This window comes from Schistocerca cancellata, chromosome 3 (genome assembly GCF_023864275.1).
Source record: "Schistocerca cancellata isolate TAMUIC-IGC-003103 chromosome 3, iqSchCanc2.1, whole genome shotgun sequence".
NCBI classification, from domain to species: Eukaryota; Metazoa; Arthropoda; class Insecta; order Orthoptera; family Acrididae; genus Schistocerca; species Schistocerca cancellata.
Genome location: NC_064628.1, coordinates 853,566,077 through 853,624,981, shown reverse-complemented (window position 1 = coordinate 853,624,981; position 58,905 = coordinate 853,566,077). Strand labels below are relative to the sequence as shown.

General features: G+C 41.7%; 3 non-coding genes across 3 annotated transcripts; 2 read left to right on the top strand and 1 right to left on the bottom strand.

Moving 5' to 3' along the window:
- The first annotated feature begins 11,229 nt into the window (after positions 1-11,229).
- On the top strand, positions 11,230-11,301 carry Trnae-cuc (transfer RNA glutamic acid (anticodon CUC)). Its single transcript has one exon. It is a non-coding gene; the product is annotated as a tRNA-Glu (tRNA).
- Positions 11,302-23,249: 11,948 nt separating this feature from the next.
- On the bottom strand, positions 23,250-23,321 carry Trnae-cuc (transfer RNA glutamic acid (anticodon CUC)). The gene has a single exon. It is a non-coding gene; the product is annotated as a tRNA-Glu (tRNA).
- Positions 23,322-50,982: 27,661 nt separating this feature from the next.
- Trnae-cuc (transfer RNA glutamic acid (anticodon CUC)) lies at positions 50,983-51,054 on the top strand. The gene has a single exon. It is a non-coding gene; the product is annotated as a tRNA-Glu (tRNA).
- Positions 51,055-58,905: the final 7,851 nt, after the last annotated feature.

Below are 58,905 nucleotides of genomic sequence, written 5' to 3'. Positions count from 1 at the left end.
GGGAAAGCAAACGAAAGACTGCGATTTATTGGAAGAACACTTAGAAAATGCAACAGATTTACTAAAGACAGCTTACACTACGCTTGTTTCCGCTCTTCTGCAGTATTGCTGTAATCCGCAACAGATATAGCTGACGGAGGACGTCGAAAAAGTTCAAACAAGACAGCTCGTTTTGTATTATGGCGAAATAAGGGAGAGTGTACAACGATATGATATTCGAATTGGAGTGGCAGTCATTACATCAAGGGCGTCATTCGGTGAGGCAGGAACTTCTCATGAAATTTCCATCATCAGTTTTCTCCACAGAGTGTGAAAATATTTTTCTGGCGCCCACCTACATAGGGAGAAATGATCATCATAATAAAATACGGGAAATCAGAGCTCGCCGGGCAAGGTCTAAGTATTCCGTCAAAAGAGTAGTAGTTTAAATGTGATTCGATGAACCCTCTGACAGGCACTTAATTGTCAATTGCAGAGAGTAATCACGTAGATGTGGATATTGGAATCAATAACTAAAACTGACCTCGCATACAGTGGAAGTCTAGTCATGTTTTCGCGCTAGTTCAAGAGAGCAGTTTCAAGTACAACAATCGTATTACATTGTCGTTGTTCACACAAGACGGAAAAACGATCTAAATAGTGAACCATGGAACTGTTGGATCAGTAACGAAAACTGACCTATAGAGAAGATCAATTCTAATTACCAATTCAAACCATACAATGGTTCATAATTTTTGCCATGTTTGTCGTACATAAGTGTGTGAACTCGCTTTTGTAGGCTTTCTAGAGTTCTTATTGATCTCTGAACTATTGCAAAAAGTAACAAATATTATACGAACCGATTCCAAGTTTTTAACATTTTTCCGTGTAATGAAGAGTAATAACGAAAGTAGAAATCCTGTAGCTCTGTAGTAAACTTACTAGTTGCAAAAATGTCCTAAATAACGAACAGTGGAATGGCTGGAATTGATAGCTGGAATTGATGTAAACAATTCAAGTTACCGATTCCAGTATTTGTTACTTTTTGTGAATTTTCGTTACTTGTGTGGGTTTTTGTAATTTCTCCGTCGTTTACTCCATAATTCGTGCTATTGTTTTATTTGTGTTTCGTTTATGTTATTTATTTTATTTTTCCCGTCGTATTACAATTCAGTTCCTCCTCGCCCAAAACCCTTACTTTCCTGCGGTAGCAACGTTAGAACCAATAATTATGATTAAAAATTAACGCTAATTCACAGTATTAAGACTTCACCATCCGCTAATACTGCGTTGAATTTAAAGGCTCTCCATGGTTTTATTACTCGCATAAATTACGCTAGTATTTTGAGACAGGTAAGTTTCTCTTTTCCTGTTTTTACTTGTTTTCATTGCCTCAAATTCTCTTTGGTATAAATCAAGAAATCGTTCAACTGTCTCTGAGCACTATGGGGCTTAACTTCTAAGGTCATCAGTCCCTCAGAACTTAGAACTACTTAAACCTAACTAACCTAAGGACATCACCCACATCCATGCCCGAGGCAGGATTAGAACCTGCGACCGTAGCGGTCGCGTGGTTCCAGACTGTAGCGCCCTGAACCACTCGGACACCCAGGCCGGCTAGTATAATTCGTGGCTAAGTAATTAATTATGTGAATTGCATGGAGGTAAAAAAAAAAGACAAGGGAGGTGGCATTAAAGACTTGGTGTACGTTGCTTTGAAGGCAGATTGGGTGGGACCTTAGTTGTGCTGTGTGTGCGCAAAAACTGTTTTAAATACTAAAAATTATAGAGCTTACATGAATAACATAATGTCAGGAAGGCAACTTGATCGTTTTTATGTTGTTGTTGTTGTTGTTGTCTTCAGTCCTGAGACTGGTTTGATGCAGCTCTCCATGCTACTCTATCCTGTGCAAGCTGCTTCATCTCCCAGTACCTACTGCAGCCTACATCCTTCTGAATCTACTTAGTGTACTCATCTCTTGGTCTCCCGCTACGATTTTTACCCTACAAGCTGCCCTCCAGCACTAAATTGGTGATCCCTTGATGCCTCAGAACATGTCCTGCCAACCGATCCCTTCTTCTGGTCAAGCTGTGCCACAAACTCCTCCCCAATTCTATTCAATACCTCCTCATTAGTTATGTGATCGACCCATCTAATCCTCAGCATTCTTCTGCAGCACCACATTTCGAAAGCTTCTATTCTCTTCTTGTCCGAACTATTTATCGTCCATGTTTCACTTTCGTACATGGCTACACTCCATACAAATACTTTCAAAAACGACTTCCTGACATTTAAATCTATACTCGATGTTAACAAATTTATCTTCTTCAGAAACGATTTCCTTGCCATTGCCAGTCTACATTTTATATCCTCTCTACTTCGACCATCATCAGTTATTTTGCTCCCCAAATAGCAAAACTCCTTTACTACTTTAAGTGTCTCATTTCCTAAACTAATTCCCTCAGCATCGCCCGACTTAATTCGACTACGTTCCATTATCCTTGTTTTGCTTTTGCTGATGTTCATGTTATACCCTCCTTTCAAGACACTGTCCATTCTGTTTTTATGTTCTTGAATGCAAATTTGCTCCAGTGATAAGACACATTTGGCCTCGTTAACATTTGTTTTTTTTTTGCTGCTGTATTTCGGGTAATGATAAAGGAGGAAGTTATAAAATTAATTGTTGGTAAGGCGGGTACCAGGTTAAGATTCATTGGGAGAGTCCTTAGAAAATGTAGTCCATCAACAAATGAGGTGGCTTACAAAACACCCGCTTGACCTATACTTGAGTGTTGCTCATCAGTGTGGGATCCGTACCAGATCGGGTTGACGGAGGAGATAGAGAAGATCCAAAGAAGAGCGGCGCGTGTCGTCACAGCGTTATTTGGTAACCGTGATAGCGTTACGGAGATGTTTAGCAAGCTCAAGTGGCAGACTCTGCAAGAGAGGCGCTCTGCATCGCGGTGTAGCTTGCTCGCCAGGTTTCGAGAGGGTGCGTTTCTGGATGAGGTATCGAATATATTGCTTCCCCCTACTTATACCTCCCGAGGAGATCACGAATGTAAAATTAGAGAGATTAGAACGCGCACGGAGGCTTTCAGACAGTCGTTCTTCCCGCGAACCATACGCGACTGGAACTGAAAAGGGAGGTAATGACAGTGGCACGTAAAGTGCCCTCCGCCACACACCGTTGGGTGGCTTGCAGAGTATAAATGTAGATGTAGATATGTGAGAAGCATACTTTAGTAATCCATTTAATTGCACTGTTACTGTATTTGTACTGATGGCAAATGAAACTGGAACTCTGAAACCAACGCTTGTTTGCTTACTAGTATCGGTACTTCTTCTTGTCGGTTAAATTTTCTGCTTTCAGTTTGTATGCACGACAGTTTTAGTGTTCACGTTTTGCAAAAAACTTACCTACGTGTTTTTTGCTAGCCCAGGAACTGTGCAATGAAGAATGAAGTAAGGCATTTTTACTAAAATGCCAAAGAAACAGAAGCATAGAAGCATACCTCCATGCAGAATAAGAGTTCTTCTTTTGTTAGATTGCCTGATTATTAGTGTCACTGTAGTTAAAACAGCTTCTCACTTTGAAATACTACTTATGATGCGGCGTTGAGTGTGTGGCCAGTCATAGCAGCTCACTGTGTATAGAAAGATATATATTTTAAAAAATCTTCCAGCATCGTCGAATGCTTTTAATGTGATTAAGGGAATGGTCTCAAACGCTTAAGACTACGACGTATACGTGCTCGATGTTCGAAGTTTGGTCCACCAGCGGGGATACTGGGTCCTAGTAGCCTTCCGCGGCACATGTATTACACAGACATACAGAAAACAGAGGATACCCTCACCAAATGTGGAGGTAGTTGGATACAATCGAGTACAGTGCTTTACTACACCCTGCGATCAGTGCATTTCAGCTAGGTGTTGGCAGCTGTGCTACATTTACAAGCAATTTTACAACACAGAACGAGAGGTTATGTCATGTCATGTCGTGATCAGTGACATAAAAATCGAAGAATTCCGGAAAATAAGTATATACCGAGGGAAAATACGCTGAAATGCGGGTAAATTGAGGAAGTACTAGCGTGTCTTGTGCTTGGCGCAGAATAATTTATACATGGGGGTAAGTATGCGACAGCAACAGGGATCCAGGAAAATGTCGACACGGAAGCGAACTAAAGCAGGGAAACACACTTTTTCTTCCGTTGAGGCGGCATTCGACTGTACGTCTATTAAGGTAACAGCGCTACACGCGAGTTGGCTACTGTATTTGACGCTTTTCAGGAAGACAGAGAACCATCTGCCTCTAAACTTACAGGGTTATTACAAATGATTGAAGCGATTTCACAGCTCTACAATAACTTTATTATTTGAGATATTTTCACAATGCTTTGCACACACATACAAAAACTCAAAAAGTTTTTTTAGGCATTCACAAACGTTCGATATGTGCCCCTTTAGTGATTCGGCAGACATCAAGCCGATAATCAAGTTCCTCCCACACTCGGCGCAGCATGTCCCCATCAATGAGTTCGAAAGCATCGTTGATGCGAGCTCGCAGTTCTGGCACGTTTCTTCGTAGAGGAGGTTTAAACACTGAATCTTTCACATAACCCCACAGAAAGAAATCGCATGGGGTTAAGTCGGGAGAGCGTGGAGGCCATGACATGAATTGCTGATCATGATCTCCACCACGACCGATCCATCGGTTTTCCAATCTCCTGTTTAAGAAATGCCGAACATCATGATGGAAGTGCGGTGGAGCACCATCCTGTTGAAAGATCAAGTCGGCGCTGTCGGTCTCCAGTTCTGGCATGAGCCAATTTTCCGCGGGCTACGCGTGAAACTTGCCCGCACGCGTTCAACCGTTTCTTCGCTCACTGCAGGCCGACCCGTTGATTTCCCCTTACAGAGGCATCCAGAAGCTTTAAACTGCGCATACCATCGCCGAATGGAGTTAGCAGTTGGTGGATCTTTGTTGAACTTCGTCGTGAAGTGTCGTTGCACTGTTATGACTGACTGATGTGAGTGCATTTCGAGCACGACATACGCTTTCTCGGCTCCTGTCGCCATTTTGTCTCACTGCGCTCTCGAGCGCTCTGACAGCAGAAACCTGAAGTGCGGCTTCAGCCGAACAAAACTTTATGAGTTTTCCTACGTATCTGTAGTGTGTCGTGACCATATGTCAATGAATGGAGCTACAGTGAATTTATGAAATCGTTTCAATCATTTGTAATAGCCCTGTACTTGCATCTGCGTTGAAGGATAACAGCGAATGGACGGGGTGGTCGATTGAGATGGAGCTGTAACGAGGTACGATTTAATGGCAGACTGATGATGTATTCTAGAGAGGGATGGATATGTTGGTGCAGGTCACTCGACCATTTTTTCCGCTGATCTGTCAGGATGCATCAGTCACATGACATAGCCGGCGTTCGACCCGTATACAACCGCTTGTACTGTATGGGTCTTGAGCACTGTCTACTTGCGATCGTCAACAGTAAACCTCTCGGTCATCGGAGGACTTCCATCTTATGTGTGATGAACCGTGGCACATTCCTCTAAACGAACGAAGATTTATGCGGTTTACTCCATTCCCCTGTCGCATGTTAAGTGTAAAATCGATACTTCAGTTTCATAACTAAGTTAGCGATAGGTGTTCGTGCGACTCTGCAATCCCCGTGTATACATCTGCTTGACAGATGCACTGTTTACGGAGTTAGTGGCGGCAAGACGTAATTTCACATGTCGGACACCGCTGCTATGCGTTTATCTGTTGCCTTGTAAGAGGTCTTCTCAGTTATTGACAATCATTTTATATAGAACTGATGTGGGCATAGTATAATTTCTGAACCGTGATCGGGTGTGTACAGTGGACGGTATACATCTCTGGAAATCTATATTGTCCATGTATCACACAGAGACAGTGTTTTACAGTTTGTTACCATAGTTTATCGTAGAGAAACCAGCAAGGAGGATGCATGTCATGCGCTGGCAATATATTTCTTACCTTGGAATATTAACAGCGCAGCATTCAACACAACTGATAGGTCAGAAACTTAAGCGATCTAGCATCATAGCCTGTTTCAAGTGTGGAACGTTGTAGCCTTAGGAGTGCAGGTGTTAATGTTCTCTCTTACCAATACCTTCCAGGTACTGATCCTGAACTCTAGAACCATACTTTGAACTCTATCATGCATAAAAATCACCCATTTCTTGTTCTTCTTAACCCTGTGCTATTTCATCACAACACTTTCAAATCTGTTACTATACACTGATAAGGGGTGCTAACCTCCTTGACATGGGTGTTTCTGGAGAAATCTTGTGCACTTGGATGAGTGAGGACTAGGCAATCGCCACTCAGTCACGAGATGTGGAATGTAGCGGTCCATTTCTGGTCAGCTGCTGATTAATTCGGTAAAGGTGCTGCTGGATGGGCTGGTCAAAGACATTGCGGGGAGGCATTTCAGTCGCTAATTTTATCCTAAGACTGCGGGAATGCTGTATGACTCCCATCCGCATAGAAATAGATCATAAATTATGCACCATGCTCGAGGTGTTAGAAATGTGTAGAGCACTGTCTGGTATACTTTGATGATATGTGTGTTCGAGAATTAACAATGAATGGATGTACTGCACGGTCATCTATCTACATTCGCAATGATACTCGCAAAGTAGAGAAGTGGCGGTTTAGCTATGATAGCGCACTGAAATTGGGGAAACATGCTGTCACATCACTGGCGGGTGTTGAAATTACTGTAAAATTGCTAAAATTGTTCACGCTATCAACTCTGATGCTTATTATTACAGTACATTGGTGATGTCTTTTCCATCCCATCCCATTTCCTATAGTTTGACTTGGTTATTATTTTAGATAGCCATGTGGCTAACATTGAGAATGTTGCTAGATGCGCTTGCGATAGTTTGTAGCTACGTGGCGATGTGTCAGCCATACATCACGCATGGTCCATTAGAATTGCTAGGGACAAAGCAGTTTGTGCTATTCTGGAATGGATTTCTGAAGTGTCGCTCGGCAATAAGCTCTTCACCGGACCGCAGGTAGAGGGAGGGTTCACACCAGCAGCGGCCCACCTTGGAGCGTTCACCCTGTAAATAGGTCTTCACGCCCGTCCGTTCACGTCATCAATGGTGATCACGTATTTCGAGAGGAATATCTCAAATGTGAAGTTTGAAGGGGATGCCGCCACCTCACGCTTGAGGGACCCGAATGGGAACCTGTGCGTGGCTTCGCAGTTGACAGCCACGTCACTTCATAGGGGCTGGCGCTAGCCTCCTGTGCAGTCCAGTGGACAGGGGGTGGCGGGTGGTGCCTGTTTACATTGTTTGCGTGTCTGTTGCATTATTTTGCGCGCAGGTCTGTAGGCTGTGCTATGCGTTATTTGGACACCTTAAGAGTTGATTTTGTGTGTGCTCACCGGTATACTGCATTATTTAGGAGGAGTTTGCATGTCTCTACTGAAATTATCTCGGTATTTTAGGAGTTGTTCGTGTGTCCGCTGCCCGTTATTTAGGAGTAGTTCAACAGGCCTGTGGGCTTTGTGGTTTGTCCCCAAGCATGTCAGAGCATGTGTTTCGTATCAGTGTGATAAATATACTATCTTTCAAATTTCGTCCATAAATAAATTGCTCCAAAATAAAGTACACTCCTTCCTTACTCTCTCCAGCAGCCCAGTGCAGGCTGAGTCATTTACCCCTCCAGACAGTCACCTTGAGTTATGTCATGGAACAGACGACTGTGCACTATGGTGACAGTACTGTGTACTAGGCCGAGACCTCATGGTGACCACACTGTTTCCCGCCATTTTCTCCTACTGTCCTGGGTTACATCACGGAATGAATGACAGCGCTCTCTTGTGGCAGTAGTGTGTACTAGGTCCAGACCTTGAGGTGAACACAGTTTCTCGCCATCTTGGATAATGGTATTTACGTCATCAGCTGACATCATGGTGGCCATTTTTGATTACGTCATGGATTTGAGCACCCACTGGTGGCAGTACTGTGTGCTAGGCAGTTGGACTCCGGACCTCGTGTAGAACACACTGGATGGCAGTACTGCATCAAATTACTTAAATAAATAGTGCATGGAAAATAAAGGCTTATGTCCAGCACAGGTTGAGTCCTCGTCCCACCATTCTCAAGGATGTTGCGACTGGGTGACGTAGGTTAGTGGGGGTAGCCCAAGTGACCTATTTTCCCCATTTTCTTAGGTTAGTAGAGGTATCTGGTCTGTTGCATTGTCCTGATGGAATTTGAACTTCCCACCAATCCAGAGGAGGAGGTGGCGGTGGGGTGACTTAGGTTTGTGGAATTACCCTTTCATTCCCGTCATTTTCTTAGATCAGTAGAGGTAGCCCAATACACCTTTCTTTACTGCCAAAATTCAAACTTCCCACCAATCGCTAGGAAGAGGTGGCGGTTGGATGACTTAGGTTAGCACAAGTGACCTATTTTCGTGCGATTTTCTTAATATAGTAGAGATAACCATGGTGTGATGCGTCACCCTGTTGGAATTTTGAACTCCCCGCCATTTTTTTGGGGAGGTTAGGTTAGTGGAGGTAGCCCAATTGACATACCTTCCCGCCAAAATGCGCCATCTTGAATGACGTCATGGTTGCCATCTAGAATGATGCCATGTGCTGTTGCCAAGTCTACAAGCCGCCATCTTTGATGACATCATCACCACCATCTTGAATACATCTGGCAACAATGGAATGTGTTGTAGCATCGACCTAGCCCCCCTGTTGATGATTGCTTCGGCCCTGTGTCGAACAGGTGGGTTGGAAATTTGCCACGATTTAAGGGGAGTTAGAACGGAAATTTTTTTTTCACATTTTCGGATTTTTATCTCATTGTAAAATTTGCAATTTTCGGAATAAAAAACATTTGTATATAATCACTTATAAACTCATAATGGAAGTATTTTATTCCATTTTTTAAAAATATAATCTAAACCGGTTGAAAACGTTAAAATTTTTACGTGCATTACTTCAAGATCTAATAAAACCTGTAGTTTTTTTATATAGAAGGCTGTGGATTTGTGTGTTATATGAGGATCTGTTGAAAGTGAAGCAGGCAGTATGGGCTTCCTTCTTCCACAGACTGTCAGCTCATGCAAAACCAATATACACCTGGACCTGATGCATTGTGCAATTACTGCAATGTTGAGTACTCAAACAGTTCATACAGCCATAAACATTCCATCCCAACAGCGGTCATGGATATCATAAAATCTGAATCTGGAATCATAAAATCTGTTTACAGAGACCGGACAAATCCTGAGTTACTGAAGAAGTGACGGCGTGGTCAGACTAAAAATCCCAATGAGTTGTCAACCTTATATGGACTCGCTTACCAAAAAATGTTTTTGTTGTAATGAAGACAGCAGCACAGTTGGCAACTAAGAAAAATAGACTAGTGCACATCACTATCAAATTACTAACTGAAGTGTTTCCTTTGTTATTTGTGTAATATGTGCTGTATGTGATTATCTATATTTAGTGTATTTTATATAAATTATGTGGGCGGAATGTTCTGTATTTGTGCAACATGCCTCAAGGGTGCAGCAGCAACGGATGCTTGCTGCAGGTAAGGATTTTCTCTGCCCACCCGTCCATACAATGCTCGGCCGAACTGGCTGGGACAATGGGAGAAGGTCCGTGACCGCCAAGCTGCGCGCACGCTTTTGTAACTGTTTCTCAATGTAGTCTACAAATACAGTCCACTTTTACCATCATCTATGTACTTTAATTTCAACTGTACTTCCTTTGCAACGAGTGATATGCATTCCTGTGGACTGTTTAGTAATGTCTATAAGTGTGGGCGACTCACTACCGGTGCATTAAAATTTTTCTTTTTGCAAGGTCCTTGTTATAAAAATACAAACACAGAGACCGAGCGGTTAGAGTGAGCTAACAATGCACCTGGAACTCGGGAAAATATGGTGGGATAATCTGTATTCTTGTTTTCCGAAATACAAATGCTAGATTACATTTTGCATTTACACTTTACGGGCGGGTCTGGTAGACTGGATGTAAAGTGTATTTATTTGTAAAACCCAATATTACAATTTCGACCATGTGGCTGTCATCGAGTGGAAACTATATCCCTGATTACAACCATCTTGTGTATATAGCACTCTTTCAATTGCAATGTAAATATATTGCACTCATTGTAAAACCGAGTGGGGTAAATAATTCCATATTTGTTTATGTTTCATGTGAAACGGAAGCTGGTTTCGTTGCATGATATACTGTGGTCATGTCTATTTGTTACTCATTACGATTTCCCTAGATTTAAATACAATGTACGAGTATTGCTCATATTCTGTGTTATTTTCATTCACAACCGTTTTTGTACTCTGGCATTTAATATGGGTCACCAAAATTTTCATTACCTTCTGCTAAAATGTAGGTACTGTTTTGTAGTACCTGTTTATATCATGTGAAACAGTTTGCGTAACTGCCGTCGCATTTTTATAATTTGCATACTCATCTACATCCATAGTCTGCAAGCCACTGTGAAATGCATGGTACGCAGTGCCAAGGAAAAACACCATTCGAAGCGGAAATACGTACTTATTCGGTAACAAGATGTAACAAAGTTGAATACGAATGATGTCGAAGCCTGCTAACATGGAGTTCATTAAATGCGCCAAAGTACAGAGAACAGATGCAAACAAAAGTAACGTAGATTACGAGCAGTGTACTAAATGCATTTAAACGGAGCATTTTAGCCACAGATTAGTTCGCAATTGCAGAACACCATACAATTAAAGCGGCGTGTCTTTTATACTAAACAACAAATATGGAATCATTTTCCCCACCTAAAACTACGGATGCAAGAAGAACGCAATCAGAAAAGAGCAACATATTCACAATGATTCATAGAGAGCAATACACATTAGGAGGCTTAATCAGAAGCGCAATGTGATGAAACTAACTTCTACTAACTATGAAACGAAATTACGAAAACAAACGTGAAAGTCTAAAAATCAACCAATAAGAAAGCGAAATGATGGACTGATAATATTGGAGCGCTTGTGGTGTCGTGGCAACGAAGGTCGTGTTAACGGAAGTCCGTATATAATTACACGCCTGTGGTGAGTTGTACGCTACGCCGAAAAGCAGACCAGAGCGTTGCTACCAAATTTAACGCTGTATATACATGGACGACATAAGTATGTGTAATTGTTACTCATAAATGAAGCAAATTCGCATGTGTCCGGTATGGTCTAGTGGCTAGGATACCTGGCTCTCACCCAGGAGGCTCGGGTTCGATTCCCGGTACCGGAATAATATTTTTCGTAACGCACTTTGCTTTTTATGTACCTGTATTCTGCAGATGTAACGTACTAATAGTTAGACGTCTAATATCACTTCACCTGCTTGCACTAGTGTGGTAAATCATTTACAATGTTACTTGTCGTCTTTCCTAAATTCTGAGTAGTTCTAAGGGCTTTAATTCCCAATATTGTTCTCCACATAACGCCCAAAACAAACCAGAAACAAAACTAAAAACCTATATCAAATTAAAAAAAAAAGCTTTTAGAATATCAAGGATTCCATTGTAATGCAGCAATACATTTCGTACAATATTGTAAAAATAATTTATATACGTTAAAAAAGTATCGAATGTAAATTGTAACCATTCAGAGCGCAGAATTCCGGCGTTTGTCGCGTCAGTATTTTGTCGTGTTAATGGTTTTGGGACCCAAGCGTTAGGAGTTACGAATGTATAAAATCTACATGAGACAGAAGTTAGCACACATCTGCAGAACCTTGGGTAACGCAATAAAACCTGCTGACGTCATGACACCGGATAGTATGCACGAAAAGGAACACAGTTAACTTGTTAAAAGAATTAAGTTTACATTACCCAATAACAGAAGAAGGTGAGTATGAGGAACTTTTCGGGCTGACAACTGAGGATCACATGTTAATCCGAACCAGAAATGACAAATAAAACTAAAATTTTCTGATCAGAGCTATTACATCGAAAAGAGAAGGAAGAATATGCCGTCTATCAGATAGGAAGAGGACAGGAGCAATCATCGCCTTGGATAAAAAAAGAATGGTCTGAAGCACGGAGAATTTTCACATGACATAATTTTTTTATTTTCCTTTCCATCGTTACTTTTTTTAATCAAGAAGAAGATAATTTAAGTCACATGGAAAAATTTATATTTATCAACACTATTTTAAACATACAAGTTATACACTGAGGATAGCTTTTAACTCTTTCTAAGACCCAAAGAAGTGGACTTAATGATTTTAATCTGAATGACTACTTTACCAGCGCCATTTCAACATAAAATGAGAAGACTTACTTTGTTCACACATGACAACAAGGCCATTTTTTTCCTTTTCTCTTTTATTTTCGTTTTAAAACGAAGTAGTATTATTTTTTATCCTTCGACACATTTACAGGTTTATTTTTCGCATAGCAGAAAAAAACACACCAATAATGAAGAATTTTGGCGAGCGGATAAATGAAGTGCCTGGGATATTTGGGAGGACCAGGTTCGATTCCCGGCACAGAAACATACTTGTCCTGCAGTTCAGAGTGTCGAGTTTTCACTCTTTCACGCCCGTGTCAAGATAAACACATAGGCATTGAAATGAGTGGCCGAGCCGTAATCATGGAAGAAGAGACGGTGCTTGGGTATGTGACAGCTGATGCTACAAAGATGTATGGCCAGTTAGCTCACGAGGTTACTGAAGTTTTCATGGATGGACTTCCAAAAATGTCGTGCAGCATCCACACAGATGAAGAGAACAAAAAACGAATACATTAGGACTTCGTACTGATAATGGGAAGTCGTGGGTTCACCCACTCACTGACAACCGAATTTATCGTTTCCAAAAGACAATGCTTTCTCCAGCTTGACATTTCCAGATGTGGTACCCCCAAGTGGCGCAGCATTATACAGTCGGAGGAAAGAAGGTTGGACTCAGTCGTTTGTGGCTGCTAACTTAGGCGACTGTAAGTAGCGGGTAAACACTCGTGTTCCGGCAAACCACCCGATGTCGTACTTGGTGCACCTCGTTTGAATAATGTTTTAGGACAGTGGACAGATGCAGGGCAGTTGAGAGCCAAGAATGGGCCCAGAGCACAGTGCTTGAGTGGCCCCCATCTCCAAATACAGCAATGCATTTTTTTCCTCTTAGTTTTGACAAGGTTGAGCATAAATCAGGAAGTATTGGAGCTACATGAAAATACTTGTTGAGGTGAAACACAAAATAAATATAATTTCTTATTAAAGAAGTATATGTTCACAAATACAGTTTACGCTACGGTATTATCCGTTGTGTGAGATATTGCCTGCAGGATCCGAGTGAACTATAGTCCGTTCCATGAACGATGGCGGTCCGAGCATCTCGACACAGAGATGGGAATTGCATTATTGCCAGTTCCAGGTAACAGTTGGGGTAAGCGTATACACGTGCTCTGTGCTTGAAGAAAGCATGTATGAGGGTTGCCCAGAAAGTAATGGATCGCGTTTTTTTCTTCGACAATTCTCTATTGAACATAATGATAGTCACTCACACGAAAGAATAGTGTTTTACCTAGACACCCTATTTTTCCACGTTCTCTCTATCCCATTCTGTGGCTATTCTCCAGAGCGAAAAAAGGGCGTGAATGCCCTGTCGGTACCAGTCCTTGTGCTGGTGTCAGAGCCAGTGCTTCACTGTGCGAACTTCCTTTGCTGATTGACAGAAGCAGCGCCAACTGCCGAGTCGTAATGCATCTGTCCTCGTGAATGACATCAGCAGCTCGCTGCAACATGTCAGGTGTGACAGCCGTGGATGGTCTTCCCGACCGCTGCAATTTGTGGAGCTTCGCTGAACCGCCATCTGACGACCTCACCCTCCGTGCCCAATGACTAAATGTGCTTCTGTCAACAGCAGTGCTCAGGAAAGGTTGCACGAGTGTTTGTGAATATTCCCCACAGTTTCTTTCTTTGCAGTGAGAATTACAATGACGGCATGTTGCTTGTGAAGTACATGACGTACAGCGGCCATTTTGAAACTGTCCTGCAGCTACGCTATCTGTCGGAAGTGACGGAAACTTGGCACACTCGCTCTGGAGACTTCAAGTAATACATACGTAATGTTTCACATTGTTTTCGGCTGAGAAAAAAATGCGGTGCATTACATCTGGGCAACCCTCGTATTCTGCGAATTGTTCTCGCTTGCTTGTCTAGAATTTTTCGGTTACCAATAGCATCGGCTGTAACCTGCCATCATGAGTGACTCCAACTAAGAGTTGGTCACGGTGTAGTAGGTTGAATCGGTGTGTGCAGTAGTGTACACAGTTGTATCATTGAGTCACTATTAACAGCCCTAACTGTAAGCCCGAACACGTATTCAGTGCACTTATCTTACATTACAGAGTCTGCGAACATTCGAGGAAATTACTACACGCGCAAACAAAGTTGACACTCGGCGCCATGGCTGATGGGAGCGATAGTAAAGGCATTTCCCATTTACAGTCGCTTCCATCAGCCACCGCGCCGAGTGTCAACTTTTTTTGCGAGGATATTACACGTAACATGACAATCGCCTTGAAATTTTAAGCTTGTGCATCTTACACAAGAGGTCAAATGATTCTAAAGTAATGTATTCAAAGTTTGAAATATGAATTGTTTTCAAATGTTTCATTTCTTTTTCGAAATCTATTGTGACATCAGCATAGTATTCACTGGTAAATAACTTTCATGCTTCAGTGACCTGATCGTCAGTTATATTTTGAGTATTTCCATAAAAATCCCAATGTTTCATCGGAAACAGCTGTCATCCCTGGCAATGGAGTGCATCTTGAACGACTCATACATGCTGATTAGTCGACAATGACCAGAGAATTGTGTGCAATGATGAATGCGGGATGTGACGCCTTGGAAACAATCTTGGAACATCTACTTTACCACAAGTCTGTGCGGATAAATCCTGCAGATTCTTACAGAGAAAAAAAAAAAACCTCACTGAATAGAAATTTGTTAGGAACTGTTGCACAAATATGAAGCTGAAAGTGACAATTTTCTGAATAGCATCACCACAAAAGGTGAGACATGTTGTCACCACTATGAGCCGGAATCCACAATACAGTCCATGGAATGGCTACATGCGAATTCTCTGTCGAAGAAGAAATTCAAGACAGCCATCTGCAGGCAAAGTGATGTGTACATTCTTCCAGGATATCAGGGTGCAGTTCTTTTGGATGTCCTGGAGCCTGGAGAAGCTGTCAATTCAGCACACTACAAGATGACACTGACTGAGCTGAAAGCATGAATTTACAGGGGAAGACCAGAGAAGACTAACTTTCACCTGCAACATGATACCAAGAGACCCCACACCAGTTTTGCGACCATGCAATTCATTGCAAAACTCAGATGAACTGTCTTCCACATCCACCCTACAGTCCCGAGTTAGTACCGTCAGACTTCCATCTCTTTGGGCCTCTGAAAAATGAACTATGTGCAGAATATTTTCAAGACTTGGATGCAAAACTGTAAGGAAGTAGTTAGCCTCAGCTGGTTCCGAGTTTTACAAGTGTGACTTGCAGGCTTGGGTTCATTGTTGGTGCATAATGAATGGTGGTGACTATGTGTAAAAAAATCTGTGTATCTCCTGCAGCTTCCATGAATAGAAATAGGAGGGGTTACTTTCGGAACGACCCTCATAGAACCCAATATGTTGACCTCGACAGTGAGTGTTCATCAGAGACGAGGGTATTGTGGTGTCACCGCCAGACACCACACTTGCTAGCTGATAGCCTTTAAATCGGCCGCGGTCCGTTAGGATACGTCGGACCCGCTGTCGCCACTATCAGTGATTGCAGACCGAGCGCCGCCACACGGCAGGTCTAGAGAGACTTCCTAGCACTCGCCCCAGTGGTACAACCGACTTTGCTAGCGATGGTTCACTGCCAAAATACGCTCTCACTTGCCGATACGATAGGTACCATAGCCTTCAGCCACGTAATTTGCTACGACCTAGCAAGGCGCCATTACCAGTTACTATTGATGCTGTAAAACATGTACCGTCAAGAGCGACGTTCACCAATTATGGATTAAAGTTAAGTATTCCAGCAGCTACGTACGTTTTTTGCTAAACTCTAATTTCCTTGACCTGTTCCAGACCTCACACCAGCCTGCGTGAGCTAAAATGCGTGCCTTTCGGCTTCCTCTCAAAACCGGTGTTGGCTCTCCTGCCAACCCACAACAGGTATCACCAAGAGTGCCCCAGGGAAGTGTGATAGAACTGCTGCTGTTCTCTATATACATCAATGTGGGAAAATTTAAGTTAATGCAGATAAATAGGAAAAACACACCTGTAATGTTAAGTTACAGAAGTAGTAGTGTTCTGCTAGACAGTCACACCATTTAAATATTTGGGTGTGACGTTGGGAACCCAATTGGGATCCCTGGAGGGAAGGTGACATTCTTTTCGAGGAACACTATTGAGAAAATTTAGAGAACTGGCATTTGGAACTGACTACCAAATGCTTCTACTGCCACAACCATACATTCCACGTAAGGACCACGAAGAGAAGATACGAGAAATTAGGGTTGATACAGAGGCATATAGATAGGCAGTTTTCCCATGCTCTATTTGCAAATGGAACTGGAAAGGAAATGACTAGTATTTGTACAGGGTACCCTCTGCAATGCACTATATGGCGGCCTTTGGAGTATCTATGTAGATATAGATGTAGACACTACAATAATTAAGTAGAGATTTTACCTCACACAACAGCTGTCCATTACATATGCCAACATAATAAAAATTTTAAGGGCGAAAACCAGTATTTTCAGATTTGCTTCAATGTGAACATTCTCAGAAAAAGTGTATTGGCCTACATAGTTTTACCAAGTAGAAACATTGTTAGAGTCCAAATTTTTTTAATGTTGCATTAAATTTGTTTCATCTTCCAATTTTCTGATGTTGGGTGGCAGTCCGTTGTAACGATTCGTACGGGTGTAGCTCACATGCCTTTGAGTGTGTGTTTTTTTGTGTTCGCTGAGTGTAGAGTGCTGTGCTATTTTGGTTATTGTAGTTATGATAGATAGATATTCAGCGATCACAGGCCCTGCAGACCACGTGCTGCCTCTACAAATTGCCTCCATTCCTTCCTGTTTTGTGCCCAGTTCCTCGAGGTGTAAATTCCCAGGGCTGCTAGGTCCTTCCCCAGGTCGTCCATCCAGCGCTGCCTCGGTCGTCCAATAGGGCGTTTGTTGTTTGGTTTCCCCGTTAGTGCCATCTTCGCCTGTCTTCCATCTGGCATACGTGCTACATGGCCCACCCATTGTATTCTTTTGCTCTTCGTCTTTTGTAGAATAATTGGTTGTCCCATCAGAAGGTAGATTCCCTCGCTTTTCCTCCTCCTCCTCCATTGTCCATTTTCTAAAACTGGTCACCTTATCTTCCTCATTACTCTTCTTTCAAATATGAACAGTTTTTCCCTTTCTCGCTTAGTCATGCTCCATGTTTCTGAACCGTACATTATTGCTGGGCATATCACTGTGTTGTAGATTTTCATCTTAGTGTTCACTGAGATCGATTTAGAGCCAAGCGTCTCTGAGGGAATGCATGCATTTCGTTCCCACTGGTATTCTTTCCTTGATGTCCATTTTTATGTTGTTGTCTGTAGTAAACTAAGATCCCAAGTATTTGAACTGGTCTACTCTCTTGGACCTCTTGCCATCTATCTCAAGATATTCTACCTGCTCTTGTCTTCTTCCTAATTGCATGTACTCTGTTTTGTCTAGATTCACTTTGAGCCCTGCCTTCTGTGCACTATTGTCCATTTTCTGGTACTTTTCTTTCAACATGTGCTTTGATTCACTTAATAGTACTATGTCATCTGCTTATGCGAGACAGTTGAAGTTACCATCCATCTCTACTCCAACCCATTCCTGTCACCTACACTCTTTTATTACTTTCTCTACGGTGACATTGAACAGAACACATGAGAGAGCATCCCCTTGTCTGAGGCCTGTCTCAATCTCGAATGTTTCTTATGTGGCTCCTCGGAAATGTACTGCTGCCTTTGACCTTTCCACACAAGCTTGCACCATTCTCACTAGCTTCTCAGGAACTCTGAAGTCACGCATTGCATTGTATAGGCTTATGGATGCTATCATATGCACGTTGAAAATCGATGAACAGGCTGTAGATATCATTATCATATTCCCAATGTTTTTCAAACAATTGTCTTAGTGTGAAAATGTGATCGATTGTCGATCGATTTGGTCGAAAGCCATCTTGGTACTGCTGTATGTTGTTCTCTATGAATTGTTCCAATTCTCTGACGAAAATGATGGACATCACCTTTACGTTACATTCAACAAGCTGATTCCTCTGTAGTTACCGCATTCCATTTTGCTTCCCTTCCTGTATATTGGGCATATTATAGCCAATTTCCATTCTTCTAGCAGTGCCTTCCCTACCTCAGTCCTCACATGCTTGTTCCATTTCATATCACTTTGCAACGTCACACTCAAATACTTAAATGGTGTGACTGTCTATCAGAACACTACTACTTCTGTAACTTAACATTACAGGTGTGTTTTTCCTATTTATCTGCATTAACATAAATTTTCCCACATTTAGAGGTAGCTGCCATTCATCACACCAACTACAAATTTTGTCCAAGTCATCTTGTATCTTCCTACAGCCACTAAACTTCGACCTTACCGTACAATACAGCATCAGCAGCAAACAACCAGATAGCTGCACACCCCGTATGCCAAATCATTTATGTATATAAAGAACAACAGCAGTTCTATCACACTTCCCTGGGGCACTCTCGATGATACACTCACTGTCGAGGTCAACATATTGGGTTCTATGAGGGTCGTTCCGAAAGTAACCCCTCCTATTTCTATTCATGGAAGCTGCAGGAGATACACAGATTTTTTTACACATAGTCACCACCATTCATTATGCACCAACAATGAACCCAAGCCTGCAAGTCACACTTGTAAAACTCGGAACCAGCTGAGGCTAACTACTTCCTTACAGTTTTGCATCCAAGTCTTGAAAATATTCTGCACATAGTTCATTTTTCAGAGGCCCAAAGAGATGGAAGTCTGACGGTACTAACTCGGGACTGTAGGGTGGATGTGGAAGACAGTTCATCTGAGTTTTGCAATGAATTGCATGGTCGCAAAACTGGTGTGGGGTCTCTTGGTATCATGTTGCAGGTGAAAGTTAGTCTTCTCTGGTCTTCCCCTGTAAATTCATGCTTTCAGCTCAGTCAGTGTCATCTTGTAGTGTGCTGAATTGACAGCTTCTCCAGGCTCCAGGACATCCAAAAGAACTGCACCCTGATATCCTGGAAGAATGTACACATCACTTTGCCTGCAGATGGCTGTCTTGAATTTCTTCTTCGACAGAGAATTCGCATGTAGCCATTCCATGGACTGTATTGTGGATTCCGGCTCATAGTGGTGACAACATGTCTCACCTTTTGTGGTGATGCTATTCAGAAAATTGTCACTTTCAGCTTCATATTTGTGCAACAGTTCCTAACAAATTTCTATTCAGTGAGGTTTTTTTTTTTTCTCTGTAAGAATCTGCAGGATTTATCCGCACAGACTTGTGGTAAAGTAGATGTTCCAAGATTGTTTCCAAGGCGTCACATCCCGCATTCATCATTGCACACAATTCTCTGGTCATTGTCGACTAATCAGCATGTATGAGTCGTTCAAGATGCACTCCATTGCCAGGGATGACAGCTGTTTCCGATGAAACATTGGGATTTTTATGGAAATACTCAAAATATAACTGACGATCAGGTCACTGAAGCATGAAAGTTATTTACCAGTGAATACTATGCTGATGTCACAATAGATTTCGAAAAAGAAATGAAACATTTGAAAACAATTCATATTTCAAACTTTGAATACATTACTTTAGAATCATTTGACCTCTTGTGTAAGATGCACAAGCTTAAAATTTCAAGGCGATTGTCATGTTACGTGTAATATCCTCGCAAAAAAAGTTGACACTCGGCGCGGTGGCTGATGGAAGCGACTGTAAATGGGAAATGCCTTTACTATCGCTCCCATCAGCCATGGCGCCGAGTGTCAACTTTGTTTGCGCGTGTAGTAATTTCCTCGAATGTTCGCAGACTCTGTAATGTAAGATAAGTGCACTGAATACGTGTTCGGGCTTACAGTTAGGGCTGTTAATAGTGACTCAATGATACAACTGTGTACACTACTGCACACACCGATTCAACCTACTACACCGTGACCAACTCTTAGTTGGAGTCACTCATGATGGCAGGTTACAGCCGATGCTATTGGTAACCGAAAAATTCTAGACAAGCAAGCGAGAACAATTCGCAGAATACGAGGGTTGCCCAGATGTAATGCACCGCATTTTTTTCTCAGCCGAAAACAATGTGAAACATTACGTATGTATTACTTGAAGTCTCCAGAGCGAGTGTGCCAAGTTTCCGTCACTTCCGACAGATAGCGTAGCTGCAGGACAGTTTCAAAATGGCCGCTGTACGTCATGTACTTCACAAGCAACATGCCGTCATTGTAATTCTCACTGCAAAGAAAGAAACTGTGGGGAATATTCACAAACACTCGTGCAACCTTTCCTGAGCACTGCTGTTGACAGAAGCACATTTAGTCATTGGGCACGGAGGGTGAGGTCGTCAGATGGCGGTTCAGCGAAGCTCCACAAATTGCAGCGGTCGGGAAGACCATCCACGGCTGTCACACCTGACATGTTGCAGCGAGCTGCTGATGTCATTCACGAGGACAGATGCATTACGACTCGGCAGTTGGCGCTGCTTCTGTCAATCAGCAAAGGAAGTTCGCACAGTGAAGCACTGGCTCTGACACCAGCACAAGGACTGGTACCGACAGGGCATTCACGCCCTTTTTTCGCTCTGGAGAATAGCCACAGAATGGGATAGAGAGAACGTGGAAAAATAGGGTGTCTAGGTAAAACACTATTCTTTCGTGTGAGTGACTATCATTATGTTCAATAGAGAATTGTCGAAGAAAAAAACGCGATCCATTACTTTCTGGGCAACCCTCATACATGCTTTCTTCAAGCACAGAGCACGTGTATACGCTTACCCCAACTGTTACCTGGAACTGGCAATAATGCAATTCCCATCTCTGTGTCGAGATGCTCGGACCGCCATCGTTCATGGAACGGACTATAGTTCACTCGGATCCTGCAGGCAATATCTCACACAACGGATAATACCGTAGCGTAAACTGTATTTGTGAACATATACTTCTTTAATAAGAAATTATATTTATTTTGTGTTTCACCTCAACAAGTATTTTCATGTAGCTCCAATACTTCCTGATTTATGCTCAACCTTGTCAAAACTAAGAGGAAAAAAATGCATTGCTGTATTTGGAGATGGGGGCCACTCAAGCACTGTGCTCTGGGCCCATTCTTGGCTCTCAACTGCCCTGCATCTGTCCACTGTCCTAAAACATTATTCAAACGAGGTGCACCAAGTACGACATCGGGTGGTTTGCCGGAACACGAGTGTTTACCCGCTACTTACAGTCGCCTAAGTTAGCAGCCACAAACGACTGAGTCCAACCTTCTTTCCTCCGACTGTATAATGCTGCGCCACTTGGGGGTACCACATCTGGAAATGTCAAGCTGGAGAAAGCATTGTCTTTTGGAAACGATAAATTCGGTTGTCAGTGAGTGGGTGAACCCACGACTTCCCATTATCAGTACGAAGTCCTAATGTATTCGTTTTTTGTTCTCTTCATCTGTGTGGATGCTGCACGACATTTTTGGAAGTCCATCCATGAAAACTTCAGTAACCTCGTGAGCTAACTGGCCATACATCTTTGTAGCATCAGCTGTCACATACCCAAGCACCGTCTCTTCTTCCATGATTACGGCTCGGCCACTCATTTCAATGCCTATGTGTTTATCTTGACACGGGCGTGAAAGAGTGAAAACTCGACACTCTGAACTGCAGGACAAGTATGTTTCTGTGCCGGGAATCGAACCTGGTCCTCCCAAATATCCCAGGCACTTCATTTATCCGCTCGCCAAAATTCTTCATTATTGGTGTGTTTTTTTCTGCTATGCGAAAAATAAACCTGTAAATGTGTCGAAGGATAAAAAATAATACTACTTCGTTTTAAAACGAAAATAAAAGAGAAAAGGAAAAAAATGGCCTTGTTGTTATGTGTGAACAAAGTAAGTCTTCTCATTTTATGTTGAAATGGCGCTGGTAAAGTAGTCATTCAGATTAAAATCATTAAGTCCACTTCTTTGGGTCTTAGAAAGAGTTAAAAGCTATCCTCAGTGTATAACTTGTATGTTTAAAATAGTGTTGATAAATATAAATTTTTCCATGTGACTTAAATTATCTTCTTCTTGATTAAAAAAAGTAACGATGGAAAGGAAAATAAAAAAATTATGTCATGTGAAAATTCTCCGTGCTTCAGACCATTCTTTTTTTATCCAAGGCGATGATTGCTCCTGTCCTCTTCCTATCTGATAGACGGCATATTCTTCCTTCTCTTTTCGATGTAATAGCTCTGATCAGAAAATTTTAGTTTTATTTGTCATTTCTGGTTCGGATTAACATGTGATCCTCAGTTGTCAGCCCGAAAAGTTCCTCATACTCACCTTCTTCTGTTATTGGGTAATGTAAACTTAATTCTTTTAACAAGTTAACTGTGTTCCTTTTCGTGCATACTATCCGGTGTCATGACGTCAGCAGGTTTTATTGCGTTACCCAAGGTTCTGCAGATGTGTGCTAACTTCTATCTCATGTAGATTTTATACATTCGTAACTCCTAACGCTTGGGTCCCAAAACCATTAACACGACAAAATACTGACGCGACAAACGCCGGAATTCTGCGCTCTGAATGGTTACAATTTACATTCGATACTTTTTTAACGTATATAAATTATTTTTACAATATTGTACGAAATGTATTGCTGCATTACAATGGAATCCTTGATATTCTAAAAGCTTTTTTTTTTTTTAATTTGATATAGGTTTTTAGTTTTGTTTCTGGTTTGTTTTGGGCGTTATGTGGAGAACAATATTGGGAATTAAAGCCCTTAGAACTACTCAGAATTTAGGAAAGACGACAAGTAACATTGTAAATGATTTACCACACTAGTGCAAGCAGGTGAAGTGATATTAGACGTCTAACTATTAGTACGTTACATCTGCAGAATACAGGTACATAAAAAGCAAAGTGCGTTACGAAAAATATTATTCCGGTACCGGGAATCGAACCCGAGCCTCCTGGGTGAGAGCCAGGTATCCTAGCCACTAGACCATACCGGACACATGCGAATTTGCTTCATTTATGAGTAACAATTACACATACTTATGTCGTCCATGTATATACAGCGTTAAATTTGGTAGCAACGCTCTGGTCTGCTTTTCGGCGTAGCGTACAACTCACCACAGGCGTGTAATTATATACGGACTTCCGTTAACACGACCTTCGTTGCCACGACACCACAAGCGCTCCAATATTATCAGTCCATCATTTCGCTTTCTTATTGGTTGATTTTTAGACTTTCACGTTTGTTTTCGTAATTTCGTTTCATAGTTAGTAGAAGTTAGTTTCATCACATTGCGCTTCTGATTAAGCCTCCTAATGTGTATTGCTCTCTATGAATCATTGTGAATATGTTGCTCTTTTCTGATTGCGTTCTTCTTGCATCCGTAGTTTTAGGTGGGGAAAATGATTCCATATTTGTTGTTTAGTATAAAAGACACGCCGCTTTAATTGTATGGTGTTCTGCAATTGCGAACTAATCTGTGGCTAAAATGCTCCGTTTAAATGCATTTAGTACACTGCTCGTAATCTACGTTACTTTTGTTTGCATCTGTTCTCTGTACTTTGGCGCATTTAATGAACTCCATGTTAGCAGGCTTCGACATCATTCGTATTCAACTTTGTTACATCTTGTTACCGAATAAGTACGTATTTCCGCTTCGAATGGTGTTTTTCCTTGGCACTGCGTACCATGCATTTCACAGTGGCTTGCAGACTATGGATGTAGATGAGTATGCAAATTATAAAAATGCGACGGCAGTTACGCAAACTGTTTCACATGATATAAACAGGTACTACAAAACAGTACCTACATTTTAGCAGAAGGTAATGAAAATTTTGGTGACCCATATTAAATGCCAGAGTACAAAAACGGTTGTGAATGAAAATAACACAGAATATGAGCAATACTCGTACATTGTATTTAAATCTAGGGAAATCGTAATGAGTAACAAATAGACATGACCACAGTATATCATGCAACGAAACCAGCTTCCGTTTCACATGAAACATAAACAAATATGGAATTATTTACCCCACTCGGTTTTACAATGAGTGCAATATATTTACATTGCAATTGAAAGAGTGCTATATACACAAGATGGTTGTAATCAGGGATATAGTTTCCACTCGATGACAGCCACATGGTCGAAATTGTAATATTGGGTTTTACAAATAAATACACTTTACATCCAGTCTACCAGACCCGCCCGTAAAGTGTAAATGCAAAATGTAATCTAGCATTTGTATTTCGGAAAACAAGAATACAGATTATCCCACCATATTTTCCCGAGTTCCAGGTGCATTGTTAGCTCACTCTAACCGCTCGGTCTCTGTGTTTGTATTTTTATAACAAGGACCTTGCAAAAAGAAAAATTTTAATGCACCGGTAGTGAGTCGCCCACACTTATAGACATTACTAAACAGTCCACAGGAATGCATATCACTCGTTGCAAAGGAAGTACAGTTGAAATTAAAGTACATAGATGATGGTAAAAGTGGACTGTATTTGTAGACTACATTGAGAAACAGTTACAAAAGCGTGCGCGCAGCTTGGCGGTCACGGACCTTCTCCCATTGTCCCAGCCAGTTCGGCCGAGCATTGTATGGACGGGTGGGCAGAGAAAATCCTTACCTGCAGCAAGCATCCGTTGCTGCTGCACCCTTGAGGCATGTTGCACAAATACAGAACATTCCGCCCACATAATTTATATAAAATACACTAAATATAGATAATCACATACAGCACATATTACACAAATAACAAAGGAAACACTTCAGTTAGTAATTTGATAGTGATGTGCACTAGTCTATTTTTCTTGTGGAACAACACAGATCTTTGACAGTGGTCGTTTTAAAGTTCCCGTTGCTGTGCGCATTGAAACGACTCGTACCATCCTATCAGGTCCAGGGTGTGTACCAACAGTGACCCCAGACCGCCACACGAGGGGTGGCAAATTGTCTTCCTTCCAGTGTAACTGGCTGTAGATTGTCCTTTGTTGATTACCACTTAGTTCTCTCTTGTAGTTGTGATAGGTAATCCCTTGCGCACCGTTTCCAATGTGCTGCTTACACTGGTGGACGAGCTGCCATCTTGACAGCCTGGATGAGGGCTCTGAAAGCCAGCTTGGCTTTTGGATACTTGTTAAGGGTTCACCAATAAGAAAATGGCCTGGAGTAATGTATGAGAATTCATCTGGGTTGTCAGGAATTTGTGTAATGGGTTGGGAATTCAAACATGCGTCAATTTGTGTTAGTAGTGTGTATAGTTCTTCAAACGTCAGCACTGTTTCCCACTACTCTCTTCAAATGTGTTTTGACGGATTTTATGCCTGCTTCTCACAGACCACCAAAATGCGGGACATGAGGTGGGATAAAATGCTAGTGGATACCATTCTGCGATGCATAGTTCTGGATTTGGGTTGTGTGAAACTGACAGCAGAACAGTTTATGCAGTACACCCAGCTCATTCCTTTCACCCACAAACGGCTTCCCATTGTAACTGTACACGTTAGCGCAAACGCTTCATCATGAACTGAATCTTCGAAGAGCAGCAATGAAAGCTTGGGAGGACAAATCAGTGACAAGCTCGTTGTGTAATGCCTTTGTTGCCATGGCAACGAACAAGGCAATGTAGACCTTTGTCCTAGTTTTGCTCCTCTTTCCCCCATTCCTTACGTTTAGTGGCCCTCCATAGTCAATCCCACTATTAAGGATAGGTCTGCTTTGCTCTACACGCTCTGACTGAAGTTACCCCATGAGCTATGCTGCAGTGGTTGTCTTCAAGCGGTAGCAAGGAGGGCACTTCTGGATTATTTACCTCATTACAAAAAAAAAAAAAAAAAGAATGGTTCAAATGGCTCTGAGCACTATGGGACAACATCTGAGGTCATCAGTCCCCTAGAACTTAGAAATACTTAAACCTAACTAACCTAAGGACATCACACACACTCATGCCCGAGGCAGGATTCGAACCTGCGACCGTAGCAGTCCCGCGGTTCCGGACTGCAGCGCCAGAACCGCACGGCCACCGCGGCCGGCTTACCTCATTACAGATCTTCCGTTGGGTATCCAGTACCTTTTTCTGAGGCTTGCTAACAGCAGCTGAGATCCTGCATGCAGTAAAGAAAGATGCTCGCTCATGACTATTAATTTAGTGGCATGATGCTGAGGAGGAAGAATCATGGGGTGCTTCTGACTGTTAGAAACTTTTGATTGTTCCTATCTGCCATCAACCATTAACAACCATTCCTCATCCAGAAACGGGTGAAGTTAGTTCAGTTTGCTTTTTTTAGGGATTGGTCGGCCATGTTGCAATTCTTCAGTTTCGTTGTAATAGTCTTGCTGTTGCACCATCTGAATGACTGCTTTCGATGCTGTGTGAAGTTCTCCTGCTGTTAAGCCTCTCAGTGGGTTGCCACCTAAGATTGTTTATGTATCTCAGCACATACTCCATAACTATTTGCAGTTTTGCCCATGAAGAATAATGTTGGGCTATCTCATTCACAATGCAAGTAGTTGTGAATAAGCAAACATGTTGAACACGTTTCTCTGGTGCGTCAGCTGATTCATCTGCATACTCCATGGTGTTAAGAGGCCATGCTGATGGTGGCTGATGGAACCAGCAAAGACATGTCCACCATAGCTTACTGTCGCCTAGCTGTTGTGCAATTCCTCTCGAAATCATGTCAGCAGGATTACTCTTTTTTTTATTTTTGGGGACAGCACAAATGTCATCCTCATTACCAAAAATTATGCGCCGAAGTTACGCTCATTTTTTAGCTTTTATTTAGGAACATAGCATCATTACGACAATACATGTACAGAAAAATTTAATTGTGAATAGCTGGTCAATATTTCACATAGTCGAAATCCTTTAACAACAGAAATAAATACAACTGACATGTGGGACAAGTTATTTACAGAAAGCTATTAGTAACAATTAAAAAAAAGGTCAGTAAATGTTGTGCAATGTAAATAAGTGCATCAGGTAAAAAACTAATAGAAAATGGAAAACACAAATGAGAAAAGATAAACAAAATGGATACTTCTAGCGAAGGTATTCACTGTAAGTGAAGCGTCGTCTGATATCTGTACAATAACGCGACTAATGAAGTGTTGGCAAAATTTTCACGGTACTGCGGTGAACCGTGCAATCGTTGATGACATTCCCATAGGTAGGCCATGTACTGCACGGCATCACTGAGTTGTAACTCAGAAACGGCGTAGGCACTGTGTCCCAGTAGCCAGGCCACGGCGTTGCACTTCGTTTTTGGGTGCAGTTTAAGGTCAGGAAGGATAATCCATATTGATGTCACACTGGAAGGTGCAGTCTGGTTGATAAGCCTCACCATCAATCGGCATAACTCCCATACTCCCCACACGTAGCGGCACGCTATATGGCGGTGTCTGGTGACGGCAGCTCCACACTGCCTGCACTCTTATAAGATACGTGGTTCCAGTCTTCTACTGCAGAGAGTTGCTGGATATCAGAGACACAATTTCCAATAACGTTTCCATGACGTTGGTTCCTTCGCCAACCATGCTAAGACAACAGTAGAATCTGTCCAAAAGTAAGTTTTGGCGATGTTTAAGCGTAGTACAGATTTGACCTTCTTCATTAATCTAGCCAGTAGTAGGGCTGCACACACTTCAAGTCCTGACAGTGATATTTGCTTGATTGGCGCTACTCTAGATTTCGAAGTTAAAAGTCTGATGGAGAAGTTTATTTTCTTCAGACACTTCTAAGGTAAATGCAGGCACTTGTAAGCTTGAGAAGCGTAAGTCTTCTTCGGCTTCTCTCGCTAGGAAAGGATCCCTTGGGTCACTCCGTTCCAAGGTTTCAGCTAGTGGGAAAGATGACACCCGCCAGTGGCTGAAGAGCTGAAAAGCAGCTGGTCGTAGGACTTTATGCTCATCCTCAGTCGTGGAGTCTGAGCCAGTGAAGTCCTCCCAGCTACGGCAACCCAAGGAGCAGCGAGATGAATCCAAAAAGAAAATCCTAAGACCAAGGAAATTGCGGTGGAACCCACACCACCGCTACCAACAAGCTCTGCATCTGAGGATGGTGTGGAGATTCTGTTGTCCACTGAGGACCTAGATCTCGCCAGACCCTCAGACACAGCGGATATAGGCTGCTCAGGCAGCTAGTCGGTGGCAGCAGGTGACTGAGGCGTAAACTACCTCACTGAATGTTCCATACCTTCCCAGTCTCAGAATGACGTCATCCTCCAGTGGAATTGCAGCAGTGTTTTTCCACTGCGTGGCTGAGCTACGACAATTGTTAAGCTTTACACCTGCTATCTGCATTGCCCTCCAAGAAACCTGGTTTCAGACAATGCGGATCCCTGCCCTCTTCGTCTATTAGGGATACTACAGGCACCGTAGTGACTATAATGGAGTGTCAGGTGGAGTTTGACTTTATGCCTAAACTCAATTTGTAGTGACACTGTACCCCTTCAAACCCCTCTTGAAGCTACGGCTGTCAGAATAAGGACGATGCAGGAAATTACTGTCTGCAGTGTATATCTTCCTCGAGATGGTGCAGTACCCCTGGATATATTAGCTGCACTGATTTATCAACTCCCTAAACCTTTCCTACTCTTGGGAGATTTTGACGCCCATAACCCCTTGTGGGATGGCACTGTGCTTACTGGCCAAGGCAGAGATGTTCCACCTCTGTGTCTTAAATACTGGAGCCACCACACATTTTGGTGTGGCTCATGGTAGTTACTCGGCCATTGATTTATCACTTTTTCAGCCCATCTGTCTACTGGAGAGCACATGACGACCTGTGTGGTAGTGACCACATCTCCATCTTCCTGTTACTGCCCCAGCGTCAGGCTCAAGGACGCCTGCCCAGATGAGCTTTAAAGAAGGTGGACTGGGAAACTTTCACCTCTGCTGTCACCATTAAATCTCCCCCACACAGTAACATCGGCATTTGCCAACTTATCAAACGACAGAAGTAGGAGTGTTGGGAGAGATACTTCTCGACCATTGGGTGCCATATGTCACCTTCCCAAGTCCGGGCAAACATCAAACATCTTTTCGGGTACCACCCCAACAGGTGGTCCTTGTGTTACCATAAATGGCATGTTATCTACCGACGCAAACGCGATTGCCGAGTACTTTGTTCAAGCCTCTGCATCAGAGAATTACCGCCAAGCCTTTCGCACTCTCAAATGGCGCCTGGAAGGGAAAATCCTCACATTCACTACACGCCACAGTGAATCCTATAACGCCCCATTTACAGAGAGGGAGCTCCCCAGTGCCGTTGCACGTTGCCCCGACACAGCTCCTGTGCCTGATCGGATCCACAGCCAGATGATTAAACATCTCTCATCTGACTATAAGCGACATATCCTTGTCATATTCAACCGGATCTGGTGTGTAATTTTTTCTCCTATCTACGTGATTACGTAGCTCTCAATTCGTTCGAGCAATCAATCATTCATGATAGGAAACACAGTCATAGCTCAGTCACTCCAAAATGATTCTGAAATTTTACTTGTTAGAATGAAATCAGGCGATGATTCTTCTTCTCTGCAGGCTCGTGCTTTGCGGCAGTTTGCTAATCTGTACAAATAAAATGCCTCGTAATTTTGGGAGCGTTGTATAATCAGTCGGGAAACCTCAGACCAAGCGGATATTTGGCTTTGATGAAGTTTAACCTTCCGAAGAAGCAATGGAGCTCTTGGATTATTAAATGCAGGTTCGTATCCAGTCTTTCGGAAGTCCCTTCAGATTAACAATTACGCAATATATCGGTAAATATCATTAATTCCCAAATGTCACATACAACCCTTTTTTTGAAGGAGCAATATATATATATTTCCTTTTTAATCGTACAGTTCGTATCAGTTATCTTCTGTGATAAATCTCAATAATCAAATTACAGTTCTTCCAAACCAAGCTCATGCTAATCGGCGCGAAGACAATCTCGGAAGCTCTTATCTTCTTTTTTTTCTAACAACCACCAGAGAGAGTACTACAAAAAAATGGTTCAAATGGCTCTGAGCACTATGGGACTTAACATCTGTGGTCATCAGTCCCCTAGAACTTAGAACTAATTAAACCTAACTAACCTAACTAACCTAAGGACATCACACACATCCATGCCCGAGGCAGGATTCGAACCTGCGACCGTAGCAGTCGCGCGGTTCCGGACTGAGCGCCTAGAACCGCTAGACCACCGCGGCCGGCCTAGAGTACTACAAAGAATACTTATGCGCTCATGGCATAGCTATTGTATGAAACTATTTTGCGCATGGATTCTGCGAGTATGAAGATAGAAAATTCGTAAACGTCATTCAAGGGTAGAATTGTATCAGAATAATTCATCGAATATAAAGAGATATTACAGGTGCAATGGCGTCTTTCCATCGCAGTGGCGGGAGCGCACCATCATTCCGCTGCTCAAACCCGGTAAAAGCCCGCTTGATGTGGCTAGCTATCGGCCTATCAGACTCACCAACGTTCTTTGTAAGCTGCTGGAATGTACGGTATGTTGGCGGTTGGGTTGGGGTCAAAGAGTCATGTGGCCTACTGGCTCCATGTCGGGACGGCTTCCGCCAGGGTCGCTCTACCATTGAAAAATCTCGTGTCCCTCGAGTCTGCCATCCGAACAGCCTTTTCCAGACGCCAAAACCTAGTTGCCGTCTTTTTTTTACCTACGTAAAGCATACGACATGACCTGGCGACACCATATCCTTGCCACATTCTATGAGTGCGGTCTCCGAGGAGACAGAATGGCATAACAGTCGCTCAACAGGCTGCGTGTCATTAAGGAGACTACGAATGTGTGGAAGTCTTCCATATGGCCCTCTCGCAGGGAATCTGTTGTCCTCTGCTGGCAACGCATTGGCCATACATGGCTAACGCATGGTTACCTAGTCCGTTGCGAGGACACGCCTCTGTGTCGCTGTTGCTCCCAAATGACAGTTTTCCACCTCTTACTGGACTGCCCACTTCTAGCCACTCTGCGGCAGACATCTAACTTCCCCAGCAAACTGCCTTCGGTGTTCGGCGACAGTGCCTCAACAGCAGCTTTAGTTTTACGTTTTATATGTGAGAGTGGGTTTTATACTTCTGTGTTTATTATAGCGCATGTCTTTTGTCCCTCTGTGTCCTCCACCCTAGTGCTTTTAGGGTGGTAGTTTTAATGTGTTACAGAGTGGCTGGCCTTTCCTTTTTATTCTCGTTGTTGGCCAGCCACTGTAATCTGCTTTCTTGTTTTGCTCTCTTCTGTTTCCAGCGTCTCTCTTGCCTTCTTGTCCACTTTTTTTCTTTTTAGTGTTCGTTGCCTTTCCTTCGTTGTTGTGGTTTTTTCCTTTCTTTCCGTTTTGTGTTATATGTCTCGTCCGTTTTATTCTCAGACTTGTGGCATTGTTGTATTAGGAACAAGGGACCGATGATCTCGTAGTTTGGTCCCTTCCCTCCCTCTTTCAAACAAACCAACCAACCAAATGCCAGTACAAGAGGAACGAAAATTCACAAAAAGTAAAGATGTATGTATTCCTGAATTCGAATCGAGAACAACTGTCAACATGAGTAACTTCGAAGTATATACCCTCAGTGTAGCGAAGCAGCTTAAAACACTTCAGAAAGGCAATGATTTCGGTCCAGATTGTATACCAGTCAGGTTCCTTTCAGATTATTGTGATACAATAGGTCAATACTTAGCAATCGTATGTAATCGCTCGGTCGTAGAAAGGTCGGTACCCAACGACGGGAAAGTTGCACAAGTTACACCAATACCGTAGAAAGGAAATAGGAGTAACCCGCTGAATTAGAGAAATATCACTAACGTCGATTTGCAGTAGCCTTTGGGAACATATACTGTGTTTAACATTATGAATCACTTCGGAGAAAACGATTTATTGACAAATGGCCAACAAGGATTCAGAAAATTTCGTTCTTGTAAAGCACACCTAGCGTTTTATTATCACGAAGTATTGAGTGCTATCGACAGAGCATGTTATATTGATTACATATTTTTAGATTTCCAGAAGGCTTTTGACAACGTTCCTCAAAAGCGACTTCTAATTAAATTGCTTGCCTATGGAGTATCGCCTCAGTTGTGAGACTGGATTCGTGATTACTTGTCAGAAATGTCACAGTTCGTAGTAGCTGATGGAAAGTCATCGAGTAAAACAAAAATAATATCCGGCGTTTCCTAAGGAAGTCTTACAGGCTCTCTGTTGTTCCTGACCTACATAAACGATTCGGGAGACAATCTGAGCAGCCCTCTTAGATTGTTTGGAGCTCGTATGCACAACAGTTTTAGTGTTCACGTTTGCAAGAAACATTCCTACTTGTTTTTTGCTAGCCCATAGACTGTGCAATGAAGAAAGAAGCAAGGCATGTTATTACTAAAATGTCAAAGAAGGAGAACTGCGTAGAAGCATAGCTCCATGCAGAGTAAGAGTTGTTTTTTTTTATTGGATTGCCAGAGTATTAGTTTCACTGTAGTTTAAACACCATCTCACTTCGAAATATTATCTATGATGCGGCGTTCAGTGTGTGCCCAGTATTAGCAACTCACAGTGTAAGGAAAGATATATTTTTTAAAATTTCTTCCAGCATCGTGGAATGCTTTAAATGTGATTAAGGGAATGGCCTCAAACGCTTAAGACTACTTAAAATGGATATTTTGCTTTAACTTGTATGTGAGTAACTTTTTGTAACGATAGCCCAGTCTGTGTAAGATGTAGGCTTACCTTTCCAACAGTAGTCTATATGCTTTTTTCCTGGACTGTTTCTCGCCAGTTGCTTTGTCTGTTTTTCAGGAATAATCACTCACAGCACAAATGGAATGTAAGTCTACTTTGATAATCTGCTTGATTTTAATTTTGAAATTCATTTTGTGGTTTTCAAACTGTATGAGACTGCAGTTCTCTGTAATACACCAATAGTTAGTTACTTAGTTTCATGTTCTAGGTATCATTAGCACGATAAATCGGTGTAATCGTGTGGATCGAGCGAGTCATTATATATTGATCTTTTTTTATTTTTTTATTTTTTGTACGTATGTCTCCATGCCGATCATTTTAGCTTTTACATTTTTTAATTAAAGACATATTTAGTCAGTAATTCCTGCCCCAAACCATTTACGTGTGGTTCCTGAAGAGGGGCAGCAGCTTTATCAGTAGTTGCAGGGGCAACAGTCTGGATGATTGACTGATCTGGCCGTGTAACACTAACTAAAACGGCCTTGCTGTTGTGGTACTGCGGACGGCTGAAAGCAAGGGGAAACTACAGCCGTAATATTTCCCGAGGGCATGCAGCTTTACTGTATGATTAAATGATGATGGCGTCCCTCTTGCGTAAAATACTCCGGAGGTAAAATAGTCCCCCATTCGGATCTACGGGCGGGGACTACTCAAGAGGACGTCGTTATCAGGAGAAAGACAACTGGCGTTCTACGGATCGGAGTGTGGAATGTCAGATCCCTTAATCGGGAAGGTAGGTTAGAAAATTTAAAACGGGAAATGGATAGGTTAAAGTTAGATATTGTGGGAATTAGTGAAGTTCGGTGGCAGGAGGAACAAGACTTTTGGTCAGGTGATTACAGGGTTATAAATACAAAATCAAATAGGGGTAATGCAGGAGTAGGTTTAATAATGAATAAAAAAATAGGAGTGCGGGTTAGCTACTACAAACAGCATAGTGAACGCATTATTGTGGCCAAGATAGACATAAAGCCCATGCCTACTACAGTAGTACAAGTTTATATGCCAACTGCCTCTGCAGATGACTAAGAAATTGAAGAAATGTATGATGAAATAAAAGAAATTATTCAGGTAGTGAAGGGAGATGAAAATTTAATAGTCATGGGTGAGTGGAATTCGAGAGTAAGAAAAGGAAGAGAAGGAAACATAATAGGTGAATATGTATTGGGGCTAAGAAATGAAAGAAGAAGCCGCCTGGTAGAGTTTTGCACAGAGCATAACTTAATCATAGCTAACACTTGGTTCAAGAATCATGAAAGAAGGTTGTATACATGGAAGAATCCTGGAGATACTAGAAAGTATAAGATAGATTATATAATGGTAAGACAGAGATTTAGGAACCAGGTTTTAAATTGTAAGACATTTCCAGGGGCAGATGTGGACTCTGACCACTATCTATTGGTTATCAACTGTAGATAAAAACTGAAGAAACTGCAAAAAGGTGGGAATTTAAGGAGATGGGACCTGTATGGCTGAAAGAACCAGAGATTGTACAGAGTTTCAGGGAGAGCATAAGGGAACAATTGACAGGAATGGGGGAAAGAAATACAGTAGAAGAAGAATGGGTAGCTTTGAGGGATGAAGTAGTGAAGGCAGCACAGGATCAAGTAGGTAAAAAGACAAGGGCTAGTAGAACTCCTTGGGTAACAGAAGAAATGTTGAACTTAATTGATGAAAGGAGAAAATATAAAAATGCAGTAAATGAAGCAGGCAAAAAGGAATACAGACGTCTCAAAAATGAGATCGACAGGAAGTGCAAAATGACTAAGCATGGATGGCTAGAGGACAAATGTAAGGATGTAGAGGCTTATCTCACGAGGGGTAAGATAGGTACTGCCTACAGGAAAATAAGAGAGACCTTTGGAGATAAGAGAACCACTTGTATGAACATGAAGAGCTCAGATGGAAACCCAGTTCTAACCAAAGAAGGGAAAGCAAAAAGATCGAAGGAGTATATAGAGGGTCTATACAAGGGCGATGTACTTGAGGACAATATTATAGAAATGGAAGAGAACGTAGACGAAGAGGAAATGGGAGATACGATACTGCGTGAAGAGTTTGACAGAGCACTGAGAGACCTGAGTCGAAACAAGGCCCCGGGAGTAGACAACATTCCATTAGAACTACTGACAACCTTGGGAGAGCCAGTCCTGACAAAACTCTACCATCTGGTGAGCAAGATGTATGAGACAGGCGAAATACCCTCAGACTTCAAGAAGAATATAATAATTCCAATGCCAAAGAAAGCAGGTGTTGACAGATGTGAAAATTACCGAACTATCAGTTTAATAAGTCACGGCTGCAAAATACTAACGCGAATTATTTACAGACGAATGGAAAAACTAGTAGAAGCCGACCTTGGGGAAGATCAGTTTGGATTCCGTAGAAATATTGGAACATGTGAGGCAATACTGACCCTACGGCTTATCTTAGAAGCTAGATTAAGGAAAGGCAAACCTACGTTTCTAGCATTTGTAGACCTAGAGAAAGCTTTTGACAATGTTGACTGGAATACTCTCTTTCAAATTCTGAAGGTGGCAGGGGTAAAATACAGGGAGCGAAAGGCTATTTACAATTTGTACAGAAACCAGATGGCAGTTACAAGAGTTGAGGGGCATGAAAGGGATGCAGTGGTTGGGAAGGGAGTGAGACAGGGTTGTAGCCTCTCCCCGATGCTATTCAATCTGTATATTGAGCAAGCAGTGAAGAAAAGAAAAGAAAAGTTCGGAGTAGGTATTAAAATCCATGGTGAAGAAATAAAAACTTTGAGGTTCGCCGATGACATTGTAATTCTGTCAGAGACAGCAAAGGACTTGAAAGAGCAGTTGAACGGAATGGATAGTGTCTTGAAGGGAGGATATAAGATGAACGTTAACAAAAGCAAAACGAGGATAATGGAATGTAGTCGAATTAAGTCGGGTGATGCTGAGGGTATTAGATTAGGAAATGAGACACTTGAAGTAGTAAAGGAGTTTTGCTATTTGGGGAGCAAAATAACTGATGATGGCCGAAGTAGACAGGATATAAAATGTAGTGTGGCAATGGCAAGGAAAGCGTTTCTGAAGAAGAAAAATTTGTTAACATCGAGTACAGATTTAAGCGTTAGGAAGTCGTTTTTGAAAGTATTTGTATGGAGTGTAGCTTTGTATAGAAGTGAAACATGGACGATAAATAGTTTAGACAAGAAGAGAATAGAAGCTTTCGAAATGTGGTGCTTCAGAAGAATGCTGAAGATTAGATGGGTAGATCACATAACTAATGAGGAGGTGTTGAATAGAATTGGGGAGAAGAGGAGCTTGTGGCACAACTTGACTAGAAGAAGGGATCGGTTGTTAGGACATGTTCTGAGGCATCAAGGGATCACCAATTTAGTATTGGAGGGCAGCGTGGAGGGTAAAAATCGTAGAGGGAGAGCAAGACATGAATACGCCAAGCAGATTCAGAAGGATGTACTCGTAGGTTGCAGTAGGTACTGGGAGATGACGAATCTTGCACAGGATAGAGTAGCATGGAGAGCTGCATCAAACCAGTCTGAGGACTGAAGACCACAACAACAACAGTATCCATATCAGTACAATAATAAAAATAGCCATGGCCGGTGTTACTGTGACACTGGGTATAATAGATGTAGATTAGTGGCTGTCTGCCATTCATTTAAATGTGCTAACAGGCAATCGTAAGAAATTTGTCCTCTCTCATGTTTTAAAAGGTCATTGATTTAAAAAAAAAGGTTTAAATGGCTCTGAGCACTATGGTACTGAACATCTATGGTCATCAGTCCCCTAGAACTTAGAACTATTTAAACCTAACTAACCTAAGGACATCACACACATCCATGCCCGAGGCAAGATTCGAACGTGCGACCGTAGCGGTCGCGCGGTTCCAGACTGAAGCGCCTAGAACCACACGGCCACACCGGCAGGCATTGATTTAAATTAAAATGTGATCATTCAATATATTAGATAAAACAGGTAATTCAGTTGACAACGGAACCACGAATGAACTTTCAAGCTGAAAAAACACAGTTAAATGGGCGCGAATACTGACTGAGTAAGCCATACTGGCAAAATGGTTCAAGTGGCTCTGAGCACTATGGGTCTCAACATCTTAGGTCATAAGTCCCCTAGAACTTTGAACTACTTAAACCTAACTAATCTAAGGACATCCACACACCCATGCCCGAGGCAGGATTCGAACCTGCGATCGTAGCAGTCCCGCGGTTCCGGACTGCAGCGCCAGAACCGCTAGACCACCGCAACCGGCACCCTACTGGCATGAAAGGTTACAAATGGCGTAATAACATCACAATAGGAACTGTTTGCTAAAAATCTGCTGTTAGAGATTTCTATCTCGTATGTTTGGAACTGGAAATTATGTCCATAGCAACGAAGTGTTAATATCGTAGGTTGGTCTAATGCGTATAGAGGTTTGTGCTAATGGTCCTAAACCACGGTTCCACTATGTGAGCGACGGTCCGTTAAAAGGGTGGCGATTGATGCTTTAGCAAGAAAAGGCTAATCTCACATCCTGTAGGATGGTTTCGAAAGGTGATTTCACGGCACATGAAATTATGAACATGTATGCAATCATTCAACTGATTCTGGGACATTGTAGTATATTTTTGGCGATCCGGACTGATGACTAGAATGTCTGCTGTATTCCAGCATATATACAGTCTGGTTGCTGACCACGCAACAGGGAACACATGTAACACTCAAACTGAAAAAACGAACAGGCAAGGAGTATAAGTATACGGAACTCTAGGGTGTTGGCGCGTTTTAATAACTGATTCCTAGCCATAGCATAATAATCGGGTAACATAGCTTCATGTACCGGCAACACTAAACGCATTGTCGGTGGCAAATCAGTGGTAACATTCTGCGGCACTTGAATAAATCGTTTGGGAGGTAAAAGTTCTGAACTCATAATTCCTCGCAATCCTAGTTGTATAGTGACACTAAACTGACAAGTAGCATTTGGGTAGTCTGCACGCTATGTGATAGTGTTTGTATGGCATCAGATGCTTCAAGATTTAGCGTAAGGTTGGATATCTCGGCTTGTATAGTCGCGAAGTCTCGTTGCACAGAGTTGTTGTAAGATTCATAATGGTGGAATATCGTAGCTGTAACACTGCGTATTTACCTAGTGGATTATAGCAGATTGTCTTCAATGTGCGTTAACCGTACTTTTTGGCGTAATAACATCTCATGGTTCTGTTGAGTTGTCCTGATTTCTTTATTCCAATGTTGGGCATCTTTATGATCGGGAACTCCGAACACAGTTTTGAGTATGGCGCCTCTGGCGTCGAACCAGGCTCGTTTTACGTGTGGGGCTGGTACGGTTGAAACTGTACTACGCAGTTCGCGTTGAAGGTGATCAATATTTTGCCTAAGATCACGTAATACCAATAAAGCTTTCTTCTAACCCATTTGTATATGCACTGATTCATATCCTAACATTTGATCGGCAGTTTGTTGCAATACTAACTCTTCCTTTATTAGGGGCATAGTACCAAGTACTGTGTTAATCACTAGACGATGTTGGGTATACCATAGACTTTAGAGTTTCTCAAACATGATGCCTGATACCGATGGGTGGTTCGTAAACGGCGGCGCACTGGAAACCATACAAATAGCTGACAGCAGAAGTATCCTCTTCGTGATGAGGCGATAGTTAAGGACAATGAAATGACAAATGTAATAGGCCAGGTAGCGGAGCACTTGCGTCCACGTAATTGCAAACGACCAAAATCTGGAAATAAATGATGATCTGGAATCCTTCTGGCAGTCCAGAATGGCGAAAATACGTTGCATGAACAACAGAAAAAATGATAATCATTTGTTTTATTATCTTGAGTGTAGAGTAATGAACGAAAATAGAATGTGCACACCAATAGGACTTGGAGCCACGGTTCGAAAGAGGTGGCTGAAGGTTACAAGGAGAGCTGACCTCCCTTTATATTGGGGAAGAAACGTATTCGAGGAAGTGAAGGCGAAGTATTTGCTGAGCAACGAGTTGAGTCAGCGATTTTCCAAGTCAGTGGCCGTTGAGCTGCGAACTACACAGTATACAAAGTGCTCGACATCAAAGTTGATGGCGGTAGCACTAATAATGCGGGCGGGCGTCAGCGGTGCAGCTACGTCAGACAGTTGTATTTATTTCTGTTCTTAAAGGATTTTGATTATGTGAAATATTGACCAGCTATTCGCAATTACATTTTTCTGTACTTGTATTGTTGTAATGATGTAAGTTAAAAAAAATGCGCGTCCCTCGGGCGTATAATTTTTGGTAGTCGGGATTGCGTTCGCGCTGTCATGACGAAAATGATTAAAATCCTAAAATAAACAGAGAGAGAGAGAGAGAGAGAGAGAGAGAGAGAGAGAGAGAGAGAGGCGCATGGCAGAAGACTTCAAGGTCGATTCTCGCGCTACGTTACTGCGCTATGCAGGAAGTAAGCGGCGGGTCTAAGAACGAGAGGGAAATATAGCATACTGACGCCGTTTACTGTGCTAACTGTACTTCGCACTCTCGATTACTTGCAGAACGGAGACTCCCTATGTTTCTGGGCTTCTGCACCCGATGAACGCATATAAATGTCGCAAAAGGGGTATAATATTACTGAATAAGAAGGATAGATGAGCGCAATTGATATGGTTTATTCAGTGATGACCAACAAAACAATAATTATAAGGCATGTAATTATGGGTTCTTGCACAAATTGAATAGATAAGTTCGTCTGCTAGGTTCAGGTTCCTGTTCTCGGCCACGAAAATTGTGTCATTGAATGTCAACGTCATTGAGAACGAGAAGAGAAAAACAAAACTTGACGAGAATCTAGAAACTTGCACAGTGGAAACAGAAAGCGTAAGGGATTGAATTAGAAAAGACTAAGTTGAGCGTAATTTCTGATGAGCTTTTGCTTTATGAAGGCGCATCGTTGACACGATTGTATCGCCTATTTAACCGTTTATACAACAATGCTGCGATACCAAGATAACTGCTACGTACTTCTTCTTAAAACACGTCTCTCTCTCTCCCTCTCTCTCAAAAAAAAAAAAAAAAAAAAAAAAAAAGTTGCGCGACCAAATTCGCCATCTTCATCCTCTCACTATTTTGCGACTAAATTCTCTGTCCCTTATAACTCCTTGGTACTGGCCTCGTCGGGTCCACCTAGGTGCTTAAACTCACATCTGTCTTTGGATAAATCACAGTGCCCATAGACACGTCATACAGTTAAATACTACTGCTTCAGTAGTCGGTGATACAATGAAAGAACAATGTCAAAGAATGCACAGGTATTGAACTGAGATTTCTGCTTCCTGGCGGTTTAGCTACAGGCTAGACGCGGTTCGCGTCTGACAGTGCTTGAACAGCGATTGTCAGAGAGCACGGAATACTGTTGTCGTGAACTCTTCTTCGACACGAAAGATTTAAGTACATGAAATTGGCTGTGGCACAAAAACTAAAGGTGAAATGAACGTTGTGGTTAGCTGAAGTGTGCGTGGTTGTTTGCTGCTTCATGCAAGATGCATAACTCTTCATGTGTTGTTCTGTTGCAAGTTGAAAGATGAAAGTGGGTAGGACGGACTATACTGTGAAACTGAAAAGTTAAGGAACCTCATAGCTATTGATACGCACAATTGCGGGTCGCGTCATGCAAGGTGCGTGCCCTTGCGGGTAGCCCTCTTGAAGTCAGTTGAACTAGGTGTTGTGGCCAATACTGGTTAGCGCTCGCGTAGAGCGACAGCAGAATCGAGTGTTACTTATCGTTGTCAATCATCTCTCCCACATGATAACCCATGAACAATGAACGACGGCGCTTAATTGTAAGAAGAGATGAACGATATCTCATTTGATGTGGCTGGAAAGGTAGATAGGACCGGTACTGTCAGAACAAACTAGCTCCTTGATGGGAGAGGAAAAACAGGATAGCTTCCATGATTCGATAGTAGAGTAAGTGATACAGGGGAGGGCAAAACATCTCGGCAGACATCATTTTTGGCTCTCAACTGGGTTGGTTACCAGCAATAGCACATCGCTCACTAAATGTGTCACGGAGGTGGAGGAAAAAAAAAAAAAAAAGAATCGAAGAGGCGCTTTCATTATTCAATGAACATCAAGGGGGGCGGGGGGGGGGGGACATAATAAGTTGACAGAAGAGCCGGAGGGGATTGGTTGCCCTCTGGTTTATCTAATGAACAAGATGTACGGCCAAAATCTCTTGACCTGTGGGGGTTATTTACTCCGTTTACATGACCTACAGTAGGGAGGCATGTGGCATGTCCCTCCAAATAAGCATTCAAATGCAAATGAAATAAAGCATGATTATATCTTAAGTTACCCTTCCAAAATAGTTTCTTATCTAGAACATTATTAGTAAACACTTAAATAATGGGCAATACTCGGAAACTTACTCTGGCATAATTGAAATCCCACAAAATAAATAACAACCCTCATAACTCTGGCAATAAATTAACACATGGAAATATTAGGCTCATTGACACAAATGCTAAATTACTGGTTCTGGCAAAACTCTAGGGGATTGCCTTGGTAAATAATTGATACTTAAACATAGACAAAATGAATGCTTAAAATAGTATAGAGACATAAGTAATTGGCAACACATCGTAGTGACACACGCGGTGTACACCCGTGATAAAAGCGGAAGTACAAAACACTATCTCCCTTACACAAAACCCTATTTTCCAGTTATATTTCGTAGAAAAATAAGTATAAGTATACTCTATTATTCTCTTTATGCTCTTGTTTGTATCTCCATACTGATTGACATGTCTTTGGTATACCTGCCTACATGAATGCTGTTGTTAGGTCGTGCCAATGTTGTTAGTAATGCTGTATAATAGTACAGTGTCAAGTTGATACTTCCTCTAGCAATGTTTTGGTTTAAAGTGGGTTCACATCTCCTTCAGTTTTTAGATCGATGATTGCCATTACGCTCATTGATATTATTAAACGTTAACCTCCTTTGTACAATACCTCCTGCTTTATTTGTACTCCTCGTCTCGTAACTACATAATGTTGGTTGTTGGCAGACTCCTAACTAATTGTGCTAAGTTATAATTGTTGTTCCTTCTGTTGACTCTCTCACTTGAAACGGTTTGACGATACTGTTGCCTCTCGATGACGTCGACATAACTTACCTGTCAGCGTTTTTGTTTTTGAATAAAATTTGAGTCCATTTGCCATATGTAGAGTTTATAGGAAGGAAGGTAATTTCCTTAGTGTTGAAAATGTGCGTAAAGTTATACAAAGTATTCGTCGTAAAGTAGTTAAGAATTCTATGTTGAGAATCAGTGCTACTTGAGGCGCTGAGGTGCAGCAGGCATCGCTCTCGTAAGATTGCAGAGTGCTGACATTATAGATATGGCTGGATGTAACCGATGCGGGACAGCGCTGGCATGCGCAGCTAAAAGGTCCATCCTACTGGCAGGAAGTCGAGCGCTAAATAACTCCAGAATAATTGTCTGCAAAAGGCGAGTTCAGTGATTGTTTTATAGTTCTGACGGTGACTGTCAGTGCAACTCGTATAGCTAATGCCGTAGATAGAGGCATAGATGACTTCTCTAGTAACTCTTTGCAGGCCATGGGTTCAATGCTAGTAGGAACTGTCTCTTTCGCAACTGAAGTATGCGACAGTTTTATATTTTACTTTGACCATTACTCTGTTGAAAGGTACTTGCATGGTGTTCAATTGGAGCTTTTGTGTCTTCTCCTTTACAACTCCCGATTAATACATACACAGAACACTCTCAGTGACACTGTTGCAACAGATTAAAGATTAACTTCAGTAGTAGTCGTATTAGCGAAGGTAAAAATGGTCTCATATAAGGTGTACATGTTTCGTGTACTTGCTTTTTCTGACGTTTATCATAGTCATTGCTGTATACTGCACTAGGTGACGCGGCTTAGATGCTTCGGTAATGCAGGGGTGTGTGCGTTCTTAGCAGTTATTTCTCTTGCATGTGGCTAGATACAAAACAGATGGCTGGGCTTGGTCCCAATCGGGGGTGGGGGTGGTGGTGGAAAGCAGAATAGCATCTTTGTATGTGGAGGCAGGGTAGCCTACCTTTGCTATGCGCCGAGTTAAATTCCTCTGGGCAGTTACCAAATTTCTTCCAGGCTTACGTTAAGTCGTTCACGACATTTATTCGTGGAGGGCCTTCTTTTCAAGGGACGCAGATAACTTAATCGTTAAAATTCACAGAACTGTCACGATTCATTTACTCACTTAGACACACTGTTCCTCTAAAATGTACGTGATTGATAGATTTTATATTTCTGCGTGAACTGTGATGACAACTTCACTCTCTTAAATATCATTTACTTGAAACTTGGGGCTAATAACTTCTGAAATTAACAGCGGGGTATGCAGTTAGGACTGTTATTCTGGATTGGTATTAACTTGGTTTTTTTCTCTACTTTACTTTATTTTACGATGGAATTTCAAACTCGATCTTTTGGCTGACGTGTTTCCCACACAGTGGTCACTTTACAGAATAAACATCACTGCAAGGGCCGGCTTCCTTGATGCCATATAGATCCGTTAATTAGCCACGAGACTGGCAATACAACATAGCTGAAGACCGATTTGAGACCCCAGCGTCTCCTATTTTGTGGATTAGGTGTTATTTACAAAATAAACTTTTTAGTTTTTTTTCATACTGAAAATTCAAATAAGTGACACGAATAGATTTCTAGTCTAGAATAAAACTAGTAGAATATGTAAGGCAATATTAGGCTGGTTAGTTTACTTTTATAACTATCTTCTTCGGGTCTGTTGGTTTCATTGTAACCGTTTGGTGGGAGGTGCAGAAGTATAGCGTGGTGGCTTAGGGGGTACCGCGTCACAAGGCAGTGTGGGGAGGGGCGGAAACCTAATAGCTGCTCACTTAGTGGGGTGGACAAGGCTTGCGATCTGTAAACAAACTGCGTGAAGCTATCTTGTGTGGCATTAAGCAGTGACTTTGTCTTTTGCATTTGGTACACAAGAACACATAGTATCATGAAAATATATCTTGTTGTTTCTCCAGTGGCATATTAAGAAACAATATAATGGCACTTAGGGAGGGCTCCATTTACTTTTAAAGTAACATATTTGATATTTAATTTGAACGTATGTATTCTTGTTAATTGAAGACACTGTCTCTGTAGCCTGATGTTCAAATTGTTTTTTTCCTTTTTTATAGTCTGTCGGTAAACTGAAGAGCGAGCGAGCGAGTCCCCACTCTGCCAACCCAGCTACGTCACAGGGCGCTTCTACGGGCTGTTTCACAACGCAGTACCGGCCCTGCCGCAGCGCGCGCTTTAAATCTGCGGAGATGCCGTGTACAGATACGTCTCGGCTGCGTTCATTTTTAGACAAATGCATTAAGACCATAAGGAATACAAAAAACGATAGCTTCTTCCGAAACACATTATAGAGTAAATAATATCAAGATAAGAATGTTCATGTGAATGTATTGATGTTCCTCTACTCCTATTCGTAAAACGAACCCCATATAATGCAATCAATCTGTAGAAATTGAGGCTTGTTCTTACTTTGTGTTTCTACTAGAAGGTAGAAGTTTTCTTTGAAGTACTGCATTGAAACTTAACAAGTTTTGCAACACGATAAGTGGTTAAAAAGTAAGCATAAATTTATAATTTTGCGTTTTGTATTAGTCCGATTTGCACTACTTTTTTGTCACTGCCTTCGTAAACATGACTCAAAAGTATGTGTACAATGTTATGCGTATTGGGTATTCACTCTGTTGTGAGCTGTCAAAAAGGTTACATGTGTTTTGGTAGCAGCAAAGATTATTTGTTTTGTATAAAAATAGATTACAGAATCTGCATTAAATTTTGTTATAGAAATGGAATAAAGTTTATGAAATTTTTAGAAATGTTAAATATTGCTTTTGGCGAGCCTGTTATAAGTGAACTAAGGGCATACAAGTGGTATAAACATTTCAAAGCGGGCCTTAAAGGACAGCGGTTTTACGGGCATGGATGATATTAAAAATGCACAGTTAAAAGACCTACAAACTACCCCGAAGAAATAGTTCCTAAAGAATTTCGGGAATTGGAAAAAGCACTGGCTTAAGTATATAGTATGCAATGGGGAATATTTTGAAGAGGATAACATTGCTGTAGATTAACAAATAAAGTTCTTACCAAAAATTAAAAATTAATACGTGAACGCACCTGGTATTTCAAGCCTTTTGCTTAGAAGTCCAGAATCAATGTACATGTTTCGAAGAAAATTTCAGCAGTGTTTAGAATATCTACTGCGCACAAATTTCAAGCAGTATGTCTCAGAATCAGGTGAATAGCGACCGAGATAGACATTTAGTGTTCCATAAGCATCAAAGGTTTTATGTTATTTTGAAACTGTCTATAACGATCGGTTTCCTCCCAAGATTATTAGTTTTCCTTCGTGGCGATTCCACTAAACCATGCGGCTTATTTTCGCGTTCCGTCCTTATGCGTCCTATTGGACGAGGCAGACATTTGCATAAATTGCAGCCCTTTGATTGGGACTGGTAATATTAGCCAACAGCTCTTTTTGGGTCGCCTCTTTAATACACGCTGTAATAACATTAGAGACGATCGAACGCTCGTTACTCCGCAAATACCTCCTCTTCCTCGTATTCTGCACATTTTCTTACAATGCTAGACGATTATCCATCAGTAAGTATAAAAAGTTAACTGACTGACACTGGCAACTAAGATCATATGAACAGAAACGACGTATATCACTGCACGCCGATCTACACCGCTATACAGGTAACGGGCAACAGATTTTGGGTGCCCCTGTAGTCCGGTGGCAGCGTTCTTCCGGGAAAGGCCACTTCCCCCACCAAAAGCGCTGCTCGCTCTTGAGTTAACAGACAGACTATAACATTGTTATTATGGGTGTCTGGCTCTTAGCATAACCATTAGCGTAATCTGGTGTATCCTAAACTGTAAGTAGTGGGCGGCAGGTTGTCACTGATCTTGTGCTAATGGCAGTTATGAATACGTGTTACTAACATGATTTTATGGCAAAGCTTTAACAGCTTTTCATATAAAAACCGTTCACTAAATCAACATGTAAAGTGTCATTCTATTTGACATAGTAAAGATTGATTCTTACTCTGTGTGTTCTACTGACATGGGCAACTTTTCCCCTTAATTCCCTTATTTCCCTTATTTCCACATGTTTACCACTACAGCAACATTACTGGAGACATTGAATGATGCAAGGCAAAATGATTATGAAAAACTTCAATCCCTTCCCATTAACATATGGCATCCTAACTTCTATTACAAATGGTTCTCAATACTTATGAATACTTACAAATAACACGCTCCACTTAAACGAATATATTGCAACGACGGCGGTTTCCCGTCAGTTAATTCTTGTGCTTCACTCAAGACATTTCAAATTAGGGGTAAATACTTGGCACGCTGGACGTAGTCCCTGGCTCGTAATCCATAGCGGTGTTTTGACCTTAGAGCATATCTAGATTGCCGTATAGACGGTAGCACTATTTTCTTTCTTGTCTTCTTGGCTGGGGCTACTTGTGTAGCAGGCTCTGCTTCACTGTCAAGCGGAGGTGGCTTGGAACCTTTATACAATTTTAACCTGTCAAGATGAACGATCATCGTCCATTCTGCTAACTGAATTTCTGCATTTACCAGCGAAGTAAGTATGTGGACCTTCATACATACGAGTAAACTTCTTCGTCCTTCCCTTTTAACTGCTGAATTGCGCAGCATCACTAAATCTCCTACCTTGTACTCGGGCATTATTGCTCTCCCGTTACGTCTTTTTAACTGCTGAGCCATAGCTTTTGCGTTGTTTCCTCATACTTTCTCCAAATAGCTTTTAAACGTTGTGCCAAACCCTTCACGTCCATGGATCTAATCCCTGTGAGCAGTTTGTCAATTTCAAAAGGCGAATTCATGGGTCAGCCATATACTGCCTCATAGGGTGAGTATTCAGTGGCCTCGTGGACACGTATATTATATGCTGATGTGACGTATTGGACATACGTGTCCCAATCAGAATGATTTTTATTGACATAATAAGAAAGCATACGCATAGCTGTGCAGTGGACTCGCTCTAAGTGTCAAAAACAGTATCGTGTCGTTTCATAGTATAAACACGCGCTGGCTGCTGTGGCCGAGCGGTTCCAGGCGCTACAGTCTGGAACCGCACGCCTGCTACGGTTGCAGGCTCGAATCCTGCCTTGGGCATGGATGTGTGTGATGTCCTTAGGTTAGTTAGGTTTAAGTAGTTCTAAGTCTAGGGGACTGATGACCACAGCTGTCAAGTCCCATAGTGCTTAGAGCCATCTGAACCATTTTATAAACATGCTTTGTATATCGAAGTAAGAGGGTAATCTCAAAAGTAAGGTCTCCTATTTTTTTTATAAGTACATAGACCTGTTTATTTCTGCAATGGTTTACATCAGTTTACAGCTTGAACATTTAGCTATTTTTCGACATAATCACCATTTTTGTCGATGCATTTTTGTAGACGCTGTGGCAGTTTCTGTATGCCCATGTCAACCAGCTAGCCTTCTTTCACCTCGCTGAATCGCTGGGACCATAATTAACGCTGACAGGTTCTGTGAGACTGAAAAACTCGAACGGGCAATTCAGAACCGGAGAAGAGGAATGTTGAGCAAGGGTGTACACATTCTCCATGACAGCGCTCGCCCACGCATTGCTCGGCAAATCGTTGCTCTCCTGCAACAGTTTCAGTGGAACATAATCACCCACCCACCCTATAGTCCTGACTTAGCTCCCAGTGACTTTCACCTGTTCCCTAGGTTAAAAGAACATTTGGCCAGAAAGCGATTCAGCTCCGACAACGAGGTGAAAGAAGAGGTTCATAACTTTCTGAACAGCATGGCGGCGAGCTGGTATGACATGGGCATACAAAAATTACCCCAGCGTCTACAAAACTGCGTCGACAGAGATGGTGATTATGTCGAAAAATAGCTAAATGCTCAAGCTGTAAACTGATGTAAACTGTTGTAGAAATAAACAGGCCTATGCACTTATAAAAAAATAGGAGACTTACTTTTGGGATCACCCTCGTACTAACGCTTCTCTGAGGAAGGCTGACACGCAAAATGATTGAACTGCAGCAGTATTATGGGATGGCGATTGGAAATAATACTAAGGATTTGTTTAAAATGAAGCAGGCAGTATGGGCTACCTTCTCTGCTAGCTCCATACAGCCATCCATAACATTTACAAAGTTGTTTCTTAATGGTTATTTGTGAATAAAGTGATTATACCACAATAATAAAAGAAAGAAAACATAAACTATCAAAAGACCACACATATTTAAATGGTTGAACATTCCATTTAACACTAGTACACTATTTTGGATAGACAACACTGCAGCCGACGTTGGAAGGGGAATGCTGGCATTAACCAGTGCTCTGGTACATAAAGGATTTTTGTTGTATTGTATCTGGTACACATTCCATCCCAGCAGCAGTCATGGATATCATAAAACCTATTTACAGAGACATGGCAAATCCTAGAATGTTCAGACTAAAATTCCCAATGAGTTGTCAATAATCTTATATGGACTCGCTTACCAAATAATGTTTTTGTTGTAATGAAGACAGTAGCACAGTTGGCCACTAAGTACTCCAGAAAGAAGAAAAAACTAGGAAAAAGATCAAGACGATGATATACAGTATGGTGCAGTGTGCTTCTGAGTAACTAAAAATACATACATTAAGTGAGTGATATAGTCTTGTGAAACCTTAGAAGCCGTTCCACAAAAATTAACATTTTGTATTGCATTTTCCCCTAAATCTCAGAAACCACTTTGAGTAGAGCATACAATATTTAGGGGGGTAATAAATACATATCCTGAGTCTACTGAGCTAAAAGAAGAACATAATGCTATGTATAATTCAAATTATTTAGGATAAAACACAAAAAGTACACAAAATTTTAACAGTGTAATTAAAAAAATTGTATTTCCCAAAGCAGTGGCTGAAATGCAATTATTGTAGTTCAGTAGACTCAGAACATACAGTTTAATGTCCTGCAAAAGTTTCATGTCAATGGCTACAGTGGTTCCTGAAATACAGGGAAGCCAAGTCACTAAACTTAACATTGTCGGGCTAGGGCGTTCCAAGTCACCTTAAGCGCATACGCGTACTCATTGTTATAGCTTGTCTGCTCCTGTTCCAATCAGTAATCCAAGAAGATAACGCTATTTTAGGCCACAGCTGACTATAGTGTACACTTTTCGAAACCTTGGTCGAACCCCATTGCTTCTGCCAGTCGTTTCTCGACTTTTCATTGATTAAGCTCAGCATTTCTTGATAAGGAAGTGTCTCATTTACGATTTCACTGAAGTAGATTGTTCGCTTCGCCAAGATATTCACTATTTCCTTAGGATAGATGCCACTGTGACGTGGAATCCGCAAGAAATTTGTTACTATTCTTCATTGTTTATTTGTAACGACTTCTTTAATAATATCTATAAGTCTTGGTGTCTCACTACCGTTGCATTTTTAATTTTTTTTATTTTTATTTTCGTAGGCAACGTCCTTGGTAAATATGCGAACACAGAGACGGAACGGTCAGAGTGGGCTGTCAGGAACTTCGAATTCGGGAAAATATGGCGCAATGATCTGTATCCTTGTTTTCCGAAATACAAATACTAGATGTTATTTTTCATTTACACTTTATGGGCGGGCCTGGTAGTCTGGAGGTAAAGTGTATTTATTTGTTAAACCCAATACTGTAATTTCGATCATGTGGCTGTTATCGTGTGGAAACTATATCCCTGATTACGACCTTCTTGTGTGTATTGCAGTCTTTGAATTGCAATTTAAATCTATTCCACTCATAGTAATACCGAATGGGATAAATGATTCCATATTTGTTTATGTTTCATATGAAACGGAAGCTGGTTTCGTCGCATGGTATACTGTGGACTCATGTCTATTTGTTAGTCGTTACGAATCCGCTAGATTTAAATATACCGTACGAATATTGCTCATATTCTGCGTTATTTTCGTTCGTATCCGTTGTTTTTTTTTTTTTTTTTTTTTGTACTCTGGCATTTAATATAGGTCACCAAAATATTGTCTTCTGCTAAACTGTACGTAATATTTTGTAGTACCTGTTTATAACGTGTGAAACAGTTTGCGTAACTACTGTCGCATTTTTAGCATTTGCATACTCATCTACATCCATAGTCTGCAAGCCACTGTGAAATGCATGGTACGCAGTGCCAAGGAAAAACACCATTCGAAGCGGAAATACGTACTTATTCCGTGACAAGATGTAACACAGTTGAATACGAAAAATGTCGAAACCTGCTAACATGGAGTTCTTGATTAAATGCGCCAAAGATGCAAACAAAAGTAACGTAGAATACGAGCAGCGTACTCAATACATTTAAACAGAACTTTTTACGCACTGATTCGTTCTCAATTGCAGAATACCATGCAATTAAAGCGTCTTCTCTTTTGTACTTAACAACAAATGTGGAATCATTTTCCCCACCTAAAACTACGGATGCAAGAAGAATGCAATCAGAAAAGAGCAACATATTCACAATGATTCATAGAGAGCAATACACATTAGGAGGCTGAAAAAGAAGCGCAATGTGATGAAACCAACTTCTTCAAACACTGGTACGAAAACAAACCTGAAAGTCTAAAAATCAACCAATAAGAGAGCGGATTAGATGGATTGATAAACTTGGAACGCTCATGGCGGCGTGGCAACGAGCGAAGGTCGTGTTACCGGAAGTCCGCATATAAATTCACGCATGTGCTGAGTTGGACGCTACGCAAAAGAACAGAGCAGAACGTTGCTACCAAATTTAACGCTGTGTATGCATGGACGACAGAAGTGTGTGTAATTGTTACTCATATATGAAGCAAACTCACATGTGTCCGGTATGGTCTAGTGGCTAGGATACCTGGCTCTCACCCAGGAGGCTCGGGTTCGATTCCCGGTACCGGAATAATATTTTTCGTAACGCGCTTTGCTTTTTATGTACCTGTATTCTGCAGATGTAATGTACCAATAGATAGACGTCGAATATCAGTTCAGCTGCTTGCACTAGAATTCTTCTCTCATATGTAAATCATTTACAATGTTGCTTGTCGTCTTTCCTAAATTCTTAGTAGTTCTAAGGGCTTAATTCCCAATATTGTTCTCCACATAACGCCCAAAACAGACCAGAAACAAAACTAAAAACCTATATCAAATTAAAAAAAAAAGCTTTTAGAATATCAAGGATTCCATTGTAATGCAGCAATACATTTCGTTCAATATTGTAAAAATAGTTTATATACGTTAAAAAAGTATCGGAATGTAAATTTTACCCATTCAGAACGAAGAATTCCGGCGTTTGTCGCGTCAGTATTTTGTCGTGTTAATGGTTTTGGGATCCAAGCATTAGGAGTTACGGATGTATAAAATCTACATGAGACAGAAGTTAGCACACATCTGCAGAACCTCTGCTAACGCAGTAACACCTGCGTACTTCATGACACCGGATAGTATGCACGAAAAGGAACGCAGTTAACTTGTTAAAAGGATTAAGTTTACATTACCTACTAACAAAAGAAGATGAGTATGAGTAACTTTTCGGTCTGACAACTGAGGATCGCATGTTAATCCGAACCAGGAATGATAAATAAAACTAAAATTTTCTGATCAGAGCTATTAAATCGAAAAGAGAAGGAAGAATATACCGTCTATCAGATAGGAAGAGGACAAAAGCAATTATTGCCTTGGATAAAAAAGAATGGTCTGATGCACGTAGAATTTTCACATGACATAGTTTGTTTTATTTCCTTTCCATCATTACTTTTTTTAATCAAGAAGAAGATAATTTAAGTCACATGGAAAAATTTATATTTATCAACACTATTTTAAACATACAAGTTATACACTGAGGATAGCTTTTAACTCTTTCTAAGACCCAAATAAGTGGACTTAATGATTTTAATCTGAATGACAATTTTACCAGCGCCATTTCAACATAAAATGAGAAGACTTACTTTGTTCACACATGGCAACAAGGCCATTTATTTTCGTTTTAAAACTAAGTAGTATTATTTTCTACACTTCTACACATTTCCAGTTTTATTTTTGCCATGGCACAAAAAACCCACACCGATAACGAAGAATGTTGGCGAGCGGCTAAAAGATGTGGCTAGGATATCTGAGAGGCGTAGGTTCGAACCCGGTACAGAAACATACTTGTCCAGCAGTCAGAGTGTCGAGTTTTCACTCTTTCACGCCTGTGTCAAGATAAACACATAGGCGTTGAAATGAGTGGCCGAGCCGTAATCATGGAAGAAGAGACGGTGCTTGGATATGTGACAGCTGACGCTACAAAGATGTGTGGCCAGGTAGCTCAGGAGGTTACTGAAGTTTTCATGGACGGAGTTCCAAAAATGTCGTGCGGCATCCGCACGGATGAATAGAACAAAAATAAATAAATAATTAAAAAATAGATTAGGGCTTCATGCTAATAACGCGGAAGTCGTGGGTTCACCTGTCCGCGGACAACTGAATTTATCGTTTGCAAAAGACAATGCTTTCTCCAGCCGACATTGCCAGATGTGGTACCCCTGAGCGGCGGAGCATTAGACAGTCGGAGAAAAGAAGGTCGAAGTCAGCCATTCGCGGCTGCTAACATAGGCGACGGTAAGTAGCGAGTAAACACTCGTGTTCCTGGCGAACCACCCGATGTCATACTTAGTACACCTCGTTTGAACAATGTTTTAGGGAAGTGGACAGATGCAGGGCCGCTGAGAGCCAGGAATGGGCCCAGAGCACAATGCTTGACTGGGCCCCATCTGCAAATACAGCAATGCAATTTTTTTTTCTTTTTGAGTTTGACAAGCTTTATCATAATTCAGGAAGTGTTGGAGATACACCAAAATACATGTTGAGGTGAAACGCATGATAAATATAATTTCTTATTAAAGAAGGTAGGAGACGAGGTACTGGCAGAAGTAAAGCTGTGGGTACCGGACGTGAGTCGTGCTTCGGTAGCTCAGTTGGTAGAGCACTTGCCCGCGAAAGGCAAAGGTCCCGAGTTCGAGTCTCGGTCGGGCACACAGTTTTAATCTGCCAGGAAGTTTCAAAGAAGTAGATGTTCACAAATACAGTTTACACTACGGTATTATCTGTTGCATGAGATATTGCCTGTAGGATACGAGTGAACTGTAGTCCGATCCACGAACGATGGCGGTCCAAGCAGCTCGAGACATAGATGGGAATTGAATTATTGCCAGTTCAAAATGACAGTGGCTTTAAGTGTATACATATGCTCTGTGCTTGAAGAAAGCATGTATGAGGGTTGCCCACAGAGTAATGCACCACATTTTTTTCTTCGACAATTCTCTATTGAACATAATGAGAATTACTCACACAAAAGAACAGTGTTTTACCTTGACACCCTATTTTTCACATAATCTCCATCCCATTCTATGGCCTTTCTCCAGAGCGAAAAACTGGCGTGAATGCCCTGTCGATACCAGTCCTTGTGCTGGTGGCAGAGCCAGTGCTTCACTGTGCGAACTTCCTTTGCTGATTGACAGAAGCAGCGCCAACTGCCCAGTCTTAATGCGTCTGTCGTCGTGAATGACATCAGCAGCTCGCTGCAACACGTCAGGTGTGACGGCCATGGATGGTCTTCCCGACCGCTGCAAATCGGAACTGCCATCTGACGACATCACCCTCCGTGCCCAACGACTATCTGTATTTCTGTCAACAGCAGTGCTCAGGAAAGGTTGCACAAGTGTTTGTGAATATTTCCCACAGTTTCTTTTTCTGCAGTGAGAATTACAATTCTTGTGACGAATATGACGTACAGAGGCCATTTTGAAACTGTCCTGCAGCTACGCTATCTGTCGGAATTGATGGAAAATTGGCACACTCGCTTAAGAGACTTCAAATAATACGTACGTAACGTTTCGAATTGTTTTCGGCTGAGAAAAAACTGCGGTGCATTACATCTGGGCAACCCTCGTCTTCTGCAAATTGTTCTCGCTTGCTTTTCTAGAATTTTTCGGTTACCAATAGCATCGGCTGTAAGCTGCCATCGTTAGTGACTCCAACTAAGAGTTGGTCACGGTGTAGTAGGTTGAATCAGTGTGTGCAGTAGTGTACACAGTTGTATCATTGAACCACCATTAACAGCACTAACTGTAAGCCCGAACAGGTATTCAGTGTAGTGTGTCCAGACTAAGCGCCTGCAACTTTCGCTTCCCGCGAAGCAGACTGGTACAGCGGGCCCCGGACCGAGTAGGGGTCAGCTTGGCCGGTCGTCCCGGAGACACACACGCTTCCCAGAGACCACCAGGAGGCGTCCACGGCGCCGCAAGAGGTGGCTACAGCTGCGGACCTCTTTCCTTCCGCTCGACACGCGACTGCAAATAGGGCCAGCCATATCCATGCGCCAAGCAGTATTTAGGCGTGCACAGGAGCCTGGAGAGGCAGTTCACGCCGAGGGAGCCCTGTCATCGTAGCCGCCGCGTCATCGTTCACCGCCGTCAGCGTACGGTTGTATGGTTACTACAGACAGTTTATGTTTGGAAGAATCTCTGATTTAGTTATTGGTAGGCTTGGAGGATCAGCCCTACCTCACGAATATTGTTTTGTCACACTCTGAGATTTTCCTATCCACGGACGGCGGATATATTACAGTGCACTTATCATCTTGTATTACTGAGTCTATGGACATTCGGGGAAATTACTACACATGCAAACAAAGTTGACACTCGGCGCCTTGGCTGATGGGAGCGATCGTAAAGGCATTTCCCGTTTGCAGTCGCTCCCATCAGCCACCTCGCCGAGTGTCAACTTTGTTTGCGGGGATATTACATGTAACATGACAATCGCCTTGAAATTTTAAGCTTGTGCATTTTACACAAGACGTCCTGTGATTATAAAGTAATGTATTCAAAGATTGAAATATGAATTGTTTTCAAATATTTAATTTCTTCTTCAAAATCTATTGTGACGTCATTGTATTCACTGGTAAATAACTTGCATGCCTCAGTGACCTGATTGTCAGTTATATTTTGAGTATTTGCATAAAAACCCCATGTTTCATTGGAAACCTTCCCTCTTTTATTGGATTTTCAAGTTCGCCACTAAATTGTCAATGATAGCATAAAATCTCTAACTTGAATAAATTTACCGAACTCGCATCTCTCACGTCATTCCTGGTTCCATCGTGAAACGATGCCCACTTCTAAGTGCATCACCTCTGGAAGTTCATGATCGGTATTCAGAGAGAATGATGTCCCAATTCTAGTGGAGATACTTTAAGCCATTCAGTTAGATCGCAGAGTGTCTAACATGAACACTGTGGTATCATCCAGAAATAGGGGTGCGACATCGAAGTTGGCAACGAATGTAGATACTACAGACATTGGCGAGGTGTCATTTCAAACTGCAAGATGTTGGAGTCGCTCCTGAAGACAACACCTCCACTCTTAGTGCAGCAGCACCCTTACACTGGCGGTCAGTATAGGTCCAAGCATGGAAGTGCACTGCCAAGTTCATGACCTCAGCGATAGCGGTCAACATCATAGTGTAGGCCACCGGATTTTTAAAGTTTCTGTGAACATGTACTTTCATAAATGTGGAGCATTTTACTGCGAGAGAGCAATTTGTTAATCTGTGCATAAAGTGATGCTTTCATAATCAATGACAGTTGTAAATTATCAAGCAATTGTGTAGCAAAGAATGGTGTCAAAGTCGTTTCGTCTGGCTACAACACACACCAATGGTAGTCTTTCGAGCTAGTAGTAATTTGCTTGTGTAGTCCATTGGTACAAGTTTACCAACAACTTTAGCCAAATTGGAGCACACTTGAAACAACTAACATAATTCAGAACACCGCACACCACAGAACATGTTTTTGGGTAAAAAATTTAATTCACTGCAATACAGCTATAGTAATTTTGTCCAAGTGAGCTCCAATACTTCTCACAGCATCATCCCAAGCACTCCAGTGGGCATTGGACATAGAATATAAGGAACTTCCAAGATGGTGTCTCAGAATTTCTCTCTCTATGCACTGCAGCTCAACAGGCTATAAAGACGCTAAATCAATCTGAATAACGTATCTGTTTTACAACAACTCTCCGCTGCATATACTCCACGTTAGCCTATGACAAGCATACAGAGAAAATTCTGCAACATGATTCCCTTGGAGAAAAAAAAAGTTTCAGCTGCTTTTAAGACCCTCTCATAAGACTTCTGTTACAACATTGTCTGAGCTTTCAGTGGTAGCAGCTGAGTGTTTCACAGGTATTGATTGGATTAAATGTGCTTTAGCAACTCCTGTTTTCTCATTACAATCTATGAATCCCAAAAACTGTTCTTCTATTTCATACTTATCAGTTTGCATATTGAAATAGGCGTAACATAGGATGAATGTTGTCTGTTCAACGGAATTTGAATCAGAAGTTGCATCACCAATAAGTGAATAATGCCTCTCATTTTTCTCTCTGTTCCAAGGTGTACTTCTGACTTGATGGGCACAAGTAAAAGTAAATTCATTCTATCAGTAGAGATATAATGTTCTTGTAAATGCTTTCTAGCTTCTTGTCTATCTCTGACCTTGTTGGTGTACTTTCCAGAATTGGATCATGATATCTGAAGAGCTATAATATTATGAGGAAATGTCCATTGTTTGGACCTCCAGTTTTCTGTGATGAACCTCTGATGGCCAACTCACTTTGTCCAAGAAATAATATCATTTCAGTCAATAACATGAGTGTACCAAGTTAGTCGATTACTCTGCATATAAACAAAAGAACAGCATTAACTCTTCACTTCCAAACATCAGCATGGCTAATGTACCTCTTTCATATCATTTCATTTCTTCACTTTTATGATCCTTCCAGAAAAACTATATACCAGTACATATAGGCCTATTTCATTTTGGGTTTATTTAGGAATGCAAAATATTTTCTGTATATTTTGTGTAAAATCACCTTGTGATGGAAACAGAAGTGCCTTATCGTTGAATGTTGCTGACAATCCTACCAAATTACACAGTTGACCCATATTAGTGTGACCATCTGTCAGAAGCCTGAGTAATCACTTTTTGCAGTGTGTACATGCAGGAAGTGTGTCGGTGAGTTTCTGGGAGGTACTGACAGGGTTGTGGAGCCATGCTGTCTACAGTTACTGTTGCCAGCTGCGCTAGGTGTGTCTGGTGAGGATCCACAGCGCAAAGAGCCCAATCGAGATGGTCCCACAGATTCTCGATTGGGTTCAAATCCATGTGGTTTGGTAGTGAGAGGAGTACAGTAAACTGATTCTGGTGCTCTTTGAACCATGCACGTGCACTGTGAGCTGTGTGACATTTTGTATTGTCCTGCTGATAGATGCCATTGTGACAAGGAAAAAGCAAATTGCACATAGGAGTGGAATGTAGACCCCCAAGGATAGATGCATACTTGTGTTGATCCATTGGGACTTCCATAATGACAAGATCACCCAGGGAATGCCACAGAAACATTCCCCAGACCACTACACTCCCTCCTCCAGCCTAGACCCTCCAGATGATTGTTGCAGGGTGTTTGCTTTGAGACGTTTCACACCATACATGTCAACAGCAATTTTTATGATGGAGTATAAAACATGATTTATCTGGAAAGGCCACCTATCACCACTCAGTGGATGCCCAGCTGTGGTATTGGCACAAAAAATTCAAACCTTCGTTACTGAGGAACAGCTGGCAACATGGATGTGTGAACGAGGTGCCTGATGCGGAGGCCTATACGCATCAACATTCACTGAATAGATGTTGAGGACATGGTGTTGATAGCCCCTTGGTTCATCTGGGTGGTTAGTTGCTCAGCATTTGCACCTCTATTCGGCCATCTACTTCTCTGCAGCTGTCATTCACTCTTGTCATGTATGGCCTGTGGTGAATCCCAGTTGCCTTGGCATCAGTTTTCGATAGTGCCAATTGCCAAGCACATATTTCAACCTTGACTGTAGGTAAACAGTTCACAAACTTAATTGTTTTGAAATTGCTTCCACCCTTGACCCGAAAACCATTGGTCATGCCCTTTTGGACGTCAGATAAATCACCCCATTTCTTCGTTAAAACAATGACTACACTGTTTTCTGTGTTGCACTGACCTGCCTTATGTACCCTCCACTGCTAGTGCTGCCATTTGAGAGTGGTTATTGCACATTGACGTCCAACATAGTCCCTTGTTGACCAGTCTGGTGTGACAGTTGAAGATAGCAAAGCAAAAGCCAAAGTGTTAAATATCGCCTTCAAAAAATGTTTCACATTGGAGACTTGTACAAACATGCTGTCATTTGACCATCAGACTGACTCCCACATGGACGACATCGTACTAAGCATCACTGTCATAGAGAAACAACTGAATGATTTGAAAACAAATAAGCCACTGGCTCTGGATGGAATCCCAGTTAGGTTTTACATAGAGTATTCTACAGTATTGGCCCCCTCGCCTAGCTTGCATTTATCGCAAATCTCTCACCCAGCAAAAAGGCTAAAATGACTGGAAAAAGTGCAAGTGCCTCATGTTTATAAAAAGGGAAAAGAACAGACAGCAAAATAACAGACCAGTGTCCCTAGCTTCCCTTTGCTGCAGAAACCTGGAACATATTCTTGGTTCAAATATAAAAATTTTTCTTGAAACTGAGAATCTTATGTCCACAAATCAGTATTGTTTTAGAAAGCATAGCTCGTGCAAAACTCAGCTTGCCCTTTTCTCACTTGATATACTGTGAACTATGCATGGAGGGCAACAGGCAGAGACAATATTTCTAGATTACTGGAAAGCATTTGACA